Consider the following 72,089-nt stretch of genomic DNA (forward strand, 5'->3'; position numbering starts at 1 on the left):
CTCTGACCAGTCTTCAAGTAGCATGACCCTCAGGCCCACTACAATCCCAGCTGCCCTCATGTAGATGTTCTCCAGTTCACCAATGGCTTTCTAAAAATGGTGGTGCCAGAAATGAACCCAGTCCTTATGTAGTCTGTCAAGTGCAGAGTCCCCAGTCCTGGATGCTGCCCAATGCTGCCTTTTGAAAACACAGGCTAAGTTTCATCACCTTTCTCAGCTGCCAAATCACAGCATTGACTAATATTGTTACAGAGCACCAAATCCCCTCCCATGCACTTGTGAAATTAATGTTTAAAATCTGAATGTGAGACTCTACTTATCTGTCATTTCATCTTATTCAAAATGGTACAATCTATAAACCTTTAAAGAACCCTTTGGGGGCAGCTAGCTGATGCAGTGGATAAAGCACTGGCCTTGGATTCAGAAGGACCTGAGTTCAAATCCAGCCTCAGACACTTGACACTAACTGTGTGACCCTGGGTAAGTCATTTAACCCTTATTGCCCTGAAAAAAAATCAAACAAACACAAAAACAAAAACAAAGAACCCTTGGGATCCCAACCACAATGCATCGAGTTAGCCATCCTTCTTAGCTTTGTTAGCTGTAAATTTGAGAAGTTAGGCCATTCATGCCTTTATCTAAGCCATTGATAAAATGTAAAACACACTTTACTTTAAGCAAGTAAAACTGAATGTAAAGGCAACAACAGGTCAATATCCCAAATATGGGATGGGTGACCTATGGCTAGAAAACAATGAGAAGGATCTGGGAATTTAATAAATTCTAAAATCAATACAAGTGACTGGAATAATATGGTAACCCAAAAAACTAATGCTAAAGCAGATTATAATGAAAGGTATTGTTGTGTGTGAACAAATCCTTCCAATGAAGTTTCACTAACTGTCCTCAAAAGAGACAAGACAACTATGTACAGGATGTCCTTTGAGGCCCTCCCCAACAATGAGATCCAGAATCATTCCCTCCCTGAGGCATTATTTCCAAATATACAAGAAGACACAACCCATTCGAGTCATGTGTTAGATTAGTCCTGTCAAAGCGGATGAAAGCCAGACCAGAAGGGTGCTGGTGTTTGGTGAAATGATAAATGAGACTGGAAGGCATTATGATAGCCTTAGCTTGTGACAATTAATCCTGAGGCCAAGCCATTGCTGAAATGCCTCAAAAGAACTGACCTCTCAGGAGCCACATATGTCCCTACTTGGACCTGTATACCTTGACTTGGGACACCGTGGACCTACAGAACAATATTTGGGCATCAAACTAAATTCGGGGTACCAAACCCAACCCAATATACAGGTTTGTGTTCTGGGGTACGCTCACCAATATCCTTGCTGCTCCTCCTAACATCTCTGCCTGAATACCCAGCCCCCTGCCCTCAACCCACCATTTTGTGGCAACAAGCACAATCTGTCCAACCACCTGAAGAAGTGGAGGAATAAGAAAGCAGAAGCATACTCTGCCTGAGGCAGCAGCATTCCTCCAGAGAACTAGGGAACAGAGTGTACTAGAGCAGAGGGGAGTGTCATCCAAACAGGATGAGCCTGGCCAAGGCTGATTAAAAAGGTGGACGAGACGGTTTTAAGGTTCAGCCCCTGGGGAACTGCCACCAAGCAGGAAGGAGTCAGAAAGTAAACAATAAGGAAAATGGGGGAGGGAGACTAAAACCACCAAAAGATCTCAAGAGAAGGAAAATTCAGTTAAGAATCTGGAGCTCAAGCACAAGAAATCAATGGGAAAGATATTAAATTAAAGCAAAAGACAGGGTGGTCACCAAGAAACTGCAAATGTCACCAAATAAATATTACAAGACAAAGGAAACGGAACCCATATCTGATGAAACTGAGGACAGTATCAACTCTCAAGAGAATATGAAGCATAGTGAGAGGGTCCCAAATGGTTCAAAAGAGAAATCAGAATCTTGAAAGCAGTTCAAAGAAAACAAATGGTAGATATTTTGGTCTTCACAGCAGAAATAATTGCCAAAATAAAATTAAAAATCCCTAGAATACACAGCAAAAAAAGCAAAAGAGAGAAGAACTAACTGGAAACCCAAATATTGCAAAGTGAAGGACAATCTGGAAGAAGAAATGCAAAAACCAAGAACATTAAAAGAATAAATGTTCTCTACAAAAGTCAAACACATTGTTCTTGAAGACAAGATGTATAGACAATTTAAAGCTCATAAGCCTCCCAGAAGAATATGACCTGTTTTTTTAAAAAACAAACAAATGGAACACCTTGATGTAAGAAATAATACAAGAGAACTGCTCAGAACTTCTGAATATAAAAAACCCCACATCAATTGAGACTATAGCTCACCTCCTGAAGCGAAAAACAAAAATGAAGCCTATGTTGCAAACCCCAAGATGCAGAGTGATTACATTAAACAATTCTGACAACAACAACAACAACAGATTTTGCAAGCAACCAGGAGAAGGACCTTCAAATATAAAAGAAAGGAAATTTGAATAATGCAAGATTATTCTGCCGACCACAAACCACAGAAGTGAATGGGAAAACATATTCTGAAAAGCAAAAGAGAACAAGATGACAATCCCTCCAAACAGAACCTAACCACCAATGAAAAAAGATGAATTTCAATAAGAGACATTTGAAGCATTCCTCCAAAAAAGAAAAGACATTAACAGATTATTCAATTAGAAAACAACTCAAATATCAGAAATGCAAACAAGGCAAATAAACATAACTACAAAGGAAAGCACAAGTAATGAAATAAATTACCCCAACTCTAAAGATCATGACACCTATGGGGTTAAAAAAGAGAAGAAATAACAATAGAGACACCATTACAACATTTCTTTCTAAAAGTACACAAGGCAACAAAGACGAGGGTGAATAAGAAGTGACAGTAAAGCGATCAGGCTGAAACACCACATCCTAAGCCTCCCAACAGATCAGTCAATAGATCTTATGAGGCTAAACTGCAGAAAGGAGTCAGGGGGTAGATGATATAGGGGAGACTGACTGATTGATGGGCGCCATTGAAGTCAATGGTAAAGAATAAAGAGGTCATGCCTCCAGAAGTCTCTCAGGAAGAAGAGGGGGGCTACAGGAGAATGACCAGGGAAAAGGAAGGATTGAAATGGAGAGAAAGAAAGGCTGAAATCTCGATCCAGTGGGAGGAGAGGGTTCCACTGGACACACCCACAATGAGGAGAGATTCTGTAATGGGAGATGGACACAGGAGGATGGTGATTATCTGCAGGGATTTGCCACTCAGGGAGATCTCAGGAAAAGAGGGTTAGTGCTCCCAAGGGCAACTGACATCCAGAAAGGTGGGAGGGCATGGTTCTGTAGAGAAAAGTTCACGGCAAATAAAATGATCACCACCTTCTCTTTGATACTCTCCTCTAGGTTTCTGGGACATCACTGGTTCTCCTCCCTATCTGACTGTTCTTTCTCAGTCTCCTTCGCTGGTTCTTCATCCGGGTCACATCCATTCACCAAGGGGGACCACAGGGCTCTGTGTGCAGCCTCCTGCTCTTCTCTCTCTACAATGGGTCATTGGCTGACCTCATCAACTCCCACGGATTTAATGACCACGTCTAAGCTGATGATTCTCAGATAGGCTTATCAAGCCCTAACCTCTCTCTTGATTTCCTGTCTTGCATTTCTAATTGCCTATTAGACATCTTGAAGGGTAGACATCTAAAACTCAGTATGTCCACAACTAAACTCATCTTTTCTCTGAAATGTTCCTCCCATCTGAATTTTCCTATGACTATAGAAGGAACTACCACCTTCCCTCTCCCCAGGCTTGGAACCTTGATTTCTCCCTCCCTTCCTCCCCCCATCCTCCCACCCCATATCCATATCCAATGTGGCCAAGACCTGTCCACTTTACCCATGTAACATCTCTCTCACATGCCCTATTCCACCTTCTGATGCCGCTGCCGCTCTGCTGCATATCTTCATCATCTCATACCTGGACTGTGGCAACAGTCTGCTGGTATCCCTGCCTCAACACTCTGCCCAGTCCAGCTCCTCCTCCAATCAGCTGTCCCAGTGGCCTTCCCAAAGCACAGGCCTGACCATGTATCTGACTACTCTGTAAACTCCCGCCACCTCCAGGATCAAACAGAAAATCCCGTTTGACATTCAAGGCCCTTAATAACCCCCCTCCCCACATTTCCTATCTTCTTGCCCCCCTTCTCCTCCCACACTCTTCTATCCGGTGCCTCTGCAGTTCCTCAAACAAGATGCTCTTATCTCTAAACTCCAGGCACTTTCCTAGGCTGCCTCCATGCCCAGCATTCCCTCCTCCCTCATCTCTGCCTCCTGACCTCCCTGGCTTGCTTCAAGTCCCAGCTAAAAGAGCACCTTCTACAGGAAGCCTTCCCCAATCCATCTCCATCCTAGTGCCCCTCCTTGGTCATCTTTCCTTCATCCTGTCGCCATCTTGTTTGTACATGGTTGTTTGATGTTGTGCTCACGCTTCTGACATTACAGCGCAATGGTGCCGGCTGTTGTTTGTGTTACTAGCTCTGCCTGTGACTGCCCTGTGGCCTTCTAGAAGACCCTTCACTTGTCTGGCTTCAGCCTTCACACCTGTTCCATGGGCAGAAGGACCAGCTCACCCAGGTCCCTTGCTAGGATCCCATGATCTGCTTGAGGGGTGTGTCTTAACAAGGGCGTCAGGCAAGGAGGAGCCCCTCAGCAGAACGTGAGGTCCTTCAGGGCAGGGATGGATTTTTCCCAGCACCTCTCACACTGCCTGGCATACAGCAAGCGCCTAATAAATGCTTAGTGAATTGTACTGAAGACTCAGCTGCAGTTGGCAACTTTTAATATCCACTTAATCACACCAAGAAGAAACCAAACAGTATTTGCTTTCTTAATTGAAGATTATTTTACTGTAAAATGCAAATATGATTACAAATCAATCTGGTTTTCAAAATCAATACTGCATTAATACAAACATAATTTTAAGGTAAAAAAAGAGCTAGAAAATGACAATTTCCAAGCAGAAACACTGAACCAAACATACATGATGATGGCAGAATAATTTCCTGAAAAAGGTGCTCCAGAAAAGGTTTTCCCTATAGGAAAACAGATTCTTTAAAAAAAAAAAAGATTCATCCAGAAAACAATTCCTCTTCTTATCTAAGAGGCAGTGAGATGAGATGAGAATATCAATTTTATAAGATCATTTTTATCAGATAAATTGATAATTCCACTAAATAATTTTCTTCTAGTCATGTCACATGAAATCAGTTGTCAGTACCAGACACACTTTTTCAAAGGCACTGTATTAAGCTTCATTTTCAACATAAACATGAAAAATTATTTTCCCCAAGTAACAAACCTGGGTCCGAAGTATTAATGGGCAATAAGCATTATTCATTGCAAAATGTGAATATTTGTAGAAAACCAGGCCTTTTCATAGACTCAGTTAGCATACAGATGTGTCGTATCGTGTGGCAACTGACCGTAGGCATTAACCTCTTGAAGCTTCATCTGTGATGCAGTTCTTTAGCTGAGAAAAGATCCTCCCGATAACTTTAGAGATTCGATTTTTCCTTTGCAGCCAAATGAGGTGCAGACTGGGAATAGGTTCGAAGCACATTCTATTTAAAAGACCAAGACAAATCAGACAGTGACACAGATCTCATGACATTCTGCTCCTAGCCCTTACTGTGTGTGACCTTGGGCAAATGACTTAACCTCTCTGGACCTCGGTTCCCAGCTGTAGAAAGGAGAGGGTCAGAGAAGGCAATTAAGTAAGGGCTCTTCAAATCTTGTCAAAGATGGTAGGGTTTGTGTGTGGCTGGGTCGCTGACATTCAGCCTGGTCCTGTGACCAACAGACACTTAACTTGGCCTCTGTCTGGAGTCTGTTTAACCAAGTAAAGTGAAGGGAAGGATTGCACCAGGTGGTCTCCAGCAGTGAAAGGGGGGGATTAGTAAAAGCCAACACTGAATGACTCATCTGTCCCGACCACGTTAGAAAATGAGACACAAGCAAAGGTGATAAAATGTTTGAGGGCGAGGCCATTCCCCCCTTCTAGGATTTGGTGCACTTGAACTTTCACCGTGTCTCCTCACCAAGGAGCTGAATGGAACGGGAAAGGTAAAAGTGAACAGAAATAGTTGAGAACTAAAAAAAATAAATAAATAAAATTAAATTAAAAAAATAAAATTAAAAAAAAAAAGTGAACAGAAATTCAGAAACTGCTTTGAGCTGGAGTTCAGTTACACTTAGTGCATTTGTAGGCCTTCTTTTCTTCTCCTTTGCCTTGCCATGAGACAATTACTGCTAAAATTTAGGGCGATGCTGCTAAAGTCAACACTGTGCTCTCCCAACCCAAGTCAGGGGCTCTGCTGGGACCACCAGACTGTCCTGGGGCTTACCTTCTGTCCCTCTGCATTGTATTTATCCAGGAGCGCCTGGACCCGGGATCCATAGTCGCTGTGAACATCACTGAAGTTTTTTACCTGGAACCAAATTAAAATAAGTCTAAAGCTGCACAAACCACACCATGACACAAGCCCTAGCCCACAGGTAAGGAAGGGGCACAGGGGCTGCCTCCGGATCATGCTCTGAGCCGTGATGATATGGGGAAGGGAGATTTTGGAGGGAGCACTGACCTCTCCAGAGTGCTAAATCAAGGCACTCTCCGTGAGAGCCACAATCCAGCCCTGGTAGGTGGGGAGCAGGAAGTTCTTTACTGCAGAGGCCCAGGAACGCAGAGATGCAAAGAAATAGTTATCCCCTCCACGTCGTCACTTTCCCCATTGTGGTTTCAATATATTATGGGACAGCATACGAAATCCAATGGGAATTTGGGGGGAGTTTTGTGGAAGTCACACATGAAGACCACGTGTGAGGGCCAGCAGATAATACAGAGCTGATGACCAAATATCAAACCCAAATTTTACAATAATGTACTGTAAACACCCCATGAAAGAAATCCTAAATTGATGACCATAGGGTTCGAGTATGACAGGGTCAGTGACATTCAGTCTGGCCCTCTGACCGATGGAAACTGAACTTAGCCTTAAAAAGCATTCAGACTTCTCTGGTTTGAAAGGAGGGCCAAAAAATGTTATGGGGCTTTTCCAGGTCAAGGGGGTGCCATGCCCCGCCCAGCCATGATATGGAAGGTATAACTGTACTGCTTTCTGTCAGACCCGACAGGTAAGCGATCCAGGCCTGCACCATCCTAGCCCAGTGCAGTGAAGAAGGTTTAGGAATAGCTGGAGAGCAGACGAGGACCCACAGAGCGTGACCACCTTTCCCTGTAACCTGAGGACTGGCGTGAGCCATGGAGAGAGAGGGGTGGGAGCTAAGTAACTCATCTAATGTCAAACCGGACCCAGTGACCACAGGGAGGGGGCTTCACTCCCCTCAGGCATTTGATTAAAGGTTATTTCTTTTTAATGCTTTGAGAAAACAGTATCAACTGAGCTAACTTCCTCCAGAGGTGATGCGGGTCTCACCACCTCCGCTAATTTCTTAGCTTCTGAAAAAGGGGTCAGCCACCAACATTCCTTAAGATCCAAGGGTACAGACAATTTATGCAATCTGTGGTCAAGCCTGTCCTTTTATCAGGCAGCACGCAGAACCTTGCGCAAGATGGGGCTGTAGCCAAATTAACCCAGAGGGAGAGAGTCCCTCCATTTGAAGACCTCAAAGAAAAAAAAAAGTGCTCAGCACTTTAAGCACTGGCCTGGGCATCAGCGGGGCTGCCCACACCCTGTGAACACTGGAGAGAGAGAGAGAGAGAGAGAGAGAGGAGACAGAAGGCCCAGGTGGCTCCCTGATCATTAGGTAGAGGAATGGGGAAGTCGCCTCAGCTCCAAACACCGACTCTCCTCCCCTTGTCATTCAGGCCTTGCCTTCCACAGCCCCACAGGTGAGGCCCCGCATGCCAGCAGGGGTTAGCCATAATACAGAGATCACTCACGGCCTTCTTCTGGATGAAAAGCTGGGCGTCCTTCAGGTGCCCCGCGATGTTCTCACACAGGTGCTGACGCTGCTCCTCGTTCAGCACGGTGGTGTAGAATGTCCTCACCTAACAAGGCACAGGAAGCCAGAGGGTCAGCTCACCCTAGAGAAAAGCTAATGGAACTTGTGGCATCTGAGGAGCCACTGGAAGGGAGGATGCCAGACTTGGAGCTACCATGGACACCTGGGATCACACGCGCCCCTGCCCCGTCCGTGCAACTATGGGCAAATGGCCACCTCTCTTAGCCTCAGGGGCCTCCTCTGTGAGAGAGGCCCAGTCATGCCTGGAGCACCTTCCAGTATAAGGTCACCACCTGGCTGACCCCTGGGGGTCGGGAAGGCAGTCCTCCTGTTCTGTGGCGATGCACGCACAGTGACTCGTTGGTTTAGGGGCTCTTCACCCCTCAAAAGCTCCCACAAAGGGAGAAAGCAAACCAACCACTGCGTTGACTGACTCAAGCCCCAGTGAGGCTCCAAGTCTTGCCGAATGGGACATTCAAGCTTGGGACAGGTCCCCCCACAGCAGGAGGCCTCATTTTTCTCTTTCGTATGGTTGGGACAACGCTCCAACTTTCGCCAAGCAGAAGCAACACAAGGCTACAGAAGCATATATTCTGTCCCAATGAGGCGCTTCAGGAGGGCCAGTAATCAGACAGCAGTGGCTGGCCCTTACCTGGGTGACGTTGTCTTCGTTGGCGCTGTTGTAGCGCTGCACATCGCCCGAGGTCCGAAAGCGTTGCTCCAGAGCAGGGGGATAATCCTGAGGAGCCCCAAAGCTGTTGGGGTAGTAATTGGGAGCCCCACCTTGGAAGAAGAGAAGATACGGTCAACACAGAAAAGCTATAGTTGTGCATTATCACCACTAGGGCCTGAGCCTTCTCACTCATGTCAGCTTGAATAACATGCCTGCTGAAGCACTGCCAAAGAGGACGGAGGAAACGTGTCAAGGGGCAACATGGCTAGAGTGACCTACCCCCCCAGCCCATCCAAAGTCAGAGAACAGGAGAGGTCCAACGATGCACCTTAAAAACCCTTGCTAGGATTCCTTAGAAAGAATGGGCTCTTCTCCAAGAACCCAAACTACTCAGGCAAGAACTATTTGACAATAGCAGGGAAAATTGGAAAGTAATCCAGAAAAAAAAAAATTGGTTTAGACCACCATGTTACACCACATAACAACAAGTTCCAATAAAAAAAGTTACATGATAAAAAGATTAGAGGGAAAAACATATATGTGCATATAGATATATAAACATACAAAGATAGACATGTATGTGTGTCCATATATACAGGGTGGGCCAAAAGTCACAAATATTTAACAACTCTTTTTTTTTTTTTTTTGGTGGGGCAATGAGGGTTAAGTGACTTGCCCAGGGTCACACAGCTAGTAAGTGTCAAGTGTCAGAGGCTGGATTTGAACTCATGTCCTCCTGAATCCAGGGCCGGTGCTTTATCCACTGTGCCGCCTAGCTACCCCCAACTCCTTTATTTTTTATTTTTAATTTACAACACCATAGCATCATATACTATCTATCTATCTATCTATCTATCTATCTATCTATCTATCTATCTATCTATCTATCTATCTATCTATCCATCTATCTATCCATCTATCTATCTATCTATCTATTGTGAGAAAATAATGGGATTTGGCAGATACTCAAAGGCCCACCTGGAGATTAATCTAAACTGATTGAATTAAGTGAGAGTGATTGACTTTGCTGATTAGCTTACTTCAAGTTAATTAGATTGTAACCACACCTGGCTAGCCCTTAAGAAGGTATTGTTCTGGGGGCAGCTAGTGTTGCAGTGAATAAAGCACTGGCCCTGAATTCAAGAGGACCTGAGTTCAAATCTGATCTCAGACACTTGACACTTACTAGCTGTGTGACCCTGGGCAAGTCACTTAACCCTCACTGCCCCAGAAAAAAAAGAAGGTATTGTTCTCAGAAGCTAAGGACTTTGAACTCAACTCAAGACCACCTTCAAGTCCAGTGAACCAATGGATTTGGATGACACCAACCAATCAGCTTGAAACTGTGTGTAAGGACCGCCTCTGCTCCAGACCTATAAAAAGCTTCCACACTCAGTTTGAGAGGAGTTCGTGGTTGAAGCAGGCTCTTGGTGGAGGACTTGAGGAAGAACCAGACTAGGCTGGAACTCTAGGCTAGATAGGCCTTTTAACTCCACGTGTTTTTTTTTCTTCTAATAACTAGTATGCTTTAATAAATGCTTAATACCCAAAGACTGGTGCTAAAACTTCTAATTTAAGGTGACCACTCATTAGATTTTAGACATCATAGCTAGAATTTTAGGCCCTCACAATAGGAAATGAATTTACATTATGTGTGAAAAATCAAATTTTGTAAATGATGAAAAATAGAGAAAAAATATTTTTTAAAAAGTTATTAAAACATCAGACCCCTTTATAACTTTTGGCCCACCCTGTATTATAGTTATGGCTAGAAGGAGAATTCTTAGAAGAGTTTATGGAAAATAAAATAAACAAATTAGATTAAATGGATTTTTCTACAAGAATAAAACAGAGCAGTTAGGACAAGAACTGGGTAAAATCATAATGAAACTGCTAAGTGTGCTCTTGAACTTCTAGACTTTAGAACATGCTCTAAAGCAGGTATAATGTCACAAAATATAGAGCCCAGATATCACATCAAATGCATATAAGAGATTAGAGTTTGACAAAGTATAGAAAAAGAGGAGGACAATATACATTGAATAAAAACTACTAGGAAAAAATGGTAGGCAATATAGTGAAAAGTGGATGTAGACACAGACTTTACACAATATAACACTAACTTCTAGCTAGAATATAGACTTAAACATTAAAAAGAACATCCACAAAAAATGGAAAATAGGATAACATATTAATTTCAATTGTGAAGGTACAAAATTCTTTTTATTGAGCAAAAAGAAGAAATTACCGGGGACAAGGCACATGGTACTCAGTTACCAAAAATTTAAAATGTCTTTCTGACAATAAAGAATATAACCAAGATAAGAAGAAAAGGCTGGGAAAACCATTTATAGAAAATGTAACACAAAACAACTTCTAAAATTTATAAGAGATGGAGAAAAAAACACTTGAGAACACAACCCAAACCCTAAATAAACGCTTAAAAGGATATAAAAATTCACAAAATCAAAACCACACACTGTAAATAGTAACTTGAAATATAGTCAAACTCCCTAAAAATAAAGAAATGCAAGCAACACCAAGTTTTGGTCCCTACTTTGGGATTTCAATTTCTGAGCCACCGCTTAAAATACAGCAATGATGGGCTCCTGGCCAGAGATGGAATTCATCTAACAAGGGCTGTAAGAATGGAGGTTTTACAAATCTAATCAAAAGGTCTTTAAAGACAGAAATTAAGGGGGCGGCTAGGTGGGGCAGTGGATAAAGCACTGGCCTTGGATTCAGGAGTACTTGAGTTCAAATCCAGCCTCAGACACTTACTAGCTGTGTGACCCTCAGCAAGTCACTTAACCCCCATTGCCCCGCAAAAAAAAAAAAAAAAAAAGACAGAAATTAAGGGGGAAAGGAAAAACACCTACATCCATCAACAAAGCTCTCTCTCTTTCTCTCTTCTTTCTGTAGCTATGTGCCCCCTCCTTCCCTCTCTCCCTCTCTCTCGCTCTCTTTCTTTCTTTCTTTCTTTCTTTCTTTCTTTCTTTCTTTCTTTCTTTCTTTCTTTCTTTCTCTCTCTCGCTCTCTGTCTCTCTCTCCCTACACACACACACATACACACACACACACACAGATGTCTGTATTTATGTATGTATGTATGGACTCAGAATGCAGATCTATTGAAGCACATTCTGGGAAAGCATCGCCAATGTGAGAACTTGCTTTGCATGGCCATAAATGGTTTTCTTTCTTTCTGAATGGGGGGGAAAGGAGAGGTAGGAAGGAGAGAAGGTGGATTTTCAGTGATTGAAAGAAAGAAAATGTAATTTAAAAACATACATAGGGATGGATGAGCAAAATGAAAGTGAAAGGGACATGGAGGAAGTAACTGACAATTGCTACAAAAAACTGAAGACGATCAGGCCCTGGAGAGGCAGGTGGTGACTGGAATCGGGCTCTATATTATGACCAATAAGAGATTATTCTGGAGCAATGGAATAGAGGAAGCCCTCAAAGAAATATGAGCCACAAAACCCTAAAAAAGGGGGAAGCTATAGGTCAGCCTGCGTCTCCACTAGTATTCTTACACCATCAAGAGAATATGAGAGGAAGGTCCCAGCACACTGGAGGGGACGCCCTGTGGAGACATCAATGAGGTCTCAGATCTACAAAAGCATAAGGAAATCCATTATTCAAATGCCAACATCATACATATACTTAATTGATTTTTCTGAGATTAGAAGTTAAGTCCATAATACATCTTATAAAGTCACATATGGTCTATCATGGACATGTGCTTTGTATCCTGGGAGTGGGGCTGAGAGGGAGGAGAGAAGTAGGGCTCAGTGTCCCATAAAGACACTCAAGAATCCATGAAGTCAGATTAAAGTATGAGTTATATTTAGCTATATATGAAACATGAAAACAACTTGCTGCAAAGTGGAAATTCAATGACTTGATAGTAAACCAGATTTTCCCTCCTAAATCAACTTCCTCTTTTTGTAGCCAAAATATTCCAAACATAGCAAAGTTCACACTTTACAAGATTTTTGTAAGGAAAGTGGCATCAGGGGAAGAGCGTGAGACTCCCGGTGCCAGGATGCATGGGGTTCACACAGGAGGGCTGCCCCTCATGTTCTTGTGTAAGCCACAGCCACTCTGAGTTTCATTTTCCTCATCTAGAGAATAAGAAGTTTGAAGTCAATGGCTCTGGAAAGTCACTTTCCGGATCTAAATCCTGAAACTCTTACAGATTTAGCAGGAAACTCCTCCTTGCATAGGATACCATAGAGTTGGGGGGGGGGGCATCGTACCTTGGTTGTCAAACATGCACATGGGTCCATCTCTTTGGTAGTTGGCCACTCGAGCTCGGTAAGGACAGTTCACAGGTATATGAAGATAGTTGGCTCCTAGACGGTGGCGGTGAGTATCAGGATATGCAAAAAGACGGCCCTGAAATAATGAATTTGAATGTTTAATTCAAGAAATAAAAGTGTATTTACAATTTGTAATCAACAGAAGCACCAAATACAAAATATTGACTGGAAAACACTGCTTATGCCCCACTGGGAGCTAGGCCTATCCTTTATTATAGACATGATCCTTACTGAAAAGTCATTTATTCCCCAAGACATATTCCAAGTCAAGCTAATATTAATTTTAAAATCTATTCTACACACATAATCACCCCAGTTTTTTTCAGTTTACATATTACTAACAAGGCCAAATCATTTTTTAGCTTCTTTCCCACAGAAGTTATTAATTTAAAAGGATTTGATCAAGCAAAGCCCCACAGAAACCCTCAGTGATTTTTTTTACTACATGCCACCTTTAAAAGAAAGAGGTGACTAGAAAACAAGATAATTTAGTTTGATAAAAGAGAAAACACTCCCAAGGGTTAGCTACAAAATCAGTTCTGTCACAAATCTGCTCCACATTTACAACTAGTTGTAGTGTCAGTTGTTAAAACCATGACCCTCGTGTACACAAATCTAATCATAAAAGATTAAACAGTGGCCAAAGTATTCTGTCTACTACAGCAGGAAAATGCAGAGCAGCCATGAAAAGAAAGAGCAAGGGTGTGGAGAATGAGAAGATAAAGATCCAGGCCGGCCGCCACTCCATCCATTATTCAGCCTAAGTTCCTTCATTTTCAAAATGGGGATCATGGTAGATGACCTAGCCCCCAGGAGAGTTGCGTGATGTTTAAAATCTAAATTGTGGTCGCCTTAAATTAGAAGCTTTAGCACCAGTCCTTGGGCATTAAACATTTATTAAAGCATACAGATATTCCCATGGAGTTCAGAATGTTAAGAAAAAAGCCTATTTAGCCTAGAGTTCCAGCCTGGTCTGGTCTGGTCTGGTCTGGTCTGGTCTGGTCTGGTCTGGTCTGGTTCTTCCTCAAGTCCTCTGCCACAAGCCTGCTTCAATCACAAACTCTCTCCAGCAAACTCATTGTGGAAGCTTTTTATAGGTCTGGAACAGAGTGTGTAAGAGTCCTTACACACTGCTTCAAGCTGATTGGTTGAAATCATCCAAATCCATTGGTTCTGAAGGTGTTCTCAAGGTGTGATTACAATCCAGTTAACTAGAAGTAGGCTAATCAGCAGTTAATCACTCTCACTTGATTCAATCAGTCTAGATTAATCTCCAGGTGGGTCTTTGAGTATCTGCTAAATCTCATTATTTCATCACACTTGGTAGAAAAGGACCTTTGCAAACCTTCAATCAATTATGATAATAATACAACTATATTCGTATTATTCCTTTGGGAAAGGTAATACGTGTTGAAATGACTAGGGTTGCCTGTTTAATTCTAAATGAACCAGAAAAGGCAATTAAAAGAAACCATTTTGGTTAACTGAGGTTTTAAAAGGTGATTCATCTCCATCAGAAGAAGAAGAATGACAAGGAGTCCACTGTTCACAGCATATCATTTTCTAGTTTTGTGAAGGAATAAAGAACTGAACCTGAAAAGGGGGACTTGTTGGCCTAATATCATGTATTGAATTACTTAAACTACTGGAATCAAAATCCACCTGTGCTTAACTCCTAGTCCAGTGCTCTACCCACTTGTTCATCCTTCATCTTCAGAGGACGATAACATCACAGGAGGATGTCTTGACTCCTGCATGAACTGGATTTAAACAAGGAAGAACTGCACAAAGTCATCAGCCTCACTCTCTTGTCCAGAGTCATCAAAGTCCAGTAGCAGGACAAAAGTCAAGACGACTGATGATGGCCCAGGATACAGTAGATAACCTTGGTGTTTTCCATGTCTGACCAAGCCTTAAGCGTTCCACGGACCCTGCTTCAGCCGCCTTCATGGATGTTGGAACTAAGTGTTCTCATCTACCCATTCCACCAGGGTAACAATCTACTATACCTACAGTCTGAATCCAGTTTCCAAAACCAATGCAAATAACCTGGGGTCGATTGTTTCCACTGCCTGTGCCAACAGCACAGTCCAGGCTCCATCCTGGGCTTGGGGCTTGGTTGGCTCCTTTGCCCTGAGCCAGTCTGGCCAGACCCGCCTTCTAAAGGCAGGGCGCCATAAAGAAAAGCTAGACCATGGTTTCTCTCACCCATATTCTCCCGCCCCAACCCCACTCCGGCATGTCAGGGGACACTGCAACAGGAGAGAAGCTTCTGAAACAATAGGAAAAGGTGCAAACGTCCAACAAGCTGCAGTACACTGCCACCTTGAAACATTTCAAAGCTATTAAAAAGAAGGATAAGTCTACAACCTAATTCTAAATTGACTATATCCATTACAACACTGTAAAATCTCAGGTATGTATTACCAAAGATTATAAGGGGAAAAATTCTGGAGAATCACACTGAGGGCTTAATGTTCAGATGTAGTCCTATAGCTACTTAATTTCAATAATAATAACCAGTGACTTAAGATATCTTCTTATATAAAAAGACAAGAAGTAGTTACTGTAGTGGGCTTACAAAAGCTTCACTTCTGCTTAAATCTTAGTTTATGGGCACAGTTCAAAAAACAGATAATTGCTCAGTAACTTATTTTTTATTTTTATTTTTAAAATTTTTTTTGGTGAGGCAATTGGGGTTAAGTGACTTGCCCAGGGTCACACAGCTAGTAAGTGGTAAGTGTCTGAGGCTGGCTTTGAACTCAGGTCCTCCTGAATCCAGGGCTCTATCCATTGTGCCACCTAGCTGCCCTGCTCAGTAACTTATTAAACCGGTTCTTTCCCCACTAAATTCTGATCTAAGGAAGTAGTTAAAACTCCCTCCTTATGTTACAAGCGTGTGGCATGGGCTTCACATCATGGATTATGCCAAATATACCCAATATTAAGGACCATAAGGACAATAATTAAGTGCATCTTAAACATCTGCAACAGCAACTCAACCAATATCATCAACATTTTCCTGTTTATAAGTGGAAAAACTGAAGGGCCACATTAACAATATGGTAAATTAACAGAAGAGTTTTGATCAAGGTGTCCTGATGCCTATTAATTCCAGGCAATAAACTGCCAAACTTTTGTACAGTGACCAATACCGAACAGTCAATCAATCAATAAATAAACATTTATTAAGCACCTACTATGGGCCAGGCCCTCTGGAAAGGAGCAAATATTTTTCTGAGATACATTTTTAAAAAGCAAATGCCAGGAGGGGCAGCCAGGTGGCGCAGTGGATAAAGCAAGGGCCCTGGATTCAGGAGGACCTGAGTTCAAATCCCACCCCAGACACTTGACACTTACTAGCTGTGTGACCCTGGGCAAATCACTTAACTCTCATTGCCCCGCCCAAAAAACAAAACAAAACAAAACAAAAAAACCCAGAAAGCCTTCCCCTCCCACTCCTAATTCCAGAGCTTTCCCTCTCTTAATTGCTCCCTAATCATCCCATGTACAGCTTCCTTTCTATATTTCTGTTCGCATGTGGTCTCCCTCATTAGACTGTAAGTTCCTCCAGGGCCTCCGTATTCCCACAACACAGTAGGCCCTCACCATGCATGGAACCTAGTCCCCTTCATGCTCAAGTTGAGGCTGGCTCACAGGTTGGTCTAGGATGGTCTGAACAACACAGAACCCCCCAGGCTTACCTGCAGCATTTTATCGGGGCTCGGCTCAATGCCCGGTGGCATGTTACTCGGGTCAAAGGCTATTTGTTCCACTTCCGCGAAATAATTCCCAGGGTTCCTGTTTAAGACCAGTTTACCGACTGGGATAAGAGGAAAATCTCTGTGAGGCCAAATCTGGAGATGAAACACATAACATATGACAGACATGCTAAAAGAAGAGTAAAAACGACTTTTGAAATCCTGGCATCCCATCTTACAAAGCCAGTGATAAGAACCCAGAATCACTCTTAAGGCTGCCATCTACACTGGCCAAACCTTGGGCAACAGCATGTCCGGACAGCGTCTCTCACAGAATTTAGCCCTTGACAAACCCATAAGATACAAGCAGCTGGAATAGCTCATCTACACACCAAGCACCTGCAATGATGACTACCCACCAGGGTGAAGCACTCTGCTGCTAGTACCATCTGCCTTTCACTTTCCATACAGAGTAAGGAAATGCTAGGCCACCAAAGTCCTTCATTCGCCTTACCTTTGTGAGGTCAAATGGGTTAAATGGAAATGCTTCTGCTTGCTCGAAGGTCATGACCTGGATGTAAAATGTCCAGGTTGGGTAGTTGCCCGAAGCAATGGCATTGAAGAGATCCCGCAGGCCGTAATCAGGATCCTCCCGAGCAAGTCTCCCAGCCTCTTCGACAGAAAGATTTTTGATTCCTTGGTCAGTCTAAAAGAGAAAGACAACAGGAGCATTTAGGCTGTCTAAAGATAACAAACCACAAAGGTGGGGACCATGGAGTCATGAGTCAGGGTCCTCACTAATTTCCATGATAATTAAACAACCCTCAGAGAGCCTGTTCGAGGAACATTTCCTCCAATCTCAACTCCATCATGAGGTCATTAAGCAGCCTTTAACTAGGCTCATTTTCAGAACAGTCAAGGAATTGTGTTTGTCTAATTTAAATTGAAAATTTGCTCTCTAAAAGCATTACTACCAGGTGCTTAATAAATAAAGAAGTGAATGTATACAGGCAGGACACTTTAGATTGTCAGTCCTTAAGGACAGGGATGGTCTTTTGACTTTCTGTATCCCTAGTTCCTGGCACAGTGCCTGGCACATGGCGAGAACTTAAGAAATGTTTACTGACAAACATCATTTAATTTTTTTCAGTAAGCATGACACAAGTAGACCCCCATAGCTCTCTGGCAGGGGGTGGAAGAATAACACTATGGAAAAGATGAACAACATTAAAAACAACAGATATTAATAAACATGTTTAAAGTAAAAGCACATTGCCTGTGTTTTAGGATGTTCCAACTAGCTCAGACTACGGCTAAATGGGCTTTTTCTTTTAAAGAAAACTCTCTGAGGTTCTTAAAGGCTAGAACAGAAGTATCTTTGCAGAAAAGGTCCCTTTAAAACACTCCAATTAATAAGAGGCAATACTATATAATAAAATGACCACTGAGACTGTGTAACAAGGGACCTGAGAGCTTGGCCTGGGTCTGCCATAAACTAGTTTCATCACCTCCTGTCTCCGGGCCTCAGCTTCCCCATCTGTAAAACGAGAGTGGAACCAGGCCATTTACAAGGTTCTTTTCAGCCTGACAACCCTACGATTTAGCACCTTCCAAAAGCATCCAACTTGATTCTGAGAGAAAAGGAGATTTTTGCTTTCCCTTTCAGGATCACTCACTTTCAGCTTTGCATGTCAGAAGAACTCGATAAATGTTGGTTGAATGAAAGAGCTAAAACACCCCCGATGACTCTATTTGGAAAGGGGACTGAGAATCACCTTATAATGGAACTTGCAGTAAACTGCTTCTCCCTTGGCATTAACCAGTTTGAAGGTGTGGGATCCATATCCATTCATGTGACGATGGCCGTCAGGAATCCCTCGCTCACTGAACAAGAAAGTAATCTGGGAGGGAAGAAGGAAGAAAAGTCGGCGTAAGGCAAAACGCCCAAACGATACGGAGCACCAGGTAGCTGACTGTCGATTACATGCTTATTTCCTGAATCATAAAAGCAGAGTAAACTCACAATGATGACTGACCGTCTTTCCTCTTCATACCAAACCCAACTGAACACCTCAGGATAACTGAGATGACCAGTCTGTTGCTTCTATCAATTTAACTCTAATTGGGTTACAGTAGCAGTTTAAGGTTTCTCTAAAGAAAGAAATCACAGAATATTCTCCCTAGGAAATCAGAGCAAAGGTAAAAGCCACTCCCCAAGTGACTTCCCAAATCCCATGAAATGAAACATTCATGCAGTCCTCCCTCGTGGCGAATAATCACAATGTAGTCAAAGCCAAGCATTCCTACCTGATGCAAGGATTCGGGGCGAAGACTCCAGAAGTCCCAAACCATGTCGGGATCTTTAAGGTGGGTTTGAGGGTTCCTCTTCTGACTATGAATAAAGGATGGAAACTAGATGGGGACAAAAGAGGGGGAGAGAGATCCAAAATCAGGTTCCAGAAATCACGGCTGCGTCTTTCCCATATTTGCTTTAGGGTGAAGTCGTCAAATCTACAGCGAGTTTGATCTGTTGTACTGCTTCTAATCAGTCGATAAACATTTACTAAGCACCCGCTATATGCGAGGCACTGTACAAAGGGCAGAGGGCACAAAAAGGGGCAATGGAGAGTCCCTGCCCTCAAGGAGCTCACAATCTAAAACAGAATAATGTAAATGAATAGGACAGGGATAGACTCCACAGGAGTAGAGAGCTCCCCATGGGTCAGTGTAGAGCAGCCCCTTCTTAGAGGGTTAGCCAGAGGTCACTGGACCAATACACGTCAAGAGCTGGGCCTGAACCCGGGTCTTCTGGCTTCAAGGCCAACTCTCCAGCCTCTGTATCAAGATGCTTTTTAAATGAGTCAGAATCTCTAACGGACTACCATGAACGTTCCATTCACGCTATCCGGCTGTTGTCAAAACTGTCCACAGACACCCCCTGAGCCAACATCACAGTCGGAGAATCTGTGTAAATCCCCCACCAAGTCTCCAGCATCCCAGTACACCCCCCAACATCTTCACTCTGTGCCCTGAGAGGAGCGGCCCCTCCCCTCAGGGTCCGGGGAGCCCTGCTGGGACAGCTGGCTGTGTGGCTGCTGTGATTACCACCACAATTAATATCAAATCCCAAGACTAAGAATGCCACTTGTTCTCTCTCTATATATAAAGATTTCAGTTGCAATGGATCTTCCCAAAGACAAGCAGGCAATCTCAGAGAGAGGCCCCTCCCCTGGCTTTCTGAAGCAAAGTCTTCTCAAGGGCCAGATGCCCAAGGATTTCACCTACCAGCAGTGGATCCCTGATAAAGAAGATGGGGGTGTTATTTCCTGTAAGATCCCAGTTCCCCTCTTCAGTGTAGAATTTCACGGCGAAGCCCCGAGGGTCACGGACAGTGTCCGCTGATCCAGATTCCCCAGCTGGAAGATGCAGCATGAAGAGGTATTAGAGAGAACATGGGTTTCCAAGAAGGCCGAAACAAAACCATGCTTCCTTCTGGGGCCTAGAGGATCACTTCTCTAACTTGTAACACTAATCCACTCGAGGAAACAGACAAATAAGAAGGGGAAGGTTAATAAGGAGGCATTGTCTTCCCCCATTAGAATGTGGACCCCTTGTGAGCCTGGACGTCTTGAATCCCCAGTGCCTACGCCAGAGCTTTGAGCAAAGTCAACACTCAGGAAATGGTCGCTCAAGGTTTTGCTGTGTTGAAATCTTGCTCTATTTTCAAAATCCCTCTTTTTTTTTCTCTCCAAGAAGCTTGTTTCTGCATGAGATGATATTTGTTGTTGTTATTTAATCGTTTCAGCCATATCTGACTCTTGGTGACCCCATTTGGGTGTTTTTTAGGCAGAGATACTGGAGTGGTTTGCAATTTCCTTCACCAGCTCATTTTACAGGTGAGGAAACTGAGGCAAAGAGGGTCAAGTGACTTGCTCAGGGTCACATAGCTAGTAAATGTTTGAGGCTGGAGCTGATAATACAAAACAGTGCAGTTTGCAAAGTCATGGTACTCAGGTGAATAAAAATGATGACTTACCAACTGTAGAGAATCTAACAGCAATTGGAGTCCTCTTCCCAATATGCTCAAACACCTTTGCCTTGGAATATCTGGTAATGTCATGAGTGACTTCAAAATATCCAAATGCTCCTATGAGATAGACACACAAAACACTACTGTGACCAATCAGTCAAGTATTGAATTAGTCCCTACCACGTGCCTACCTATGGGAAGGGGGAGGCATCCCCTGTCCCCCAAGAGCTCACAATCAACAGGTGTGCAGGAAACGTACACATTCAGGTGCTAAGCGGGGGACTGAGCTGGAGTTCAGGATAATAGTTAATGTCATCTAAAAGAGTTGGAAGAAGCATCATGAAGCTGCTAAGTCTTCAGCTGGGGCTTAAAGGAAAAGCAGCATTTGTAAAAGAAAAGAGGGAGAAGAAACCAGAGAGGGCATCTTAGAAGCAGTCATGGTATCAGACACTCAACAGAGATGCCATGATGCCCAATGAAAAACCACCATGATGTAGGACTGATGTCAAACTGCTTGCCTTCTCAATGAGGGTGAGAGAGAATCTGGAACTCAGAATTTGAAAGAAGGAACGTTAAAATTGCTTTTACATGTAATTGGAAAAAATAAAATATTAATTAAAAAAATTTTAAAACAACTATGATGAAAAATCTTGCAAACTTTTAGGAAAAATGAGTGGAGAAGCAGAGCATGAAGGATAGGTTACATGAGAGCCAGGTCTCTTCCAATAGCCAGGGTAAATTAGCAAGTTTTCCAACAGAAACTCCTTCCAAGGGCGGAGAGATTCAGAGTCTCAGTGCTAGAATTGGACAAACTGTCTAAGCAGGAAGACAAAAAGGATGCCCATTCTCTACCCAGGTAGCATAAAATAATTACTGTAGCCAGGCAAAACGCACATCTCACCTGCTCCTTTAGCATGAACAACTCTCTCGGGAATTCTCTCCCGGTCAAAGTGAGCCATTTCATCAGTGAAGACCACATCTTGAACCAGAAGAGGCCCCCGAGGTCCGACACTCAGAATATTAAGTTTGTCTCCTACAGGGACACCAGCTCCCGTAGTAATGGTATCAGGTTTCTAAAAAGAAACGGGGGCATAGAAAAATCATCCACACTGAAAACATTTAATTAGTTAATATCAATATATTCCGAATTTACATGATCACAAAGGGTATTTCCCCTCAATTTTTTTTTTTTTTAAAGTGAGGCAATTCGGGTTAAGTGACTTGCCCAGGGTCACACAGCTAGTAAGTGTTAAGTGTCTGAGGCCGGATTTGAACTCAGGTACTCCTGATTCCAGGGCCAGTGCTCTATCCACTGCGCCACCTAGCTGCCCCCTCCCCTCAATTTTTAGACTTTTTCACTTGACCTGTTAAAACGTATCCTCCTGAACAGCTGTGATTTCCTGCATGTTGGCTAAAATTTGTATTTGTATTTCAGAAATGTTCGGCAAACATCCTTCTTGCTTATGCTACTTGTCCCAAAGAAAAGAGAGTCTTGAGTAACCTCCTTCTTTTGAGACTCAGTCCAAGCACCAGCCTGAGGTAAGAGTCGGATCCAAAGTTGTAGTGCCCTCCCTCCCAAACGACCTTACGCTTAACTAGTTGGTGGCTCGTCTTTTTTATTATTTATTCTGAATATATTCTGAGTTGTCCAGAACCCAGGATCACCTCCCTGCCATCATGAAACATCAGAGGAAGACTTGAGGGGAAACATGATTGTCAGGGATGAGGCACATACAGGTGATTTATGACTGTGGTTAATATTACAGTAATGTCAAACAAGAGCCGGGTAATTTATTAACTTTCGTCAAGTTAAATATACTTCCTGTGATAATCTCATCCCCCAAAAGGCATAATGAGACACTTTACTCTAATTGAAAACAAGCTTTTTTGGACTGTGATAAGCTATCTTCTAAAGCTAGAAGAAGTCTCCGCGAAGGCTTACTTTCTGTGGATTTCAATCCTTTGTTAAGGGCTTGAGAACTTTCATTGTTTGATTTGATTATTGACAAAGCTATTTTAAAGTTGTGTTAAGCTCAATTTTGTAGGAAATTTTCCTGGCTGATTACCAGCATCCACACATCAACCCCTGAAAAGACTTCCATTCCATGACTACACCTAGAGGACATCTGAGAAAAGACTTTCAGAGACTTTAAATGAACAGTTTTGATTTGTTGTTTTTTTCTCTTTCTGTTATAATATACACCATCTGTAACATGTATTCTCTGCAGAGGCCCTCCCTTTGCAAGACCAATGTCAAAGCGTCGGTTCATGAGGACAAAAAAAATCGCTCCTCTGGACAAAACTTTCCTCTCTTCCTTTTCTATATTGTTGTTCACATATTATTAGTTAGCAATAGTTATCATATTGTTTTTACTGTTCCGTCAAGGAAACATTTTGTTTCTTGAGGAACAACAGGGGGGACTGTAACGATTGGAATAACGCCACCTGCTGGATACTTACTGTAGAAGAGTTCTGCCCATGAAGCGAAGGTCTTTGAGGGCAAGACCAGGCATCAGGAAGTGACGCAGACTAGTGGGAGGAGGAAGGAAGAGACTGGCGCTCAGTCTCGCTCGTCTTTCCTTTGGACTCTGGTGGAGAGCGGAGCTAGAAATGTGCTCTCCCTTTAATAGATAGGAATCTAGACCTTTCTCTCTCTCTTTACCAAATTCTTATTCTCCTTAATAAATGCTTAAAAGTCTAACTCTTGCTAAAGCTTATAATTTATTGGCGACCACTCATTAGATATTTTAGACAGTTTAGCTAGAATTTTAGCCCTTAAGCATAAAAAAAAAGTTAAAAGAATAAACGAGCCAGGGGAAAAGAAGAGACCATAATTTGAGCAAGATAGATCTCTGTCTGAAAGTTGGATTTGTCAAATCTTGATCAGATAAACAAAGCCAAGAGGTGTGAAGGTGTCTGCTTAACCCATGAACGTGCAAGGTAATTGACACCACAGAGGAGCGCAACAAGGAAGTTGTTTTAAAAACGAAATAGGAAAATGAATCTGTCCTCCATGGACTCTGGATGCAAAGGCTGAAGCATCATGGGAACAAAAGCATCATTATGGGAATTACAGGAGATCTGCCCACCAAGACAATAAGTCTCCTCTACTGCCTTAATAAGGATGATGTAGCTAAAAGAATGAAATGTGACCAGAAAAAGATAATTACAAAGGAATGAGACTTCTGATTTCTTCAAAAGGGTTCTGAGATTAAGAAAAAAAAGGTGAAATTAAAGGTAATGACCAACACTGACTCCAGGGGGCAGATGCAGCACCATACCTCCTCCCTCCTCCCTGAAGAGAAGACTTACAGGTACTGAATGCTGTTGTCAGACAGAATTGATTTTGTTGTTGTTGAGTCATGTCAGTTGTGTCTGACCCCATTTGGGGTTTTCTTGGCAGAGATCCTGGAGCGGTTTCCCATTTCCTTCTCCAGATCATTTACAGGGGAGGAAACTGAGGCAAACCTGCCCAGAGTCACACAGCTAGGAAGTGTCTGAGGCCAGATTTTAACTCAGGAAGATGAGTCTTCCTCACTCCAGGCCCAGGGTTCCATCCATTACACCACTAAGCTGCCCAGGAATTGATTGTAACTGTTGTTTTGTGATAAGAGAGGGAAGATATCAGGAAATCTGTGATGTAAAAACCCAAAGATATCAATAAGATTTAAAATAAGTAAATATGGGGAGTGGGAAGAAGTTAATAATACAGAACTCAGTTCTTCCCATATCTGAGTCTAGTTATGGCTGCGAATCCTTATAAATATGAGTCCTGCCATCCCAATCTAACTTACAGCATCTGTGGGTCACGCAGACCCATAGATCTGCCTTCAAAGTGGGGAAGTCAAGCTTGCTGTGAAGCAGGGAGGGCAGGCCACCTTTGCTGTTGAAACAAGAACAAGTGTGGAAAGAATGAGCAGGGAGTCTGAAGCAGTCAGGCTGTCGAACAGTTGCAGCCTTTGCTTCAGATCACTCAGGAGATAGAGCAGACCCAAGGCACAGTGTAAGCCTCTGGCTAAAGGGACTGATGTCTAATGTGCTCCGGGGTGAGAACCAACTCCTCTTTAAAAGAGAATAAATCAATTCCCCCTCAGATTAGCACTAGGAGATCTTAAAGAGACACTGAACCCTTGCCTCTGCCTTTAGGCAAGACAACCACAAGTATTCAAGGCAGGTGACTTTGTCCTACTAAAAAAATGCTAGAAAGCCCACCTCTCCCAAGGATTCAGTCCACTTTTTAACAACAGGGGGCTTACATTTACCTCATGAGGCCAGATACAACATGAACCCATATTTTTGAAGTTCTGGTGGAGAAGGGAGGCAACTATTTATAATTAACTTATGATAAGGAGGGATAGAAATATTTCTAAGAGATTTATGATGTTGTTCTTCAGTCATTTCAGTTCTATTCAATTCTTTGTGACCTCCATTTGGGGTATTCTTGGCAAAGATACTGGAATGGTTTGCCATTTCCTTCTCCCAGTGCATTAAGGCAAATGGAGGTTAAGTGACTTGCCCAGGGTCACACAGCTATAGCGTGTGTCTGAGGTCTCTTTTGAACTCAGGTCCTCCTGACTTCCTGACTCCAGTCCTAGTGTTTCATCCATTGCACTGCCTAGCTGCCCCTTATTTATAATGAAGAGGGATAGAAATATTTGTGATTTGTTAAACAACTGACTTAAAAGCCTTTCCCAATACTTCCCTATCATCAGGTTCCAAGATTTCACTGGTGTTCATACTTCCTTTATCAAACCAGATCACAATCCTCCATGATTCAGTAGTTATCAACATCATATAAGTACAGCTGACACGTAAATAGAATTTTAAGCTTTGCAAAGCACTTTGCATACATCACCTTGGGTGGACAGTGTTAGACAGCTGCTAGGGCCCCCAAATTGTTCCCCTGCCAGCAGGCCAGCACTGAGCTGGGCTGGTCCTCTGTCAAGAGAGTCCATCCCTAGGCCGTACTTGAAGCCTTTCCAACTTGGTAGGCCCTGCCTTAGCTTCTAATGCCAGCTTTCAAGAAATGGCAAACTATTAAGAGCCATATGAAGGGGCAGCTAGGTGGCACAGTGGATAAAGCACCAGCCCTGGAGTCAGGAGGACTTGAGTTCAAATTTGACCTCAGACACTTAACACTTACTAGCTGTGTGACCCTGGGCAAGTCACTTAACCCCAATTGCCTCACTAAAAAGAAAAAAAAAAGAGCCATATGAAAGAATGGTTCAAATCACAAATAATGTGAAAATGCCAAACAAGACAACTTGGAGTTATTACCTCATATCTAGAAAACTGACAAAAATGACAAAAGATGGGAACAAGTGACATGGGGAGAGGGGAATAGCCACCCACATGTATTGTTGATGGAGCTAACCAGACTAAAAAGCAGTTTGGAGGTGAATAAAGTGACTAAAACAGCTATTCCTACTGACCAAGCCCATTTACAAAAGTCTTCCATAATTACATCATAAAGTTGTTTCCTGCTCGTGTCTTATTCCATTTGACAAAGGGATCACTGGTCACCTTTCACATGTATGGATCATCAGCAGAAAGGCACAGTGAACTAAGGAGGGGAAATGCTACATCTAATTACCCTGGGCACAGACATCCTGCAACCCAGCCATCCTAAATGAGGCCCTCTTCCAAAGTGCTGACTTTGCTTTTTGTTTGTTTATGCAAAAAGCCCTCTGGCAACCAAGCAGCAAGTCCAAGAAACAGCAAGAATGAGAAATTACACATGGCACACTCTATCTGACCATTTCACTGATCAGATGGAAAGAAGCAATATCACTGCCTGAAGACAACTAGGGCAGGCAAGTCATAGATTCAGGAGAAATGATGCAAAAACAGAAACAGAAGAAAAACGAAGATGAGAGAAAAGAAAAAGACTGGAGAGGGAGGGAAGAGATAAAACGTGGCACTATGACAAGAGACAAGCAAGCTGTCCAGGAAGAGAGAAGACAGAAAACCTCTCCCTGCCAAGGCTGCAGAACCAATTGGGTGCCATCTAATTAGAGTCAGTTTGGTGCTTTCTAATTAGAACTTACTCATTGTAGGACCTTCTGATAGTGCCAAGATGTCATCCATGCTAAGAAGTATATTGATTATGTGATACCCCTGTACTCTGGGGGGAAGGGGTGTACACAGTCAACAGCACTCTGTATTCCCTAAGGGTGGCCCTACAGCATGGCAGGCATATGACACCAGAATGGTTTGGCGGGGGGGGGGGGGGGGGGGGGGGGGGGGGTGGGAAACCATTAATAAAGGCAGCAGTCGGTCAGAGAAAAGCCCATAATCCTTCTTCTGGGGAGGCTGAGGCTGAGAGATCACAAGCTCAGGAGTTCTGAACTGCAGGAAGTCCATTACCAAGATGGCAGCTCTCTGGAAAAGGCAACCACCAAGCTAAGGAAGGCATTAGAAAGTGGGCAGATCAATCAGGATTAGAATCAGCCTGTGAGCTGTGGTTGCACTCCCAGCTAGGCTAGAGAGAGAAAATGTAAACAACAATAACAAATAAATACCCAGAACTTTACGTGACAACACAGATGCCAATCTACATTGGTCGAGTGTCTTTATTCAATGGGACTTCCCTCTACCAATAAAATCAGAGGCTTCATCCTCCCCAAATGCTATAACTAAGAGTATATTCAGTATCTGTGTGGTACAATACATGTGGCAGCCTTAAAAACTGGTCTGTGCCTTCAAACCAAAGGGAGGACAAGAAAGAAGAAAAAGGCTCCAACATCAGGAAGGTGGATAGAACTTCATTATCACATAGTAATCAGTATCTTTATTCTATGGGGCAAAAACCACAGTTGCTGTGTCATCTAAAACAAGGGAAATACAGGAAACAGCAGATTTTTTGTCTTCATTTTTTTTTTAAGTTAACCACCACTTTCTAACGTGGACCAAACTTATGGAATGACTTAGGATCTGGTTCCACAAGACCAGTTTCATTTTATATTTGTCTCCTCTATTAGTAAAATGTAAGAAAGGTTGAAATAATAATAATGATCTTTTAAACAACTCTAAATGCTACACTAATGTCACTGGGTTAGCATGAAGCTTCACTGAAAGGAACAGATAAAGGCTAAGGTACAAAAGTCTTATTTCACATTTCAACAAAGTAGCTCATTTAGGAGGCAGGGAAGGAGTAAAATCCCTAACTTACCACATAAGTAGTCATCTGATGCTATTATTTATGGAATGCTGTACAAAATTATTCTATTTAATGCTAAGCAGTAAGAAACAGCCAAAATTCTCATTTTGTTTTTATCTAAAGTAATTGGAAATGCAGCCACCATTTGACAAGTCTATTTGTGCACTTGGCCCTCTCCTAGATGTTGCAGGGCAGAGGTATCAAACACACCCAAGATCTGTAGCAACACTCTAGAATGTCCCCAGACCAGATCAAAATGTGATTAGGAAAAGATAAGGAGTCAAAGAGTGTGAACAAACAGTTCTCTAAAGAATTCACAATCACATGAAAAAAATGTTTCATATCACTAATAATAAGGGAAATACATATCAGAAAACCCTGAGGTTTCATCTTAAACCCTGCAAATGGTCAAACATGAGCCAAAACAAAAATGGCAATAGTCAGTGATGATGGGGCTGTGGAATGATAGGCACACATACATTATTGGTGGAGCTGGGAAATGGTACAACCATTTTAAAAAGCAATTTGGAATTATGCAAATGAAGTGATTAAAATGTCCATATGCCTTGATCCAAAGACTCTACTACTGGGCTTATACCTGAAAGAAAAGCAGAGGCAGCTAGGTGGCACAGTGGATAGAGCACTGCCCCTGGAGTCGGGAGGACCTGATTTCAAATCCTGCCTCAGACACTTGACACTTACTAGCTGTGTGACCTTGGGCAAGTCACTTAACTCTCATTGCCCAACCAAAAAAATATTAAGAAGAAAAGCCCCATATACTCCAAAATATTTATAGTAGCACCTTTTGTGATTGCTGAGAATTGGAAACAAAGTAGATGCCCATCAACTGGGGAATGGCTAAACAAACTGTGCTACGTGAATGTAATGGAATGCTAATGTGCTATGAGTAATGATGTGTGTGACAAACACAGAAAAGCATCTCTATGAACTGATGCAAGGGAATTAGGCAGAACCAAAGACAACATACAATACAACAACGTAAATGGAAAGAACCATACATCAAAAAATCAAAAGTAAATGTAACACAAGTCAGCAGAAGACACCTCCAAACTACTCCTTCATGGAGGCGGGAGGTCCACAGGTGTTGCATATTATATGTATTTTCAGACTTTTTTAATGTACTGATCAATTGATTTTTTAAAGATTTTATTTTCTTCCCTAAAATAGTATTTGTTATATAAAATGGTTCTCTGGGAAGGGCAGAAGGATACATGGGATAATTAAGGTAATGTGAGAAACAAAAAATATCCATTAAAAACTATTTTTTGAGGCAATCTGGGTGAAGTGACTTGCCCAGGATCACAAAGCCAGTAAGTATCTGAGGTCAGATTTGAACTCTGATCCTCCTAACTCCAGGCCCAGTGCTCTATCCACTAAACCACCTTGCTGCCCCATTTTATTTGCATTTGACAACACTGCGGCAGGGGATACAAAGAAGAAAAAAGAGAAAAGAGCTACAGAATACCTGAAAATGTTCATCCTATCACTCTATCTAGCACTAGTTCAGTCATAGCTCACTGTATTTGACATAGTGCCGAGTCCCCTGACAAGATCAGAATCTGGTCACGAGTTAGATGCTCAATAACCTTCTTTCCAGTTGGGCTCACACCTGGTTCCAAGTTCAGAGTGGCTTACCACACCTGCTGGGTGCACACCTTACTTAACTGGCTAATTCAGAGACCCAGCAAACCGAGGCCATGAAGTGTGGAGCACTGGAGTAAGAACTGGCAGAGATCCAGGAGAACTGGGTCCTGGGAACCTTGGGCAATTTACCTCCTAGCCCCTCTGAGCCTCAGCTTCTCCTGTCAAATGGGGAGACTGAAGATCGCTAAGGCCACAGCATGACAGGGATGAGTGTCAGGGGCTCTCACATTTGTCCACTGTGGCAGCACCCTCGAGTTTAAACAAAATTTTAGCAGACCCATGTAGTCAACTCCTCTCACATTACTTTTTTAATGCTTATTGACAACACAAGGTTCATTTAAAAACAACAACAAAATCCTGGGGGTGTTTCAAAATTCCTTGCAGCAGTATGAGAAATGCTGATCTAGCCAATCCCTTCCTTTTACAGATGCCCCTTAAAATAATCTAACATCCATATGGAAAAAGGCTCCAAATCACTGATCACTAAAAATGCCAATTTCGACAACTCGAAGTTTTCCATTGGCTTCTACTTAGCACGTTGACAAAGATGATAAAGGAGGGAAGTTGTCGATACTGTTGGAGCTTGGGAAGACAGGCACATTTCTATAATGCTGGTGAAGGTCTCAATGGGTCTAACCATTCTGGGAGGTCTAGAATTACTGAAGAAAGTACTGAGTGGTCCATAATCTTTGATCCATCCATCTCATGAGTAGGCAGCATATGCCCCATAAAGGTCAGACAGAAAGAAAAGCCCTACAAATAATAAAGTATTCACACCAACACTTTTCACAGTAGCAAACAACAGAAAACAAAGCTGATGTCCATTGGTAGGAAGCGGCTGAACAAATTCTGGCATGTGATTGCAATGGAGTACTTTTTCACTGTCTGAAATAACAAACGGGAAGGCTTGGAGAATCATGGGAAGACATGCATGAGCTGAGACTGAGGGAGATGAGCAGGACCCGTAACAGCTACAATCAGGCATCACAAAGCAGACAAAAGGAAGTCAAGCTCTAAGTGCTCACAGGGACCCATCTGGGCCCCAGAAAACTCCAGGGGAGGCACTCTTCCTGTTCTCCTTTCCAGGCCCAGTCAATGGGTCAGGTGCTTTTTGCCTATTTGATTTTCCTTGTAACAGGGTGAGTTGGAGGAAGAGGAGGGGATGGGCAAGCCAGAAATGACTATAATGTCAAAAGAAAAGCTAGCAATTAAATGTACTGATCCAAATGAAAAAATAAAAGCCTGAGGACCTGCCCAAAGATGGCCAGACTCTGTGCTAGACTGAAGTTAAGGATGCATGGTATTCCATCATGGCAATGCTGCCTCCAATAGAGGCTGATTGGGAATCTGGGAATCCAGGAATCCTCCCTCAGGAGGTCAGGATTTGCAGCCTAAGGGGCCTTGGCCATGGCCTACCCTCTACCTCCAGGGAGGTCTCTTTCCAAGGTCTGACAAGAGCCCACCTAGGACTGCACCTCAACTTCTGGGACTCTTAACTTTCCTGCCACTAAGTTGTGTTGCCTCTCCATGCTCTTCCTCTCAAGTGGCATAAGTCAAGGTTTAATTCTTCCCCAAGGCAGCCCAGTAACCCTTCCTTACACCAAGCAGAGAAGGAGTAGGCTTTTTGTCAGTCAAAAAGCATTTACTAAAGTGCACCAGTTCCCATGCTAACCCTTCTCATAAACTGGAGGGAAAAGGGCAGAGGAGGAAAGAGTAAACCCGATAAAGACTGCAAAGCTGTACGACAAAGGGTCCAGAGTACATTTCTCTGAGTACATAATGAATCTTAAGGTCAGGGGCTAATTTAACCCCTTCCTGACCAAGAATCACCTCCAACGCACCACAGACAAGTGGCTCTACAGAGAAAAGAGCACATACTCTGCATCCACAGGGTCTGGGTTCAAAACGTGCCTGACAATTATAATGACCTTGAACAAGTCACTAAATTTCCAGGAGGGTCTTAGTTGCCTGGTTAGATCCCTTGCCTTTGGGGTTTCTTCTAGCTCTGACATCTATGATCTACTCTCTTAACGTTGCCCATTCCACTGTTGGACAGCTTTCATTGTTAAAAAAAGGTCCCGCCCCCACGCTGAATAGAAAGAGGCAGCCTAAAGTGGTGGACAGAGTGGTGGATAGAGTCCCTGAACCCCTCCGTGCTCTAGGCAAATCTCTGACACTAGGTTGCCGAGAGGGTGCAGACCTGGGAAAGGGGGCTCCCCCTATCAACGAATGCACTGTCTGGTCCCCACTCCAAATGGGCTGCACCTTCCACTCGTGGAGGGTTTCACGTGGTTCTACTTCCTGCCAGTTTCCCTTGCTTCCCGGGCTTGCTTCGCCACCGCCTCTTCCCACCCTCAAAGCTGTGACCTCTATACCAGTTGGCAACGCCGCAACAATACACTTGGAGCCTGGTCAGCCCGAGCCCTCTTGTTGGTTAGGAATAGGCGGGTGTTTTTGCCAAGACACCTGGATCCCCACCCTTTCCCATCTGACACCCTTTCACCATCCCCGTGGACATTACACACCCCTCCGTTATCTAGCATTGGAACATTCCCTTGGAAGGCCGGCGATCCAAAAATTAACGTGAGCATTGAAACTTTCCTTGAAACCCAGGGATCCTGAAAGTGACATTCCACCCCCCTCTGTTAGCGGGTATTGGAACTTTCCTTTAGAATGCTGAAATTGACATCCCATCCCCCTCTGTTAGCTGGCATTGGAACCTTCCTTTGGAACGCTCAGATTCTGAAATTGACTTCACATTCAGGCCCCTAGCCCTTCTCCATTAGTGGGCTTTGGACTTCACACACACACACACACACACACACACACACACACACACACACACACACATACACACACACACACACACACACTCTGCTCTCCGTTAGTGGGTACTGGAACCTTCCTTTGGAATGTGGTCCCCAAACTGACATTCTACCCCCGGTTTGAAGCCACTGGAACCTTCCTTTGGAAGGCTACCGGATTGCAGGCCCCGCCCATGGTCACTGGAACATTGCTCTGGAAGGCCGAGATCATGCCCTCCCCACCAGCTGCATTGGACTCTTCCTCGGATGGCTCCGGCGTTTGGTTCCCCCCGCCCCCAGCGGTCATTGGATCACTCCTCAAGGACCAGAGCCCGGGGCCGTTAGCTGCCGGCCGCCTCGCTCCTTCCATCCTCCGACCCTCTCGGAGGATCAGCCCGAGCCGCGGGATGTAGGCACCTGTGAGCTTCTCTGCTCCTTCCAGTGCTTCATCTGGTCGGTGGCTTTGTCTCGGCTTTCCCCCATGGCGCGGGAGCTGGTGCAGCGGGCAGCAAAGGCAAACACGGTCCGAAGTGGGTGGCGGCACTCAGCGCTCTGCCCCGCAGTCTGGCAGACACCACAGACCCCGCCAGGCGACGAAGTAGGCGTGGTCAAGTTCCGCCAATCAGCGCCCGCCCCTCGGACCTTCGGCCCTGCGATTGGATACTGGCCTCTCGCTCTAGTTTGGTCCGAGGTGGGATTGAGAGATGGGCGGGTGGGGGCGGGAATAAAATCTAGAGGACAGTAGAGGAAAGGGCAGTTGGGGAGAAGGTCGCCGGGGGGAAGGCAAACGGTTCAAGTTAGGACAACAAGCATTTATTAAACGCCTGCTGTGTGCCGGTTCAGTATGTTCAGTCGTGTCTGACACTCAGTGACCCTATATGGGATTTCCTTGACGAAAACATGAAGTGGTTTGCCATTTCCTTCACCAGTCGATCAAGGCAAACAGGGTAAAGTGACTTGCCCAGGGTCACACAGTGTCCGAGGCTAGATTTGAACCCAAGTCTCTCTAACTTCAGGCCCAGCATACCGCTGTAATACCCAGATGCCTCTACTGTGTGCCAGACACTGCCCCAAACGGGACAGAGGAACACCATAGCGGGCATTGGAGGGAGAAGAACCAGATTTTGGGGAAAGGGGGTTGAAGGAAATTAGGATCCTGGCCCTGGAGGGGGGGGGAGGACACGTCAGAGGGCATCTAGGCTGTCCTCATTTTACAGCTGGGGAAACTGAGGCTCATAGAGGTGAATCCACTTGCCCAAAGTCACACAAGTGTGAAGTACTGTAGTATTTTATGTTTCTAAAACTGAAATTTTGTTTAAGTACTAAGGGAATAGGAGTGGTTCTAATTCACAATGACTCAAGAAAAACCTACAAAAAACAGTTTGCAAGTGGAAAGGATCAGAGACAGAATTTGAACCCAGGTCCTCTGGCTCTGCAGCCAGCCCTAGCTCCTCCTGGTGAGGATCAGAGTCAGGAAGGAGATGGGAATGGGACGGGGCTGGCAGGAGAGAGCTGGGAAGGGATGAAGGCAAGCCTAGTGGTCATTTTTGACAAGTCAGGGTGACTTGTTAGATCATGCATCCACAGTGAAACATCCCACCAGCTGTAATTATCAGACAGTCACCTCCAGGTGGGCTTGTCCCCTCGCCTCTCTTCTCTCGGGCTTCCCAGAAGCCACCTGCCTGCCCCCATATCCCTAACCTAGGGGAGTTGGCAGCCCTTCAGTCTGTCCTGGGGACTTTCCTGTCTCAAGCTCCCTGAGACAGCTCCAGGAGTGGGGTCCCTGAAGAAGTCTCCTCCTGTCTACCTTCCACCTTGCCCACCTTGCCCGCCTTGCCCGCCGGGTCCACAGTATGAGAGCTTACTTGTACATCCTGTGGCCCTACAGCTACATTTTCTCATTTGATCCTCATACCAGCCCAGGACTGAAAACAAATGACTAACGACAACAAACGAACTGTATTTTTTTTTTTAAATTTTCCCAATTACATTTTAATCTAGTTGGTTTATTCGGGAGTGTTGAGGCCCCATGTGCTTCTGGGCCGTGAGTTTGATACCTCTGATCTACATCATTGAAGGAAATACCTAAATTAGTGAGAACTTGGATCCTCCAAAGGATTGAAGATGTATTTATGTAAATGGAGATATGTTAAATGTAGGCTCAACATTTGAGCACTGCTTTGCCTGCAACTGAGTCTACATTACACCAAGACTGGGATTAAAAAAAATCAGATCATTTGGTGGTAGAAAAAAAGTCAATCCACCTGATTGTTGAGCCAAGAAGGCCAAACAGCAGTGAAGGCCCAGTATAAAGCTTTCTGCATACTGTACCAAAGGTCAGGAAACACATGACTGCAGTTTCAGAAGAAATGAAGTTGGCTGGATCCCTAAGTCAAGATAAACATATGCTTCTGCCCGTCTACAAGTTGTTTTTGTACATTCTTGATCATTCCTCTGAACTGGGGCCACTCCTATTCCCTTAGAACTAGAACAAAGTTTCAGTGTTTCAGAAATATATTAAATACTAAAAATCTTCTAACTCAGCAAACAAGGAAAGCATAGAGAGAAGAGTATGAGGGTCACACACACACACACACACACACACACACACACACACAAGAATTCCATAATGGTACTGATATTTCACAGGGTAGAAGAAGAAGAAGAAACGGTAGGCAGGGGGCATTTAGCCACCTGGATGCCCCACAGTACATTTTTTGTTGCTCAGTCATTTTCCAATCGTTTCTGACTCTTTGTGACCCCATTTGGGGGGTATCCTTGGCACTGGAGGGGTTTGCCATTTCTTTCTCCAGTTCATTTTACAGATGAAGAAACTGAGGCAGAGTTAAGTGACTTGCCCAGGGTCACACAGCTAGTAAGTATCTGAAGCCACATTTGAACTCAGGAAGATGAGTATTACTGACTTATGCCTGGGTACTCTATCCACTGAGCTACCCAGCTGTCCTACAGTACAACATAGATTGTGTTAATTTGTAGTTTTCTAAGTCAATATGTGGTCTGCAGGTGTCCTTTTTCTATTTGAGTTTGACACCTTCAGAACTCATGCCTGCTTCTCTTACCAAGGGATTTTTGTACCTGCCATCCAGTAAGTCCACCATAGAGAATCGACCCAACACACAAAACTCTTCCCTCTTGGTCTTTGAACATTCTGTGCGTAAGAGGGCAGCACAAAAGGTGTACACGTGTTATCCCACCTTCTTACTACGTGATTACATCACTGCCTTTTCAGATCACACATTGCCTGGATAATATCCTTTCCAACTAACAAACAACAAAAAAACCCTTTTGTAAACAAGTGCGCATTGGTTATCCTGCAGCCTGCCTACATTCATCTCAGGTCACGCAGAATTTGTGATGCTTCCGAGATTGTGGTGTTCTGGAGATTTCTAGCCATAGGATAATACCGTAAGAATGATGTTTTTTAAAAAATGGGTTTTGTTTTAGGAACTGCTGGGGATGGCACTGGGCGATTTCCCAAATGCCACTGTCCCCTCTTTTCCACTATTTCAAGGACAAGCTTATTTTCCATTGTCAGTGCCTGTCCAAGGCATATGTACTAACTCTACATGGTGTACATTGTAACGTGGACTGCCCATACTACTAAATATCATAATCTGAGAAACTCATCATCCACTTAGTTTTTCTTGCATGGATTTTTAGGCTGAATTCTTTTGAATAGTTAGGAATCTTTTTCTAAGGAGGGCTCCATGCTAACCTAGAGCTTGATGTGGTAGGCACTAAGTCATTTACAAACAGGCACAGCTGGAGAATTTTGCCATCAGGAAATCTCTCTTCCAGTTGTATTCTTCACCATCTGTACATCTGGTGAACACTTGGAAGCAGCACACTTCTGCCTGTGTCATGCCCCTCCCCTCTTTTATGCCTGCGGAAAATACTTTGTTGGAAGACAGCAGTTAACTTTACTGTTAGTTCTATGTATGGATATATACACATATATGTATGTATAAACACATATACATATATATACACACAATACATATTTAAATAAGTGTGTTCAATAAATATTTAAATGTATAAAAATAGGGGCAGCTAGGTGGCGCAGTAGATAAAGCACCGGCCCTGGATTCAGGAGGACCTGAGTTCAAATCCGGCCTCAGACACTTGACACTTACTAGCTGTGTAACCCTGGGCAAGTCACTTTAACCCCCATTGCCCTGCAAAAACAAAAAACAAAACAAAATAAATGTATAAAAATCATACTGCATTTAAAAACCAATTCCCTCCTTCCTTTTCTCTCCTTATCCTCTCCCTTGCCCAGGATCATCCAGCCAGAATTCGTCTGCTCCCTCTCCACGACCCCCAATTGCTTCTCAGTATTAAGAATCTTAACCATTGTTATTCATTTAGACAACTGACCCATACTTTGACCTGAACTCAGACTAATGATTCCATCAGTAACAAAAATCAATATCAGTTGAGTAAATAAAAAAAAAAAAACTAAACTAAAGGCATGAGGTACTCTTTGTTCTCTATATAAACTTGGTTCTCTCTCTTTTTAACCTCTTACTGCTGCTAATGGTTTAGAGCACTGAAAGCTATTTCTGTGCTTCTGACCAAGAAAAGCAACAGTAGTTTCAGGTTTCAGATGTCACCATATGCTGTGCCTACAAGTACTTTAGGGTGCTTGCACCTCAATGCTACTGAATTTATATTATCTCTATGCTCAGAGGTATATTTTATTGATTGGGTGGGTCTAGAATATGAAGTTTAATTGTGATGATGAAATAAAAATAATTGCATGCCTGCACTTTAAAAATAAAACCCAGCTGCAAAAAAGTTGGAATCATGTCTTTTTCTTTTTCTTTCTTTCTTTCTTTTTTTTTTTTTTGGTGGGGCAATGAAGGTTAAGTGACTTGCCATGGTCACACAGCTGGTAAGTGTCAATTGTCTGAGGCTGGATTTGAACTCAGGTCCTCCTGAATCCAGGAAAAACAGATCAATAACACTTTCATGATGTCCTTTCCCCCGTCTGAAACAAAGTAGTGTAGTGTGTGTGGAAATATCTGTAATGTTACAATAACTTTGAATGCTAGATCATGACTATCATTGGCAATCAAATCTTAAGAGCTAAATAGATATTTGAAGATTCATCAAATAACAGGATTATAAACTTGGAGCTGGATGGAAACTTGGAGATCATCTAATCTAGTCCTCTCATTTAAAAGAGGAAACTGAGGCCCAGAAATATTATTTGAGGTCAAATGGGCAGTAACTGGCCAAGCCAGGATTCAGATTCTAGCTCTGTTGCTTTCTTGCTTTTAATTCCTTCCCCATGGAAAAAGAAAGGTCAAAACGTGGAAGAACTGAGTGATTAATAGGAATTGCTTCCTTCCCCGCTGCAGTGTGAAAGAAAAAAAGATGTTTTGAAAGGCTCACCCACTGCTGCTTCCAATTCTCAGCAGCCCCAGAAGCAGTGATGCTAACAGCCTGAGTTTCAGAAGCAGCCTGAAGACCGTGTGCTTTGCTCAATCCTGACTGCCCCCGTGGCCTAAGAGGGAGAAAAAAATCGACAAAAACTCTTTTCTCCCAGAAATCTCCAAACTGTGTTTGGGTGCTTTAGAAATGGCAAACTCCGTGGCCACTTGGTAGTGGCTCCTTGCAGGAAGGACCTGGCTCTTTTATGATAAAGCAAACCCCCTCCCTCTAACCCCATGATAGGAGCATGGGTGCAGAGTCAGTTAAAACAGCCAATTTCCAGTGGCCTCTTCCCTACACTCTTTGTATAGGAGGTGAGGGGCAGGGGCTGCCCCTCCTTCCAACTTGGCAGAAATGGTGGGTGGTCATGCATGGCAGCTAAAGTCCATGTCTTGATTAGGTAAGCCTAATCCTGGTTTGGGGGCTGCCTCTACTCTGTTCTTTCCTGACATTAGGTGAATTAATATTGATCCCAATTAGGTATGTCTGGGCTTGGAGGCCACCTTGTAAGTTCAAAAGTTTCAATAGTTCTGAGTCCTTTCCTTAGAGCTGACTCACCAGAAAAAGGAGAACAGTAGGAATCAAGCTGAAATATAAAATGCCTTTTCAGCAGTCCAGCACTGTTTTATGTTCTGATAGTATTTAAAGTATTAACTTCCAAGAAGACTGTTCTCCTGTGCTGTTGTTATAAATTAAGTTACTGAATCCTGGTTTTGTCTCTCTATCAATGCAATGCTTGGATTTTGTTTGACCTTTCTTTTGTGTGTAGGAAATAAATACCTGTCCCATACATGATTCATATTGGGCACTGAGTAACTTCATATTCCTTACTTTGGGGAAACCTTGGACCTGAAATACACTGTGAGTCTTAGTCAGTTTTCTCAGAGCACCCCCTGAAGGCCCTCTGGTTGGAGCTTAAAAACTGAAGATTAATCAGTGAACAGTATGGGAAAACAAGGGTGTCTAACCTTTCTAGGTAATGCAGATCCCCCAGTAATGAACCTGGTCTGGCCCACCCAATGAGACAACCACCTCAGTGGAGTTTGAGGGGTTTAATTTTTGGTTTTCTAAGGGTTGGTTTTTTTTTTAGTTGCTTGCCCAATTCCTTCTTGAAAGTATTTGGAGAGAGGGATAGAATTTGGAACTCAAAACTTTAAATAAAAATGTTTATTATTAAAATTTTTTTAGAGAGATTCATTTTCCCTAAGGATTGCTTTCCCTGAGTGGAAAAATAGAGGGAGATTGCCCCAGGCCTCTTGAGCTCAGCAACAGTTCTTAATTGTTAGATTATCAATAAGAGACACAGTAAATGTACAGAATGAGATAAAAGATAATGTGCAAGAACAAAAACCAGTGGTATTAATCCAGTTATCTCTTGACCAAAATCAAAACTTCATAGTGTGAAATAGTTAAAGGCTTCCTAGAGGATGGGTGGGTAGGTGCCTAGCTGCAGCTCTTTGGAAAGGAGTTTTTTGGCCTTCAGTTCCTGACAGACAGAAAAGAATGGTCCGAACCAGTTTTGTTTCTTTTGGCAGGTGATGGCACCCAAAGCAGAATGGGAAGGTATAGAAACCAGGCCAATTTGTTTATTTGCTCACACTCTCCATTCCACCCTCCCTCTGAGCTTTGGAAAATGGTGCACATATTTTAATGTAATTATTTTCACAACGTCCCTGGGAGATCTGGTAGGCGTGGAGTAAGGAGAGCCTAGAATAATTGCACACAAATTCAAAATGAGATAGTCCACTATAGGAAGGTTTCACAGCTGTTGACTTTTGATGGATGACCAGCGAGCAATGCTCATTATATGATTTCAGTTGAGGGGCCCCAGGCCTGGGGGCAGGGAAGGGGGGGCAGAGATTAATGTGCCATTTGTTGGGGAACAGGAGGTGAGTAGATTTTATCTTTTAATCATTACAGTGACACATAAATCATATCTTTCTCATTCTTTGGCATGTTTTGGTTTTTTCATGTTTTCTTCCCCATCCTTTCCTTGATGAACTAAACTGATGTTTCATCATGGAATGGAGAGGACCCAGGATTTCAAAGGCTGACCAAAAATTCAAGCAGATCCCTGGCAAGCAAGGAGGTATGGAGTATCGACTTTAGTGAGATTCTTCAAGGACCAGGCCAAGTTCAGAACCTCATTGATAGAAGAGTGACTAACTGATGATTCCTTTTTTGGCCTTGGAATCTGTCCATTTAGGAGTGCAGAGGGGGGAATCTCCTCTTAATGCCATTCTTTGTACATCTCTGATTTTATTTGGCATTTATAACAAAATGTCAATCTTCCTGCCAGAACAGATGTGCGTGTGGACTGTTAAACTCAGGACCTAGATTCCAAGTTGGGTTGATGCCCCTTTCTTAAAGAAATTTACTGTCTCCCTCCCACCCTGCTCCCCATCTTTTAATAAAAAGAAAAAATCTTGGTAAAAAGCATGCCTAGTCTTCAGAGTGCTGGACTTAGAGTCAGGAAGACCAGAGTTCAAATCCCATCTCTGATACCTACCAGCTGGGTGACCCTGAGAAAGTCACTAAACATCTGTATGCCTCAGTTTCCTCATCTGTAAAGCAGTCTCTACATCACAGGGTTGTTTCAAGGCTCAAATAAGAGAAGGGATATACAGCATTTTGCAAACCCGAGAGCCTTATAAATGCTAACTATTAAGGTCATTGTTATTATTAGTAGTAAATATAAATTCCCACATTAGCTATATCCAAAAACGATGTCTCAATCCAAACCCTGAGTCCGTCACTTCTATGTCAGGAGGTGGGTAGCATGTTTCCTCAACGGTCCTCTGGAATCCTCATTGGTCATCACGTTGAACAGAGTTAAGCCTTTCAAAGTTTCAAGTTGTTTGTCCTTCTATCATTGTTATCACTGTCGTTATTGTAAAAATTGTTTGTTAGCTCAGCTCACCTACTCTGCATCCATTCATCCATATCTTCCCAGGTTTCTCTGAAGCCATCCCCTTCATCATTGTGTATATCACAATAATATTCCCTCATATTCATATGCCTTAACTTGTTCAGCCATTCTCCAATCAACAAGTATCCAGTCCTTCATCACAACAGAAACCCCTTTAAATATTTTTGTACATGTGGTTCTTTTTGTCTTTCTTTGATCTCTTTGTGGTGGTTAACCTATCTTGTTAAGTCTTATCACTTCTGTTCCTGCAAATAAGTCTATAGCTAGGCATCTAGGTGAGGCAGTGAATAGAGTGCCAGGGATGGAGTCAAGAAAATATTTATGTCCAGTCATGTCCAACTCTTCGTGGCTCCATTTGCAGTTGTCTTAGCAAAGATACTGGAGTGGTTTGCCATTTCCTTTTCCAGCTCATTTACAGATGAGCAACTGAGGTAAATAGGATTAAGTGACTTGCCCAGGATCACACAGCTCATAAGTATCTGAGGCCAGATTTGAACTCATGAAGACAAGTTGTCCTGACTCCAGATCCAGTGCTCTATCCAATGTACCATTTGGACTTGAGTTCAAATCCAGCCTCAGACATTTATGAGCTGTGTGACTCTGCCAAAGTCATTTAACCTCTGGCTGCCCCAGTTTTGTCGACTGCAAAAAGGGAATAATAATGGCACTGACTTCCCAAGGTTGTTGTGAGGAGCAATAGACACAGTGCCCGACACATAGTAGGTGCTTAATTAACATTTGTTTTTTTCTTTCATGAAGCATATGACACTCCTCCAAGCAGCTCAATATTCCGGTCAAACTGGGCTGCTTGTTGGATTTTTTTTTTCCCTTCAAAAAAATCAATATACTGTGTTCTGCCTCAATGCATTTTTCACATGCCATTTCCTATGCTTAGAATGCACTCCCTTCTCAGCTCCACCTTCCAGATCCTTCTCTTCAATGCTCAATTCAGATGTTACCTCCTCTATAAAGCTTTCCCTGATTCCTACTGGAGAAAATGTTCTTCCTCTCCTCAAATTTTCCTAGGACACGTTGCCCAGATCTCTCTTTTTTGCCTGTATCACACTCTACTTGTTTCCATGTACGAATGATATTCCTTTCTTTCTCCCCTTTGCCAGTTAGAACATAAGGTTCCTCAGGGCAAAGACTGCACCATTATTTACCTTTGTATCCTTGATGTCTTGCTTATCGTAGATGCTTAATATCATTGAATTTGATTGAAAGCGCATACTAAAGCATGGGATAGTTGCAATTTGCACCAGTGGGTGAGATTATCCACATCCCGGAAATGATCCATTTTTGAAGTGACGAATTGAAGTCAGAAGTGAGAATAACTCACAATAGGAAGCATCCTAAAAGTCCTTCTATAGATGGTATTGGCAAACATTTTGGCCATTGTAAGAAGAATTTGGAACTTTTCAAGGAATGTTGTAAATCTTTTTTGTTTTATTTTGTTTTGTTTTGGTGTGTGAGGCAATTGGGGTTAAGTGACTTACCCAGGGTCACACGCTAAGTGTCAAGTTTCTGAGACCAGATTTGAACTCAGGTCCTCCTGACTCCAAGGCTGGTGCTCTATCCACTGCACCACCTGGCTGCCTTGAACGTTGTAATTCTTAAAAAAAAGTATGACAGCATTTTCTTCAGCTTTTTGGTCAAAGCTATTTATAAGTATCTGCAAGCTTCTTTAGAGAAAGAAATATCTCTTATATGTCTGGTTTAGCTTTGTTTTTCACCCATTTCTACCTCCTACAGGAGTCAGTTTTTTTACCTCCACAAGGTATATGAAGATAATCCCAAATTTTTATTGAATATGTTTCATTTGCTAAAAATGCAATGAGATTACCATGAGCAATCCCATCATATTAAACACAAATTTATAAGAGGTAACATCAGCCTTTGCCATGTTTGCTCAAGAGTGGCATGCCAACCCCTGGACTGACGATTGCCCCATGCTGGCTTGAAGCCATTTTAGACAGAAAATTCTTGATCTCCTTGCCAAGAGAATTCAGCAAAGGGCAACTTAGGGTATAAACTCATTTGTAAAACCTTATGGAGGAAGATGGTGGAAGATTATGAACAATGCCACTTCATGAAACTGCAAGAAAAAATTTTTATAGAAAGTTTAGGAAGAGACCTGAATAATAATCCAATTATCCCAAAGATATGATGAAACAAGGACAAAAAAAAGAAGATGGAAAAGATCTGTAAAGGTTTTTTTTGTTTTTTTTTTTAAATATAACAAACTTTTGGGGCAGCGAGGTGGCACAGTGGATAAAGCACCGGCCCTGGATTCAGGAGGACCTGAGTTCAAATCTGGCCTCAGACACTTAACACTTACTAGCTGTGTGACCCTGGGCAAGTCACTTAACTCCCATTGCCCTGTAAAACAAACAAACAAACAAACAAGAATATAACAAACTTTCCCCCACTGGTAGTAGAGCCACATTTGTCCTTTACTATTACAGTTTTTGATGTGCTACATGAGGGAAGCAGAATTCTTCATCCAGGACTATGATGTTAGAGAACAGACATTCTAGGACTCTAGAACAGAATCCACGTCCTGAGCTCAAGTAACAGCCTGTAGTTGCATCCAACAAATGGGCTAGATTAAGCATACCGCACCACCATCACTATGCTTGAGCTGACACAATTTTGAGATTGTTGAGAGATTAATTCTCAAGATTTCTGAAAACAGCTAGAATATCTAAGACTCAGAACATTTCTCAGATGTTATTGCTACTCAAAAAAGTTATAGAATAATCAATAATTATCATACCATATGCATCCATTTCCAACTTAGCTACATTTTAAAGAACATTCTGTAATTTAACATAGAGACTAGAAGCAAACACTCAGCTGAGGCCCTAGGGCTTGTGATCTCGCACCAGTCCCTATCTTTTGCTTAGCTGTTGTGGTTTGCCTGAGTTCAGCTCAGAGGAAGCCTAGTCCCTAATTAGGCAAAGTACACTTCCCATTCTCACATTCATTGGTTCATCACCCCCACGTCACCTACTGAGAGACAGTTCTACTTTTGGCTGTAGTCCAGGGTTTCTCCAAATAGGAAGAAAGCAAAAGAGAAGCTCAGTGTACAAAGATGAATCAAGTATAGGACAGGTGATTTATTCCTACTGTAATGATGCAATGCTAAGCCTAAGAAAATCACAACACTCATTAAAGAATGATTAGAATAAAATTAAGTAAAAGCGAATTACTACTAGTATAGTAAGCTGAAAAGCTGAAAGGTATACTTCATCGGAACATAACAGAGTTGGGGCAGCTAGGTGGCGCAGTAGATAAAGCACTGGCCCTGTATTCAGGAGGACCTGAGTTCAAATGTGACCTTGACAAGCTGTGTGATCCTGGGCAAGTCACTTAACCCTCATTGCCCTGCAAAAAAAAAAGAAAGAGAGGAAGGAAGAAAGAAAGAAAAAGAAAGAAGGAAGGAAGGAAGGAAGGAAGGAAGGAAGGAAGGAAAGAAAGAAAGAAAGAAAGAAAGAAAGAAAGAAAGAAAGAAAGAAAGAAAGAAAGAAAGAAAGAAAGAAAGAAAGAAAGAAAGAAAGAAAAAGAGAAAGAAAGAAAGTCTTCATTAGGACATTTCACCAAATGTCACTGATTTCATCAAATCATCCAACTTAGTCTTCTTCCCAGGGGCCTCCATCTCAGATGTAGAAATCTCCCATGGTACCAGCCACTGTAACTGCACTCACAACTACAACCACTCTGGGAGATAAGGCTGCCACCTCTCTAAGACAATTTCACAAGGTCACCTACTTAAAAAGGAAGAAAGCAAAAAAGAGAGGGCAACCAGGAGTCCCCAGCACTGACCAGGCTGTTCAAGTCCCCTTGGCATTAATTAGCAAGGTTTCTCTGACACTGGAGTAGAGATCCCACCCCTCACTAAAACCATATCTTGTCATCTTGAGAGAGGCAGCCAAAAAGAAACCAGAGGGAAGCAGTTTCCTCTTTGAAATGTCCCACCTGACCTCAGCTCTTCTGGCTCAGCTGCTAAGCAGGAGATCCTCAGAGAAGGAGTCATACATGGCCAGAAGCTGGGTTCCTGTCTCCCTCATGGTTGACTGAAACAGTGGCTGCACATGGACTAGGGGTATGACGGATAAAATTTTGAGATAGGAATAGACAGGTGAATGACAGGTAAATTGACAAAAGTAATGACATTCTACAGAAGACTATAGCTTTACACAATTGTCGAAGAATATAGAGAATACAGGACTGCCTCACAGTTATCGCTTGTTATTTTTAAAGAATTGGATTCCATAGAGGAAAATGAAGGACACCTTAGGCTCACTTTTTTTTTTTGCAGGGCAATGAGGGTTATATGACTTGCCCAGGGTCACACAGCTAGTAAGGGTCAAGTGTCTGAGGCCAGATTTGAACTCAGGTCCTCCTGAATCCAGGGCAGGTGCCTTATCCACTGTGCCACCTAGCTGCCCCCATTAGACTCACTTTCAACAAAGTGTCTTCCATGCATAGGACAAGATCATAGATGATTCTTGAAAAACATTCTCAACAGAGATCATTTTTTTGATGCCCTCCAATTATTAACATGAGTGAGACCGAAAACAGAGAGAAGTGTGCTGTTGGCCAAAGACACCCACCTCTTTCGAGAAAGATGTCCAGCATAGAATCTGCCAGGGAGAGTTGGATTCCATCTTATAGGGGATATTCCTATTTGTGGGTCAAGCTGTTATAATTGTATCGAGCCTAATAGAACATACTAAAAGAGATCCATGATGAGAGTTCAGCCTAACCACACAGGAAAAACAAAATGTAGGAATAATACTTACTGACCGTATTATAATATGAAGATGGATTGATAACCCATAGAGCCAGTCCATTAGCATAGACACTGTGCTTAAGGGGAGAATTGGACACTGAGGGAAGAGTAGACTCTTCATCTTTTGGAGGACATTAGTAAATTGACTGGGCCCAAGAGGGCCTCAAGCCATAAGAAAGGCAAACTGCCTTGGCCAGCCAGATAAGCCTGGGCAATCCTCCAACTCCTTTCACATCTAGAGGAGAAACCTAGGGGAACTCAAATAAGCAAAACACCCACTCTTGGAGACTGTATAAGGATTCAGCCAACAGTTAACCCGGGGAGTTTCACTCTCCACCTGGACAAGGCACCAGTCTATTAGAGGTTCCATAGCATGTCAGAGTCCCTGGATATCTACCAGGCCAAGTAGGTGCCCAGCTTTCCCTCTCCTGGGGAGGGCAGGTGGTCATCATCATCATTGTCATTATCAGCACCACCATCGCCACCATCATCATCGTCGCGCTAAAAGTTTGCAGATTTCTTTAAAACATTATCTTATTTTTTCCCTGCAATAACCTGTGCTCTTCAGCATGTGATAACCTTGGTCTTAGCAATTTTGCTCCTTCAACCAGTATAGACTATGACCCTAGTACCTCAACTTCCAGTCCATTGGCTAATGTCTGTGGTTCTTACACTAAACAATAGGATAAATTCCTAAATTTAGGCACCTTGGACAGAGATGAAGAGGCAGTGTAGGCCAATAGAAAACCTGCCGCATTAGGCAACAGGGAATGAATCACATCTACTGTTTATTACTTGTGTGACCTTGGGCCTCAGTTTCTTGATCTGTAGAATATGAAGGACATGGACTAAACAGGCTCACTGGTCTGTTTGACCTCAAAGTTTGAATTTATCATCCACTTAGGAGACCTTGGCTGCTCTAGGACACAGAGAACGTAAACAATGAATATTCTGAAACATAGTAACAGGCAGCAAAATTCTGTGGCACTTCACATTTTAATTTGTGACTTGGATAAAAGCCTAGATGACATTTATTTATTTATTTATTTGTTTGTTTATTTGTTTATTTATTTATTTAGTGAGGCAATTGGGCTTAAGTGACTTGCCCAGGGTCACACAGCTAGTAAGTGTTAAGTGTCTAGGGCCAGATTTGAACTCGGGTACTCCTGACTCCAGGGCTGGTGCTTTATCCATTGTGCCACCTAGCTGCCCCCTAGATGACATTTATTAAACTTTCAGAGGACATGAAACTGGGAGGGATAATTAACACAGAGAATGACAGATTCAAGATTCAAAATGCTCCTGACAGTAGAGAACATTCAGCCAAACCAAAAAAAAAAAAAAAAAAACGAAACCTCATAGAGCTAAATGTAAAGTCTTAACACTTGGGTCCAGAAGTCAACATCCCAGGGAAGAGATGGAGAGGCGTGGCCAGAAAGCACTTTGTTTGAAAAAGATCTAAGGTTTTTAGTGGACCACAAGGTCAATAGGAATCTACAGTATAACGGATGACCAAGAAAGGTAAAGCTGCATGGAGAGGCATGGGGCACAGAGATAGGAAAGTTGGCATTCCACTGGACTCCACTCTTATCAGACTCTCTCCAGAATATTGTATTCAGATGTGGGTGCTAGAGCAGCAAGATAAGGGCAAGTAGTCTGGTGAAGGGCCTCTACATCATGTCACGTGAAGGGTGGCTGAGGAAACCAAGGAAGAGAAGACTTAGGAGGTAAGTCACTGTGGCCTTCAAGTATCTGAAGGATTGTCACTTGGGAGAGGTAGATGGTCAAATGTTCTTAGGTTCATTTTACAGCTAAGGAAACTAGCTAGCTTATGTGTCTCACCCACAAGCATAAGTTCTAATAGCTAGGACTGGTTAGAGGTTGGGACTTTGCCCTTTTAAAAACCCTGCATTCAAATAGAAGCACCTAAAATTTATTAAGGAGAAAGGAAAGATGGAGGGGAGAGGAGAAAAGTATTTTAAAAGGGACAAGATCAAAGGTGAACTTAACCTGTTTGAATATTTTGCCTGAGGTCTAGACACTGCCTGCAGGAGCAGGATGAGAAGCTAAGGTGAGGGCAGAATAGTGGTGTTCCGTTTCTTATGGCACTATGCAGTTTATCCAACTAATGCTGATAAACACTCTTTTCATCTGATAAGAAAAACTGTGGGCACAGGACAGATTAGAATTCCAAGGCTAGGAGTTGCCTCCATGGTGAACTTTTCCATTCGATTTTGGATTTTATCTTTGCCTGCCAATTAGTTATTATTTGTTTGGTAAATATCCCCTATTATTTTCAAACAGGCCTAGTTTTATAGGAGCCTCTGGTGGTATTTGAAACATGCTCCATCTTGCGGAGCTGTCACACTGTGCAATTGTTATTATTTACATTGGACTGTTGGTCTGGGCTCTGCCTACACAAGGTTTGAAAAGGGAAGTTAGATTAGAGGAAATCACATTACAATGAAGTACTGTGGCTTGCACAGGCTCATCGGAGCCTTGGTCTTTCAAGTTTGCGTAGGAGGACATTTTGGATAGCAGCTGTCTACCTTCTCATCAGAAGGATGTGTGGAAGCTTAGCATAGGAGAGCTGAGGGGAAAGGACCAAGAAGATAGATGAAAGGCCTCAGCAATTAAAGATGACCCAAGAACCAAGAGTGCTGAGATCACCCTTGGAGCAGGCCCACTATAAACCAAAGAGATACCATACAAAGATGGTGCCAGATGGGATCTGTTGACATTTTCCCATGATGCAATTGCCCAAAAGAAACAGTGGTATTGAAGTGAGAGGCTGTTCATACTGTCCCTTGAGACGAAGATGTTTAGTAACCCAGAGAGGAGGGTGAGAGTTCAAGATTCTCTGAAAAAAACCTTGAAAGACCTCCCTCCTCATCTCCACTTCTTAGAATTCCTCACTTCCTTCAAGGCTCACTTCAGGTGTCTTCTCCTCCAGGAAGCCTCCCTTGGTTCTCCTGATTGTTAATCTTCTCTTCCTCCTCAAATTTATCTTTGGAATCATAGACTTGGGCAGCTACGTAGCGAAGTGGATAAAGCACCAGCCCTGGATTCAAGAGGACCTGAGTTCAAATATGGCCTCAGACACTTGACACTTACTAGCTGTGTGACTCTGGGCAAGTCACTTAACCGTCATTGCCCCTCAAAAAAAAAAAAATAGAATCACAAACTTAGAGGAACAAGATATAGTTTACAGGGATCAGAGTCAAAGTCTGTAGGCCACATAGGGCCCACAACGTTCCTGAGATCAACCTGAACTAGATTAAAATGTATTTAGGAAATATTTAACAAGTAAAATGATATATAATAAACAACATTTAACCAAAAATGCAATAAAACAAAGATATTAGGTTTTAAAACTGTTAATATGTACCCGGCAGGGATCCTTATGCATGGATTAGTGGCTTCCATTTATATTTTATTTTGATACCACTAGTATGGTAGATAGAGGAATCAGGAAAACCTAGGTTCAAATCTTGATTCAGACCCTTGTGTGACCCTCGGCACATCACATAATTTCTCTGTGTCTCAGATACTCATAAGTAAAATGAGGGGAAGGGGGTCAGACTAGAAGGCCTCAGATATTCCTTCCAACTCTAAACCAATGGTCCTATGAGCTAGAAAGGAACTTAGAGGTCATCCATTCTGACTCCTCTCTCATGAGTTCCTTTTGGGGTCATTGGCTAGCCACTGCCAATTGACCCACGAAGAGATAAAGGCGAGCGCCACAGCTCTATTCACTCAGAGTGAGACATGGTCCACCAGCAAGTGGATGAGAATGTCTATACAATTTAGCTAGTCACATTGCATCATTTATAACAGGACACAAAGACAAGATAGCCATAAAAGGAGCTGCTACAAATATTTTTGTACAGATGGTTCATTTTTCTTTTTATTTAATCTTTTTGGTGTACAGCACTAGCAGTATTTCTGGGTCAAAGGATATGTTTAATAGCCCTTTGGGCATAGCTCTGAGTTGCTTTCCAGAATATCTGGACCAGTTCACAGATCCATCAACAATGCATTAGGGGGCCTGTTTTCCCACAACTCCTCCACCATTTGTTTTCTTTTTTTTTTTGCGTGTGTGTGTGGGGTCAAGTTATCTACTCTGAGGTGTGAGATAAATTTTCATTTATCTAATTATTAGTGATTTTGAGCATTATTTCTTTTTTTAATTGTTTTTTACAGGGCAATGAGAGGGTTAAGTGACTTGCCCAGGGTCACACAGCTAGTAAGTATCAAGTGTCTGAGGCCAGATTTGAACTCAGGTACTCCTGAATCCAGGACTGGTGCTTTACCACTGCGCCATCTAGCTGCCCCTCGAGCATTATTTCACGTGGCTATTGATAGCTTGGATGTCTTTCTCAGAAAACTACCTGTTCATATACTTTGACCATTTATAAACAGGAACAACTCATAAGTTTGAATCGATTCTCTGTATATCTTAGAAGAAAGACCTTTATAAGAGAAACTTACTGCAAAGTTATTTTTCCCATTTGCCTGCTTCTCTTCTAATTTTAGCTGCATTATTGTTTATGTGTGTATAAAAGCTTTCTTATTTTATGTAATCAAAATCGCCCATTTTACCTTCTATGATCCTGCTTCTGTTTGGTCATGAACTCTCCTATCTATAGATCTGACAGGTATTTTTCCCCGTGCTCCCCTAATTTGTTTATGGTATGTTACCCTTTATATCTAATTTATGTACCCATTTGGAGCTTATCTTGTTATATAGTGTTAGATGTTGGTTTATTCCTTGCTACTGCCAGACATCTTTACAGTCTTCTCAGCAGTTTTCATTGAGAAATGAGTTTTTGCCCCAACAGTTGGATTCTTTTGCTTTACCAAATACTAGTTTACTGTGTTGATTTTCTTCTGTCTGTCGTATACCATCTTTCCCACCAATCAACCTGTTTCTTAACCAGTACTAAATTGTTTTCATCATTGCTGCTTTGTAGTATAGTTTGAGATCTGGTACAGCTCACATGAGGGATTAAAGGATCTAAATAACCTCAGAATTTAAGTACAGGGTCAGAAATGGAAGCTAACAAAAAACTTGCTATTGATAGCAAAGGTATTTCCTGAATCTAAGGGACAAGGGACTGGAGATGTGTCCTAAGATTTCATTAGGAAGACATCATTTTAAATGCAACTGTTGTGAGAATAATGTAAAATGTAAACTTAAAACCCTTAACATGTCCATCATGATCAAGTGTTGTAAGTTTTGGTGACTAAATAAAAAAATATTGAAAAAACAATAGTTTGAGAAGAACAAGATGTAACAAACCATTTTGTTTCACTACAGGGAAGTGTATATTCAATTTCAGGTAATCTGCACAGAAACATACCTGGAGATCAACTCATCCATCTACTATGGCTGGATGGAAATAACCCTTAGTAACATCTAATTTCACTTGATCAAATTCTGTGCTCACCAAACAACCTATAATTTAGCCTCCTGCCTACCAGGAGGGAGTGTCCGATGAGAATAACAAGCACTGTTTATCCTGCCAAGTACAGTAGATCGTCTATTAAAAATTAGACAAATGAAATTCTAGTTTATAAATCAGTCTCTTGTGAGTTTGGTGAGTGTGAATCAGTCCCTCACAATCTGGTCACTTATCATCAATGAGCATCTAACCCAGTAAAAGCTAAAGCCTGAACCCTGGGTCTATCATAAAAGGATTGTGATCCTACAAAAATGGAGTCACTCCGAGTTTCTGTCACTTTCCATAACCTACAGGCCTCCTTCTTTACCATGCTATTTACAAGTGTAAGTCCATGTGTCCTCTTTGTGTTATTTGTATCATTTCCCACATATGTTATACCACAAGCTTGGGCATATCACCAGATAACAAAACTTGAAAAGGACAAATTTCTGAAGTTTTGCTGCTAGAATTAAAACCAAGCAAAAATTGAAAAGAAAATATATTCCCTTCTATCTTTTGCTCTATATACTAGTTTACAGCTATGAAGACCTGTGCAAGGGAAAAAACATCGGGAGAGAGGGGAAGCTTCCCCTACCACCACCACTTAAAAAAAAAAAAAGATAGAAAGAAAGAAAGAAATTTTTCTATTTAAAAAAATCAAGGAAGAATATTCTCACTTCTTCCCCTGCCCCCCCAAAAATCTGTTGATTTTTTCCCCTCCTAAACTAATCCCAAAATAACATAAAGGTTTTGACTATGCCCTCAGCATATACTTAAAAATGAAAAAATGTATCTGTGTAAAAATGTTCAAAGCTGCTTTATAAAAAAAATAGCAAAAAATCTGGGAACTACAAATGTGTCCAGCAGTTGGGAATGACTAAACAAGCTGATTGAAATGACATAAAGAAAATGTGGAGAGATTAACAACAGGATAGACATTAACCACACCTATCCGAAACAAAACAATTTTTGTGCCTACTGATGGAAAAGAAGCAGCTTTGTGGTACAGTGGAAAGAGCACTGGGCCTGGAGTCAGGAAGACTCATCTTCGTTAATTGAACTCTGGCCTCAGATGCTTACTAGGGGTGTGACCCTGGGCAAGGCACTTAATCCCATTTGCCTTGGTTTCTTCATCTGTAAACTGACCTGGAGAGGGAGATGGCAAACCACTTTAGTATATTTGCCAAGAAAACCACAAATGAAGTCTCAAAGAGTCAGTCACAACTAGAATGACTGAACAACAACTGATGGAAAGTATTAGAAGGGAGAAAAAGTCAACTTCTATTACTTTGTTAAGGCATTGCTTTGAAATGTAAGTTTTTCTGATTATATGATTGGTTTGTGTTCTGACTTGTCAGGTTGTTCTTCCAATTTTTGTTTGTGTTTGTTGAAATTATCACTATGTAAATTTTTACAGACCAGGGCACAGGACAGATGAGTGGAGATTATCACTATGTATACAGTAGAAAAAATTAAAGAGAAAAGCAAAAAGAACAATTAATATTCGTACTTCATGAATTATTCTCAAAAACTGAGAAAGAATGCGGCCTACCAGAATCCTTTTATGAGACAGAGTCCTTACACCTAAATAGAGAAAGAAAAAGCATAGAAAGAAAACATTGACTCAAAAAATGCTAAACAAAATTTTAGTAAACAGATTACAGTATTCACCTAAGAAATCATTCCTTATGATCAAGTGGCATTTATACAAGGGATGCAGGGATGGTTCAACGTCAGGAAAATAATCAACGTAATTTATCTTATTAAAAACCAAAATATCCCAAACCATATGGTCATCTCAATAGATGCAGAAAAAGCTTCTGGTAAAGGACAACGCACTCTTAAACTAAAACCTCTACAAAGTAGAGACATACAGGGACCTTTTTAATATCATAAAAAGCATCCCTTTAAAACCAAAAGCAAGCATCATATGCAGTAGAGGTAGTAGAATCTTTTCCAATAAAGATTTAAAGCAAGAACACCCATTCTCCCCACTATTATTTGATGTGGTTCTAGAAATGCTAGCGATAAGAGAAGAGAAAGAAAATAAAGGAATGAAATAGGTAAAGAAAAGATAAAACTATCCATGTTCTGATAATATGATGGTTAATTTGGAAAACCCTGGAGAATAAGCAAAGATATTAATTGATACAATAACTAGAGCAAAGTTCCAGGTTACAAAATAAATCCACAAAAATCAACAATATTTCATGTGATAATAACAAAAAACAAGAAGCAATAACAGAAAGGGAAATCACATTCCAAATAACTCCAAAATGCTTAAAACATCTGGGGATCAACTTCCCAACATACATGAAAGGCCTACAGAGATTCAATAACAAAGAGCTACTTAAATAAATCAAGAACTGGGGGCAGCTAGGTGGCACAGTGGATAGAGCACTGGCCCTGGATTCAGGAGGACCTGAGTTCAAATATGGCCTCAGACACTTGACACTAGCTCTTATCCTGGGGCAAGTCACTTAATCCTCATTGCCTCACAAAAAAGAAAAAAAGAAAAAAAAAAAGAAATCAAGAACTTAAATAGGTATAGGAATATACAGTCTCATGGCTAGGCCATGCCAATATGATAAAAATGACAATACTACCAAAATTAATTTACACTTTTAATTCTATACTGATCAAGTCACCAAGGGGATATTTTGCAGACCTTGAAAAAATAATAACAAAATTCGTTTAGAAAAAATTAAAAATCTAGAATATCAAGGGAAATGGTGAAAAAAGTAAGGATGAAGGGAAAATGACACTTCTTGACCTCAAACTATATTATAAAACAGTAGTCATCAAAACCATCTGGTACTGGTTAAAGAATAGGGAGATAGATTGATGGAACAGACTAGAAAAGGGAGATTCAGAAACAATGGATCTCAATGACCCAGTGTGTGATGAAGTAGAAAACATAAATTACCTTGGCAAAAACTCACTATTTGATAAAAGCTGTTGGAAAACTGGAAAGCAGGTAGAAATTAGACTTAGGCCAATACCTTACACCATATTCCACAATACATTTTAAATGGATACAAAACCTTAAAGATCATATTATATAAGAATTTGAAGAGAAACAGATCAGCTCTCATAGCTATGGGTAAGACATGTATTCTTAACCGAAGAAGAAATAGAGGCAACTAAAAAAAGATAAAATAGGTTCACTTTAATTATTTGAAATTGAAATTGAAAAGCTTCCACGCAAAAAAAAAAAAATTAATGCAAATAGAAGTGGAGTCAAAGGGGGGGGCATCTTTGTATCAAGCTTCTTTTGTAACTCCAAGATACAATACTATAGATAACTAATAGCCATTCCCCAAAGATAAATGGTCAAAGTTCTCAAAAGAGCTGCACAGTATTCACAACCATATGGATGAATGCTTCCAATCACACATTTAAAAAATGCAAATTAAAAAAATGCAAATCAAAACAACCCTGAAATTTTATCTCACACCCTGAAAATTGACCAAAATGACACAATTGTCAATGTTGGAGGAATTGTGGAAAGGTAAGTGCCCTAAAATATTCTTGGTAGAGCTGCAAAATGGTATGATCAATTTGAAAAGCAATTTTGAATTATACAAATAAAGTAACTAACATATCCATACCCTTTGGTCCAGAAACTACATTATTGGGCTTATTCCCCAGCAAAGCCATAGGTAAAAAGAAAGTTCCCAAATGCACCAAAATGTTTGTAGCAGCACTAAGTAGCTAAGAATTGGAAACAAAGTATATGACTATCATTTGGGGAATGGCTAAACAAGTTGTGGAACACAGTTCTAACATAATATTCCTGTGTTATAAGGAATGATGTATGTAATAAACACAGGAGCATGGAAAGATCTATCTGAACTGATGAAGAGAGAAGTAAATAAAGCCAGAGGGGAAAATTAGATACAGTAACTAAAACCATGTAAAGGGGAAAGAATAACACACCAAAAAAATTATAACAAAATCACAAAGATCAAACAGGACTCATATGAAGAGATATGAAACCCCACCACCACCACCACCTACCCCTCTGTGGAGGGGAAAAGTCCAGGAGTGTTACACATTGTACCTGTTTTCAGACTTTTTCAATGTGTTGATCAATGAACACACATTTTGTTTTCCCACCTTTGCCTGAGGGGATGGGGTTAGGCCTTAGGGTCCTAACTTTTCTTTAATCACAGCCCTCTTCCCTCTGCCCCTGCACTCTGAAGATTTTATCAGCCACACTCAGTTACAAGTATTGGCTTTCCTTTAGCCTAGGGGAATACAAATTAATATCTTTACTATATCATGGAGTTTAGAGCAAACAAAAAGTTATGAATACTATTACTAAAGCTCAGAGAGCCCACTTAGGAAATGTCCTAACATTTGGAAAGACACCAGTCTCAGGGGAAGCTAGGTGGTGCAGTGGATAAAGCACCGGCCCTGGATTCAGGAGGACTTGAGTTCAAATTCGGCCTCAGATACTTGACACTAGCTGTGTGATGCTGGGCAAGTCACTTAACCCTTATTGCCTTACCAAAAAAGAAAAAATGGAAAGACACCTGTCTCTTTCCTAAATTCCGTGTGTTTCCAGCTCACCTCTGGTTTTCTCTAGTCTCCTTTCCTTGGCACAAATTAAGTATGCAAGAAAAGCCTTCATGAAACCCCAGATTTATCTATATGTAAAGCAAATTAAAGATATAGGAAATGGCTAGATAAAAGAAGAAGTGTACATAAGAGTGCCTATCACTACACCATCATGGGGAGGGAAAGTGGGAGAAAGAGGAGACCTTATAATCTAACTAATATCTAAGAGGCTAAGAACTCCCATGTAGCTGCCTGTGAAAAGGCAAAAGCTGAGATGGGATATGATCAATGCCCATAAAAGCATAAAGGTTCTATGGGCTGAAAAATACTAGTAGTTTCAAATAGAATTTGGGTAAATTTATGGATGATAATTCCATCAGTGAATTATTAAGGGAAAGTTAGGGAATATATACACATACACACATATACATACACAATACACACATGTACACACACATGCATATACATGCATACATAATACACACATACACACCTAAATGCTGAGAAACCATGCAGATCAGCTTATTTATGTTCCCACAAAATGTCCTTCAATACTCTTATCTGACAGTACACTGAGGTAGGTCAATCATTGCTCTGGACCAGTCAAATCTTTCTCATTTGCATGCATTTCCTTTCCCTGCTGTAGCATAAGAAGTTCTCTATGGATCTCTCAGCAGCCTAGGCTGCTCACCTGATGATGCTATTTATTTTTAATGAGACAATCAAAGGAGAAATGTTGCTCATGAGTCATGGAGCCACCCATTCATTACAACTCTCTGGACACACCCCTGTGTCTCAGTCTATAACTTGGTACTTTGTCAAAAGACTCTTTTTTTCTTGTCCCTTTGGGTAAGTCTTGACATACCTATATCACTCCTCAATTGAGTTCAATCTTAATTAAGATGAATATAATCAGCACCTGATGGCCCTGCTTCCACCCCATCCCAGAAGCCATCACTCAGGGGAGTAGACCCCCACCGACTACTGACCAACTGCTGTGTGTAGAAACCCAAGGGCCACCCCCAACCCTCTCCAGCCTACTTACCTTTCTTCTAGCTCACTTCTCTCCATGGGGACCCCAGCTAATTGCTTGGTGGAGCAAACCTGTGACCTTGCACCTATTTCTGCAGGTGGACGGCTCCCACCTCCTCAATAACCTCGTTACTGAAGCACTAGGGAAAAACATTCTGACTGCCAAGGTCCCTGGCTCAGTCAAATGGTTTAGAATGAGGAATAGATATGGTTTTATCAATGGAAATGATGCTACAGAAATTGCATTCCTATTACATCCCAAGGACAACAGGCCTTGCCTTGTCTTTTCCTTGACTTGTAGATGACACCTCCTATACATTGTTTCACCCCAGTCAGAATGTCAGTACCTTAAGAATAGATGCTGTCTTGTTTTTCCAAGCACTTAGCACATATCATCAGTTTTTTAAATGGAGTTTTCATTCATTCGTTTATCATCATTTCTACTCTGCAAGGTCGATCTTGATTCAATGGGTCCCATTCTAGAAGGAGCATAGAGAGCCTTGAGCTGAGTCTTGGAGAGGATACACAGCCCTACAATGTTGGCTTTCTTCCAGCGAACTTGGCTTACCATGGCAGAGGAATTCAGCAGCCACTACTTAGCCTTCTGCTGACAAATCCTAATGCAGGTATCATCTAATATTTTAGCCCTTGCGTCATCCTTCCTCCTCCTTCATCCCTCACATATCACTCATCATGTCTACCCCTGAAGCATCTCTTGCATCTATCTCCTCCCCAATTGATAAGTCACCACCTTAGTTCTGGCCCTTATCATTTTTGCCCTATTACAATAGTTTCCTGTCAGTAGATCAATCAACAAACATTTATTAAGCCCCTACTGTGTGTCTGGAGCTTTGAGAGGCACTGGACGTACAAAGAAGAGGAAAACATTCCTGCTCTCAAGGGGTCTACAAGCACTTCAGGCTCTCCTAAGTCAATCCATCCTCCACAAGTGACAAAGTAGGGCTCTAACAATTGTACTCTCCCACTCTGTGCCCTACACCAGTTCCTTATCACCTTTAGATAAACTATAAACTTCTCTGTTTGGCTTTTTAAAAATAAAAGTATTTTATTATTTTCTGTTTGGCTTTTAAAGCCATTCACAACACGTCCCAAAACTACCTTTCGACATAAAAATGTTGTTTCCTTTATTGGAATATAAGGTCTTCAAGGGTAGGGACTATTTTGTTCTTGCCTTTGTACATCAATTACCCAGCACTGAGTGCCTGGCACTTAATAGGTGCTTGATTACTTAATGATTAATGATAAATAATAATTTATATGTGTGCATTTTGTTTGTGTTTTTGTCTTATCCCCTTACTGGACTGGAAGCTTAAAGAGGGCAGGGATTTCACCTTATTTAAACTTTGTCTCTTTCCTGGGGCTTATTAGAGTGTTTAACATAGAGAAGGTCCTTAATAAATGAATACCTGACAAACAGAATAAAACTAAATTCCGCCCCCCCCCAAATGTTATGGCAGTTCAAAGGATGGGGAAATCACTGTGGGTTGGAATACCAAGAAAGGTTTCATGAAGTTGGGCCTGGAAAGATGAGTAGGATTTGAAGAGGCAGAAGAGAACAGGAAAAGCTTTTCTGATTGGGGAGGGGGTGGAGTGGAGGATGGGGAGAAGAGGAAAAGCATAAGCAAAAGCTTGGGGGTGGAAATGAATGTAATGGGGGTAGTAAAGAAACAACTGGAGCTGGAAGATGTGGTTCTTGTTAGGGAATTCATGGGGGAAATGATGTGGTGGATCAGAAAAGGCATCCCTTTATCTTCCTCCCAAGACAAAATTCGCAAAATTCATGGTCATGCAAGTCACCAATTTTAACAAACACTTGAGAGAAAACCCCCATGAAGTTAACAAAAGAACACTGAGAAAACTCCCTTCTGGATTTCACAAGGGGAATGCCGAATTAACGGCATGCAAGAAAGCCTTGCTTTGGCACCCCTTGATCCCCAAATGAAGAAGAGGAATGACAAAGGGCAGCTGTGTCCCCACTCAGGATGTTTTATAAATTTCTTTAAAGAACCTTTAATATCTCAAAGTTCTCCTATATGAGACTGACACACATGCACAAAATATAGATAAACCTCCCAAGAAGGATTTTTTTTTTTTGGCAGGGCAATGGGGGTTAAGTGACTTGCCCAGGGTCACACAGCTAGTAAGTGTCAAGTGTCTGAGGCTGGATTTGAACTCAGGAACTCCTGAATCCAGGGCCGGTGCTTTATCCACTGCGCCACCTAGCTGCCCCCCCCAAGAATGATTTTTTTAAAATTTCTCAGTGTCTTTGGCAGTCACCTCAGAATCCTAGCATGTCGATAAGTCACCCAAGAAGCGGCAGGGGAAGGAGGGAAGGGTGTCTAGGACGAGAGTGGGGCTTCCCACTGGATTTCCTGATGGACACATATAGGTCTATTCAAGAGAGAAGCCACAAATATATTTACAAGCTTGTTCTCAGTCAGGTCCAATTCTTTATGACCCCATCTGGGGTTTTCTTGGAAGAGATATCAGAGTAGTTTGCCATTCCTTCTCCAGCTCATTTGACAGATGGGGAAACTGAGGCAAACAGGGTGAAGTGACTTGCCCAGGGTCACGCAGTGAAGACCTTATTTTCCTCCCCTTCATGTTTTCTCTTCTGTGACCCAGTATGTGATGTTTTGATCAACACTCATCACTCCTGCTGTTATTTATAGACTGCCATTGAGATAACAAGACTATCATTTCTAAAAGTTAATTATTCAAATGTGAAGCAGCTCAAGGGTAGGATTTCTTCAGGACAAAGCATCTGCTCTAGTTAAAACATTTCACATGGGCCAGAGTGTACTACATACTTCTTCTCACTAGTTCATGCTAAAAATGATAATGATAATAATAACTAACAGGAAAATAGGCACCATTTATAGCGTTCTTTAAGGTTTGCCAAGCACTTTACAATTATCTCACTCAATCCTCACAACCGCCTTGCGAGGTAGGTGCTAGTGCTATTATTATCCTCACTTGACCTATAAGGAAACGGAAGCTGACTGAGGTCAGATTTGAACTCAGGTCTTCCTGACTCCTTCCTGGCACTGTACCACCTAAAGAATTCATTCTGAGCAGTTAGGTGGCAGAGTGGATAAAGCACCGGCCCTGGATTTAAGAGGATCTAAATTCAAATCTGACCTCAGACATTTGACACTTACTAGCTGTGTGACCCTGGGCAAGTCACTTAACCCTCATTACCCTGCCCCACCCCCCAAAAAGGAATTCCTTCTATAGCACAAACAACTGGTTCAGCCTTTTCATGAACATTTCCAGGGAGGAAGGAACCCATGACCTCCTGAGGCAGTTTTATTTTGGAAAGTCTTTAATCATTAAGACACTTTTTCCCCCTGACATTGAGCCAAAATCTGCTTCTCTGGAGAAGCAGGGGAGAGCTGGGTGTGACTTCCACCCCTGACACTTTTGGGCTACATCAAAGCACTTAATCTCTGGGAGCCTCAGTTTCCTTACCTGTAAAATGTAAAGCACCTAACTCACAGGGTTGTTGCGAGGCACAGATGAGATAATGTATGCGTCACACTATTTAAAGCACTTTGCTAAATTGATAGCACCATTCGAGTGCCTATTATTGTCATCATCAATAATGATGAGGATGAATATTTATTAACAATCAATGAATAGATATTGATGGTGGTGGTGAAGGTGAAGAAGATGATGGTGATGCCGTATCACCATCCATTGCTCCTATGCTTCACAACCAAGCAAAATAAATCTAATTCCTCTTAGCTAAATTTCTTCATTCATTTTCTTCATTGGATCCTCACATGAAAGGTACATTCCTCAAGTCATGAGTTGAGGGCCAAGAACTACAACTCATCTTGGAACTAACTCCCTGTATTTATAAAAACTATTTTTTTCTTCATTTATTATCTTTGACCGCTCTTTAATATTGTAGATAAATAGTCAAAAGAGATAGTACAGAGAAGAAAAGGGAAGGGGAACAGAAGGAGATATGTCTTTCAAAAGAGAGGAGAACATAAAAGACAAAATGGACAATTTGGGTTACAGAAAATTTAAAAAATGTTGTATGAAGGTAGTAAGTACAAAAAAGAAGATAAACTGTGGAGTGGAGAAAAACATCTTTGCATCAAATATCACTGACAAAAGCCTGATACATATAGAGAATTGACACAAATTTGCTAACTCTACCCTGACTTGGAGCATTGAGTAATCAATTTCCACCAATGAGGAATCTTATGCAAATGGACTTTGAGCTGAGAGTTACATATAAAACCAAGAGCCATTCCCCAATGTATAAGTGGTCAAAGGATAGAAAAGAATCATAGAATTTGAGAGACAGAAGTGACAACTGTGGGCATTCAGATCAACCCATAAACAAAAGGAACCCCCATTATAAAAAAGTCAACATAATATTGTACTTGAAGATCCCAAGGAGGCAGAACCCACCAAATCTTCAAGTAGCACATTCTTCCAGTCTGCTTTTGGATAACTGGAACTGTGAAGATGTTATCGCTAATGTAATGTTGGGGATAACCCCCCCCCAACACATACATACTCATACATACACACACACACAAACACACAAACACATTTAATATGGATCCAGAGAAACCTGAGGGGAGAAGTAATCAACTTCTGGAGACCCAAACCTGCCCATGCCAGGGAGGGATTTGAACCCTCATCTTCTGACTCCCAAGCTAGTTCTTTTTCTAATATATGGTTGTTTTTAAGAATCATCCATGGATCACTGCACAAATATTCTTCCTTGCTTAATGGTCACATATCTTTAACACATCTTCAATAAAATTTATTCTGTTTATATATACCTATGATGTATTTTCATAAATATATTACTTATATAACATATTTCTAAATATATTTTATATAAATATATTAATCATTCCTGCTACATTGTGACTTTCCTCGTTGTAGTTTCACTATATCATGGGATGACATAAGAAATTAAATGAGAATTTTGGGGGGAGTTTTGAGGAAGCCTCAGATGACATGCAAAGGCCAGCAGATGATGCAGAAAAAGTCTGGAAACTCAGAAATGCATAAAATATGTGTATAACATTGTATAATATCAACCCAAATTTTACGACAAGGTACTATAAATACCCCATAAAAGAAAAATAGAAAATTCAGACTTCTCTGGTACAAAGAGAGGGTCAAAAAAGTTTATGTGGGGGGAAGCTAGGTGGCACAGTGGATAAAGCACAAGCCCTGGATTCAGGAGAACCTGAGTTCAAATCCAGCCTCAGACACTTGACATTAGCTGTGTGACCCTGGGCAAGTCACTTAACCCTCACTGCCCCACTAAAAAAAAAAAGTTTACGTGGATTTTCCAGATAGAAGAGGTACCACACACCTAATCCCTACAATGTAGAAAAGATAACTTTATTTATATATTTCTAAATATATTTTATAAATGTTATTTATATGACTAATAAATATATTGTTTACATAATATATCTAAATATATTATAAGTATATTATTTATATAATAAATATCTAAATATGCCATCAATATATCACTTATGCAATAGGTTTCTAAATATATTATTTTTTACAGTTTTGATTTATTGATTTATTTAAATAATAAATTTTTTATTTATAATTTTGGGTTTCAAATTTTATCCCTCCCTCCCTTCCTCCCTTCCTAAGGCGGCGAGTAATCAGGTGTGGGTTATACATGTGCAATTATGTAAAATGTTAACATATATTAATTTTATAAATATATTTTATATAAATGTTTACTTATGTAATAGTTGTCTAAATATATAAATCTATCTATAAGTATAATATATTCACAACAGATATGTAATGTTTATCATATTGTTTATATTATATTTAATTGATGTTAAATGAAATATTTATTATTATTTTATATTATTTATTATGCTACTAGAGTATATATAACAAATATGCATTATTATGTTTATTATTGATTTGCCAAAGAAATTGAGTAATATCCTACCCTACCAAAAAATCTAGGGAGTCTGTGTGATCCAGTTGAATGTTAATGGAGGTAAGAAATTGTGTTGCTGAACCTCATTCTGGTTCAGAGCCATGAGTCAAGGGGTGAGTCCTTAACACAGAAGAATAATTATCACGTTTTCCACTCCTGACGTCTTTTGATGAGAAACCCACAGGCTTTTTGGAAATTTCCATGCCAAGAGTGTGTCCAGGTCCTCAGGAGGTGGGGTGCGGTCAGGATGAGACAGCAAAGGCTGTGTGGGAAAAGCAGTACAATGATTCCTAACCTTTCTTTAGGAACGTAAGATCTAAAGCCAGAGATCTCCACAGAGGTCATGGAACCCAAGCCAGCCTTTTGTAGATGATGAGACTGAGGATTAGAAAAGGAAAATAATTTGCTCAAGGCTAGACAAAGATGCAAAGATGGTGGGGTAGCCCAGTGGAAAGACTCAGAGTCAGGCATTATGTGTGTTCGACACTGGACTCTGCTGCTTACTATTTGTAAGACCTTGGGGGAGTCACTAGGCTTCGGGCCTCATTTTCCTCAGATACAAATTGAAGGGGTTAGACTTGATGACCTCTAAGGCCTTTTCAAACTCTAAAATCCTTGTAGAGTTGAAATTCAAATCTAGGTCTTCTAACTCTATTAGTAACAAGAAATTCTAAGGAGTCAATATCAAAACTATGTCCTGAGGATTTGGGGCCTTTCTACATAAAAATATTTTATGAAGACAGAATTCTTTAAATTTTTTTTAAAATTCTGAACTTTATAAGCACCAAATAAAATGGGCATTTCCATTTATATTTCTTTTTTTTTTTTAAATGGGGCAATGAGGGTTAAGTGACTTGCCCAGGGTCACACAGCTAGTAAGTGTCAAGTGTCTGGGGCTGGATTTGAACTCAGGTCCTTCTGAATCCAGGGCTGGTGCTTTATCTACTGCGCCACTTAGCTGCCCCCTCCATTTATATTTCTATGTGGATGTGTAATAGAATAGGCAAAGAGGGGCTTACCAGATACTGCAGATCTCTATGATGTAGAGCTTGCTTTTCTTTTTAATTATATAATACGTTTCAACATAGAACTTTCAAAGTTGCCCTGCTTGTCTGTGCTTCTTTTTCATCTTCCTTCTGTTTTTTTTTTTCTAGAAATCTATCTTTCCCTACAAGAAAGTAGTAGAGGAAGGAGATAAGAGAAAGGAGATGGACTGATGGGTGGGAGGGAGGATTTGGGAAGGTGGTGGTAAGAAGCAAAACACTTTTAAAGATAGAGTGAAAGGAGAAAGAGTGGGGGATAGGGGCAGCTAGGTGGCACAGTGGATAGAGCACCGGCCCTGGAGTCAGGAGTACCTGAGTTCAAATCCGGCCTCAGACACTTAACACTTACTAGCTGTGTGACCCTGGGCAAGTCACTTAACCCCAATTGCCTCACTAAAAAAAAAAAATTAAAAAAAAAAGAGTGGGGGATAAATGGGGGGATAGGGTAGAGGGAAATGCACAGTAATCATAACTGTAAAAATGTTTACAGTAAGTGTCTCTAATAAAGACTTCATTCATCAAATATATTGAGAACTGAGTCAAATTTATAAGAATATAAGTCATTCCCCAATTGATAAATGATTAAAGGATAGGAACAGGCAGTTTTCAGATGAAGAAATCAAAGCTATACATATAGTCATATGAAAAATGCTCTAAATCACTACTGATTAGCGCATGCAAGTTAAGACAACTCTGAGCTGCTACCCCACACTTATTGGATTGACTAATATGACAGAAAAGGAAAATGACAAAGGTTGGAGGGGATGTGGGAAAATTGAGATGCTAATCCCAAAGAGAATTTTCCTAAAAATAGGAAAAGGACCTATATGCACAAAAATATTTATAATAGCTCTTTTTGTGGTGACAAAGAAGGATGCTCTTCAATTGGGAAATGGCTAAACAATTTGTGGCATATGATTGTGATGGAATATTATTGTGTTCTAAGAAATGTCGAGCAAGATTCTGTCAGAAAAACCTAAAAAGACTTACTGATGCAAAGTGAAGTGAACAGAACCAGAACACTGTACACAGTAACAGCAATATTATATGATGATCAACTCTAAATGCCTTAGGTATCTATTCTCAGCAATACAATGATCCAAGACAATTCTGAAGGACTCATGATGAAAAATGCTATGCACCTCCAGAGAAAGAACTGATAAAGTCTGAATGCAGATTGAAGCATATTATTTTTTTGTTTTATTTTTCTTGGGCTTTTTTTCAGTTTGTGTTTTCCTTTTTCTTAAATTTATAGGTATAGATTTATTTGCAAGGCTATGAGGGTGAAGTGACCTACCCAGGGTCACACAGCTAGTGTCAAGTGTCTGAGGTCGGATTTGAATTCAGGTCCTCCTGAATCCAGGGCCAGTGCTTTATCCACTGGGCTACCTAGCTACCCCTGTGTTCTCTTTTATAACAGGACTAATATAGAAATATCTTTACCATGACTGCACCTATATAACCTATATCAAATTACTGGCCTCAAGGAGAGGGGAGAGGAGGGAGAAAATTAAAAATTTAAAATTTAAAAAAAGAATGTTTAAAATTATTTTCACACATAACTGGGGAAAAAATAAAATGTTTTTTAAAAAAGAAAAAAGCTTCAATAACCCTATTTTTTTTCTTCTCTTTTTTTGGAGAGGCTACCTTCTCCCTAGCTCCAATTTCACTAATATCTATCCCCAAATTGGAAAAAGAAAAAGAAAAAATGACAAAGCCTTTGTAAGAAATATGCATACTAAAGCAAAATAAATTTCCACATTGGCCACATCCAAAAATATATTTCTAATTCAATGGAGAATATCATTATGGGTTTTTCTCATTCTAAAGCATTAGGTGGTAACAATCAGAAAAAAAGGTCATTTTTTGTTTGACTAAACATTTGTTGTTCTTGCTTTCTCAATAGGTAGGTGGTGGGTGGAAGGGAGAGGTAGGAAAGAGAATTTTAACCTGAAAATAGAACAAAATTGAATTTAGGAGAAAAAAAAATGGTCTGTTCCATTATTGACTGGGCTGAACCAAAAACAGGAAATGGCTGTCTCAGAACTCCTCACTGCCCAGAATGTAATGACTCTAAACCATGCAGCTGCCCAATTCAGATTTTCTAGTCTAACTAGATCTTTGGAGGTAGGGCTATGAATGTAACATATTAGCTCTGGCTGTGGGGTAGCATGATGTGCAGGCAGTTCAGGGCCTAGCCTGTCTGAGGTTTACCTGGGACTTGCTTTTGTTCCTGGCCCCAGCCTAGAGTGTCACAATCTTGGAGGTTTGGAAGGGGGAAGGAACGGAGGGAGAAAGGGGAGGAACTGGGCAGATCCAGACCTTGGGAAGTAAGCCAAGAGTCAGCACAAAGGTTTCTGTTCTACAGGGCAGAAACATTCATCTAATTGACTTTGCAAGGCAAAATTCAGCAAAATGCCATGTCATGGTTACACCACAAATACATTTCTAAATTATTAAGCCTTTAAAAGGGGAATAGGAGTGGTTGGGGTGAAAAAAAACCCCACCTCCACCCTCAGTGAGCATGAAGGAATGGAGAATTTTGTCCCCTGTGCTGTCTTTCTTAAACCCCAGAACTTAAGGGAAGAAATGCGTTGTTTGATGCCACATGTTTTGTAGAGGGAGTATGCCGTGGCATCTGTGGCCAAGTAAGCTTGATACTATCAATTTCAAGCTATTAATATTTTATCTTTCATAACTTCCAGCCCTGCTTCCAAGGCACACCCAAACCATCTGCCAGAGGAACAACTCTGCCATCCGTGCCACCAAATGCCAACGAGCTGCCACCTCAGGAACAAGCTATCTAGCCTTGCTAAAGCAACAGGGTACACAGAGGGAGAGACAAACCATGGCCCACACTACAGCCACCACCCAGACCATCAAACCTGCTTCCAGCCTGGCCTCCCTTCCCTACCCCACAGCCATTGTTTTGTGGAAAGGCAATTGACACCTGCCTCTAGGGGCACTATGGCCCCTACCTTCTCAGCACCCACAGCACCCAAAGACCTAGCAAAGATAGTTCTTGCCACAAAAGTTCTTGGCAGGCAGGTGACAAACATTTAAGTGCTTGTTATGTGTCACTTATTGTTACCACTCCATTTGGGGTTTTCTTGGCAAAGATACTGGAGCAGTTTGCCATTTCCTTCTCTAGCTCATTTTACATCTGTGGAAACTGAGGAAAGCAGGATTAAGTGACTTGCCCAGGTCACACAACTAGTAAGTATCTGAGGCTGGATTTGGACTCAGGAATCTGAGCCTTCCTGACTCCAGGACTGGCACTCTATCTACTGTGCCACCTAGCTTTCCTCATGTGCCAGGCACTATGCTAAAAGCTATAGATACAAATACCAACAAAAAGACAGTAGTCTCTGCCTGTCCAGTGGTTCAATATCAGAAACAGATACAGTTTTACGCTTGGGGATGACATTAAAGAAGAGGCATTGCTACCTGTTTGGCACTCTACCCCGAGGACCACGGGCCTTGCCATCTGCTTGGCAGCTGCAGCCTCCTCTAGGTGTTGTTTATCACCTCGTCCCTGAAAGCAGTGACTTGTTTCTCTATTTGTACCCCAGTTCTTTGTACAAAGTAAGCCTTTGATAAATGATTTTTATTATAAATATCATTTATTCATTTCAAAGTGTGGTTAATAATTATTTCTGTTAGGATCTCATGAGGCTTAGATAGAGCTGGTCCTAAGAAGGTCTTGTACTGCATACAATTAACTGTGGCCTTGGACAGTTCACTCCTTTTTTCTCTGGTTCTGTTTTCCTGATTTATGGAAGGCGGGGGTTGGATTAAGTGAGCTCTGTGGTCCCTTCCAGTACTAAATCTGTTATCCTTATAACCCCAGAAGGAACATAGAATCACAAATACATGATTTAAGAGGCTCAGTTCAAATCACACCTTCTGCAAGAGGCCTTTACCTGTCCCTGGGATGCTAGTGCCTTCCCTTCTGAGATTAGCTTCCAGCTAGCTTGTGTGTGTGTGTGTGTGTGTGTGTGTGTGTGTGTGTATGTGTGTGTAGAGAAAGTAGAGAGATAATATGTATTAAATATGTATATGTGTGTATTTATCTATCTATATAGCTATACCCCTATATCTGTATATCTATACACATATACATATATATCCAAAATATACCAACACCTTGAATATGCCTAGTTATTATAGATATATACATATCTAGATAGATAACTATATCTTGGATACACCTAGTTATTATAATTCTTCAATCATCTCTCCTGGATCTATTTTCCAGGTCAGTTGTCTTTCTGATGAGGTATTTCATATTTTCTTCTATTTTTTCTTCTTTTGATTCTGTTTAACTGATTCCTGGTGTCTCATGGAGTCATTAGCTTCCACCTGCCTAATTCTAATTTTAAGGCATTATTTTCCTCAGTCAGCTTTTGCACCTCCTTTTCCATTTGTCCAATTCTACTTTTTGGTAAAGAAAAAGTATACTCAAGGTATGGGCGGGAGGCTGGAAAGGATAAACTGTGAAGAGGCAAGGTCAACTTGGGGGTAAAGGGCATCAAGAGAAAAGCGAATAAGGCTAGATTGGTGGAAATAAGCCTGGATTTGGAGACAGAAAATCTGGGTTTGAAGCCCAGCTCTGCCACTTACTACCTGTATGATACTGAGCAAATCCCTGAGCCTCAGCTTCTTCAACCCTATAATGAGAGCATATTATAAGTAAATTGTTAAGAGGTAAGGTTAAGGACTACTAAGAGTTGACACAACCAACTCTCTATTTTGTTCTGTGCTCACCATTTTATAGGATGATCCCAGCATGCACTGCAGGATCAGTTTAGCCCAGCTGGCTTCCTCCTGTGTCTTTTTTCTCTTTTTGTTGCTCCAGAGACTTTCGGTCCTCTTTTTCATCTCATGTCACAAGTGATGTGTGTTCCCTTCTATCTCAAGGGAAGGGCTGTGTTTTAACAAGCACACATTCCTTCTTTATCTCCTTTAACTAGTGATATCCATCTCCTTTTGACGAGTCGCCATCTACTCTTGGTCTCATGTAATGAATTGTGTGTATCTGACTAGCTAAATTGTAAGAGACATACATTCCCATCTGTTGCTGGTAGACTGTGTCTCACTCTGAGTGAATAAAGCTGTGGTGCCTATCTCTAATTTCTGGCAAATAGGCGGTGTCTAGTCAATGACCCCAAAAGGAGCTTGTATGAGAGGAGTAAGAGTGGATGACCTCTAAACCCCCTTCTGGTCTATAGGACCATTGATTTAGAGCTGGAAGGGACTTTTGAAGCCATCTAGCTTGACTCCCTTCATTTTACAGATGAAGATCTGAGACCCAAAGAAATTAAGTGATGTGCCCAGGGTCACACAAAAGTCTGAATCAAGATTTGAAAGGCCAAGATCTTCCTGATTCCTGTATTCACTCTACTATTGGTATCAAAATCAAATAAAAATGGGAGCCACTGATCTGTATATAAGGATCCCTGAAGGGTGCATATTGACTTAGTTTCAAAATGCAATCTTATATTTGTTTTATTGTATTTTATTTTAAAAATATTATTCATTATGTATCATTTTACTTATTAAATATTTCCCAATGACATTTCTCTCTCTCCCTTTTTTTTTTTTTTCGGGGCAATGAGGGTTAAGTGACTTGCCCAGGGTCACACAGCTAGTGTCAAGTGTCTGAAGTCATATTTGAACTCAGGTCCTTCTAAATCCAGGGTTGGTGCTTTATCCACTGTGCCACCTAGCTGCTCCCCCCCCCCCCATTACATTTCAGTCTAGTTCAGGTTACTCTCAGGAGCAGACCTTGTATTTGCTACCTATAGAGTACCACTATTTCATGATATTCTAAATCTGTGGTTTGAAAAATAAAGTAACTTGAGGAGGGAGAAAAGACTAACAACTAGGGTAATCAGGGGAGGCTTCCTGGAGGAAAGGACACCTAAGCTGAGCTTTGAGTTCATTCCAGGATGATAGGAAAGCCCACACAAGACACTGGGGTGTGTGGAAAGATAGGTGATGGAAAGACAGGAAAAAGCAAATAGCCCTATTTGACTAGGGTGGAGGAGAGTGTATGCATGTGAATGATATGATGTAAGATTGAAAACATCGGCTTGATCCAGATTGTGAAGGGTTTTAAATGCCAGCAAATGCAGGCAACTAGACAGGCAACGAGAAAGAGAACAGGACTGGAGAGTCTAGAATATCTGAGTTCTTAGCCTGCCTTAGAAACTTGCTATCTGTGTGACCCCGAGAAAATCACTTCAACCCTCTTCATTTCTGTCAAATGGAGATAATAATAGTACTTACACCTCCCCGTGTTGTTGTAAGGATCAATTGAGCTAACATGTTCAATGCTTTGTAAACCATATAGCACTATATGAATTCTGGGTATTATTATGTTAGAGGCAATAATAGAATGCTTCTGAAAGGCTTTTAAAAATTTTAAGCAGAGGCAGCTAGGTGGCGCAGTGGATAAAGCACCCTCCCTGGATTCAGGAGGACCTGAATTCAAATCTGACCTCAGACACTTGACACTTATTAGCTGTGTGACCCTGGGCAAGTCACTTAACCTTCATTGCACCACACACACACAAAAATAAGCAAAGGAATGGCATGGGCTTGAGCTTTAGGAAGATTATTAGGGCAGCTATGTGAAAGAGTTCCTTCAAATCAATCAAGTACCTACGGAACACCTACTATATACCAAGCACCCACAACTCTATAGGATCCCCCCCCTTTCACAAAAATACCTAACATCATGAAAACTATTATTTCAGAAGAAATGCTTTATTATTCTTTGTATTCTATTTATATCACTTCTCTCTCTTTTGTCATTTCAAATAAATGCCCTCATTCGTTTTCCCCAGGTCACCCTGGTGAGCCACCCTCATGGTTTCATGGTTCTTACACAAGAGATTGGCTTGAAGTTCTTCTCTTATTCTTTCCTTCTCTGTACTTCTATTCCCAGGTCCTAGCAGAAAACCTAACAAACAGTAGGTGTTTAATAAATACTTGTTGATTAATTGGCTGACAGAGAGTTTTATATTTGTATGTATTTCTTGATTTAGATTTGCTTGAAACTGACTAGTGTCTCAGAATTGTTTGTCCTTCATTCTCAAAGAGGATCATGACATGGGGGAGGTGATATCATGACTTGCAGTGGATTGGATTTAAGTGAAGGAAGACTGTGCAAGGTCACCAACCTCACCAGAGCCCAGTAGAAAGATACATATCGGGGCAGCTAGATAGCGCAGTGGATAGAGCACTGGCCCTGGATTCAAGAGAACTGGAGTTCAAATCCAGCCTCAGACACTTGACACTTACCAGCTGTGTGATCCTGGGCAAGTCACTTAACTCCAATTGCCACACCAAAAGAAGGGGAGAAAAAAGAAAAAAAGAAAGATACATATCAGGATGACTAGAGATGACTCCAGATGTTTAAGACAATTGGGGTTAAGTGATTTGCCCGGAATCACACAGCTAGTAAGTGTCTGAAGTGAGATTTGAACTCAGGTTCTCCCAACTTCAGGGTCAGTGCACTATCTACTACACCACCTAGATGCCCAGTGACTTAGAATGTAAACTCCCTGAAGATAAGGCCTGTTTCTTTCTTTTTTTTTCTGTATCCATAGAACCTAGTAAAATAATACTTTGTATTTAAGAGTCTCTGTTTAATAAAAGTTTGCTGACTTATTAGAAAGGAAATTACTTGTACTGAAGCTTCGGAACCAGGAGGCAGTGTTACTTTATGTTTTGTCTAAAGAAGAATCTGGGGAGTTAAAAGGTCTATTAGGAGTTGACATGTTTAACTCCATTTTTCCTGTATTTACTGAGACGGGGGAGGGTGGGGACAGTTTGTTTATTTTTTATTTTGTTTTGTTTTGTTGTTATATGATATCTCAGTATATACTGCAGGGACAGCTTAAAGCAAGCTGACAATTTCAGTATCTCCCTTCCACCAACCAGTGCTTTATGACTGAGAAAGAAAACTCAGAGGACTATGATTAGATTAAGAAAGTTGTCTCCTTTATCCTATCTGATAAAGAAGTATTAATTCCTTCTAACAAGGACACATTCTTTCCTTTGTAACAAGGGATAAGTATCTTCTTTTGTGGTTATAAATACCTTTTCTCTTTCTAGGAGACCTATGGGCTCTGTAATAAGCACATCTTTTTCATGACTCTCTGTGGCTTACCTAACTTTGGAAAGGAGAATGGATAAATAGTATCTGCCAAATGATCACACACACACACACACACACACACACACACACACACACACACACACACACACACACACACACACACACACCCCCAGCATTTACTGGTAGAATGTGTTACACTCTGAGTGAATAAACTGAAGTTTTCCTGTCTTTCTCTTTCCTGTGCTGGCTAATTGGCAGTAGCTAGTCAGGACCCAAAGAGAACTCATGAAATAATATGAAATACCAACATGTGATGGAAAAAGTAGACATTATGATATTTCAAGTCATGGTTTT

At 41.5% G+C, this 72,089-nt stretch overlaps 1 protein-coding gene across 1 annotated transcript; it reads right to left on the reverse strand.

Annotated features, from left to right (window-relative positions):
* Positions 1-4,876: 4,876 nt before the first annotated feature.
* On the reverse strand, positions 4,877-32,943 carry CAT (catalase). Its single transcript, XM_043970383.1, has 13 exons — positions 32,788-32,943; positions 21,644-21,815; positions 20,749-20,859; positions 19,998-20,128; positions 19,020-19,124; positions 18,488-18,613; positions 17,227-17,418; positions 16,716-16,868; positions 12,949-13,087; positions 8,663-8,793; positions 7,949-8,056; positions 6,393-6,476; positions 4,877-5,609 (listed from the first exon to the last, which is right to left on the reverse strand). The coding sequence occupies exons 1-13, from the start codon at positions 32,851-32,853 to the stop codon at positions 5,544-5,546; spliced, it is 1,584 nt and encodes a 527-aa protein (XP_043826318.1). The 5' UTR covers positions 32,854-32,943; the 3' UTR covers positions 4,877-5,543.
* Between the last annotated feature and the right edge of the window lie 39,146 nt (positions 32,944-72,089).

This window comes from Dromiciops gliroides, chromosome 6, assembly GCF_019393635.1.
Source record: "Dromiciops gliroides isolate mDroGli1 chromosome 6, mDroGli1.pri, whole genome shotgun sequence".
NCBI classification, from domain to species: domain Eukaryota; kingdom Metazoa; phylum Chordata; class Mammalia; order Microbiotheria; family Microbiotheriidae; genus Dromiciops; species Dromiciops gliroides.

What these genes read in the sequence shown, in the direction of transcription:
- CAT (XM_043970383.1), bottom strand. Translation starts at nt 32,853, where the DNA reads ATGGGGGAAAGCCGAGACAAAGCCACCGACCAGATGAAGCACTGGAAG. An exon ending in TTATCAGGGATCCACTGCTG is followed by an intron (nt 19,125 to 19,997) that starts GTAGGTGAAATC and finishes GTCCCCATCTAG; the next exon opens with TTTCCATCCTTTATTCATAG. An exon ending in GCCCCGAATCCTTGCATCAG is followed by an intron (nt 18,614 to 19,019) that starts GTAGGAATGCTT and finishes CTTCCCTCCCAG; the next exon opens with ATTACTTTCTTGTTCAGTGA.